The sequence below is a fragment of the Electrophorus electricus genome, chromosome 2, assembly GCF_041902795.1.
Source record: "Electrophorus electricus isolate QZ-2024a chromosome 2, ASM4190279v1, whole genome shotgun sequence".
Taxonomy (NCBI): domain Eukaryota; kingdom Metazoa; phylum Chordata; class Actinopteri; order Gymnotiformes; family Gymnotidae; genus Electrophorus; species Electrophorus electricus.
In genome coordinates, this window is record NC_137498.1 from 27951 (window position 1) to 100039 (window position 72089).

Here is a 72089-nt window from a genome sequence, read left to right on the forward strand (position 1 = left end):
GGGGAGATGCAAACCTTTCCAAAGAGCCATGAAAAGACTTTCTACTCCCAAGGAGACAAGAGATATTAAGCCGCAATGACGTCCGACGCGCGCATTTTCTCCGACGCGCAACACATTTAAAAAAATCATAGCGTGAAAACCGTGGGTTCGATCCGCGTGCCGCTCGAAGGCGATTACAGGGGAGATGCAGCCCTTTCCAAAGAGCCATGAACAGACTTTCTACTCCCAATGAGACAAGAGATATCAAGCCGCAAATACGTCCGGCGCGCGTCTATTCTCCGCCGCGCAACACATTTAAAAAAATCGTAGCGTGAAAACCGTGGGTTCGATCCGCGTGCCGCTTAAAGGCGATTACAGGGGAGATGCAGCCCTTTCCAAAGAGCCATGAAAAGACTTTCTACTCCCAAGGAGACAAGAGATATTAAGCCGAAATGACGTCCGACGCGCGCATTTCCTCCGCCGCGCACCACATTTAAAAAAATCATAGCGTGAAAACCGTGGGTTCGATCCGCGTGCCGCTCGAAGGCGATTACAGGGGAGATGCAGCCCTTTCCAAAGAGGCATGAACAGACTTCCTACTCCCAAGGAGCCCAAAGATATTAAGCCGCAAATACGTCCTACGCGCGTCTTTTCTACGCCGCGCACCACATTTAAAAAATCGTATCGGAAGAACGGTGGGTCCAATCCGTGTGCCGCTTAAAGGCGATTACAAGGGAGATGCAAACCTTTCCAAAGAGCCATGAAAAGACTTTCTACTCCCAAGGAGACAAGAGATATTACGCGCATTTTCTCCGACGCGCACCACGTTTAAAAAATCGTAGCGTGAGAACGGTGGGTCCGATCCGCGTGCCGCTTAAAGGCGATTACAGGGGAGATGCATCCCTTTCCAAAGAGCCATGAACAGACTTTCTACTCCCAAGGAGACCAGAGATATTAACAGATAAAGCGTTACGCTCCAGTCGGATGAGCGAGAAACGCTTGTACAATTGCACCGAATTGGAGGAGAAAGTTTAAACAAACGCGCTGACTTTGAAGGCTCACATCTAGGCCGGGCCAGGTCCAAATGGCCTGCAACTCGGTCCGCATCACGTCCATGACTTTTCCTAACGAACGCCACCTGCCAAGCTTTCGGCCCGTCCCTGTCGGCATTAAAAAATCGTAGCGTGATAACGATGGTTCCGATCCGCGTGCCGCTCGAAGGCGATTACAGGGGAGATGCAGCCCTTTCCAAAGAGGCATGAACAGACTTCCTACTCCCAAGGAGCCCAAAGATATTAAGCCGCAAATACGTCCTACGCGCGTCTTTTCTACGCCGCGCACCACATTTAAAAAATCGTATCGGAAGAACGGTGGGTCCAATCCGCGTGCCGCTTAAAGGCGATTACAAGGGAGATGCAAACCTTTCCAAAGAGCCATGAAAAGACTTTCTACTCCCAAGGAGACAATAGATATTAAGCCGAAATGACGTCCGACGCGCGCATTTTCTCCGACGCGCACCACATTTAAAAAAATCATAACGTGAAAACCGTGGGTTCGATCCGCGTGCCGCTCGAAGGCGATTACAGCGGAGATGCAGCCCTTTCCAAAGAGCCATGAAAAGACTTGCTACTCCCAAGGAGACAAGAGATATTAAGCCGAAATGACGTCCGACGCGCGCATTTCCTCCGCCGCGCACCACATTTAAAAAAATCATAGCGTGAAAACCGTGGGTTCGATCCGCGTGCCGCTCGAAGGCGATTACAGGGGAGATGCAGCCCTTTCCAAAGAGCCATGAACAGACTTTCTACTCCCAAGGAGACCAGAAATATTAACTTATAAAGCGTTACGCTCCAGTCGGATGAACGAGAAACGCTTGTACAATTGCAACGAATTGGAGGAGAAAGTTTAAACAAACGCGCTGACTTTGAACGCTCACATCTAGGCCGGGCCAACTCCAAATGGCGTGCAACTCGGTGTGCATCACCTCCATGACTGTCCCTAACGAACGCCACCTGCCACGCTTTCGGCCTATCCCTGGCGGCATTAAAAAATCGTAGCGTGATAACGATGGTTCCGATGCGCGTGCCGCTCGAAGGCGATTACAGGGGAGATACAGCCCTTTCCAAAGAGGCATGAACAGACTTCCTACTCCCAAGGAGCCCAAAGATATTAAGCCGCAAATACGTCCTACGCGCGTCTTTTCTACGCCGCGCACCACATTTAAAAAATCGTAGCGTAAGAACGGTGGGTCCGATCCGCGTGCCGCTTAAAGGCGATTACAGGGGAGATGCAAACCTTTCCAAAGAGCCATGAAAAGACTTTCTACTCCCAAGGAGACAAGAGATATTAAGCCGCAATGACGTCCGACGCGCGCATTTTCTCCGACGCGCAACACATTTAAAAAAATCATAGCGTGAAAACCGTGGGTTCGATCCGCGTGCCGCTCGAAGGCGATTACAGGGGAGATGCAGCCCTTTCCAAAGAGCCATGAACAGACTTTCTACTCCCAATGAGACAAGAGATATCAAGCCGCAAATACGTCCGGCGCGCGTCTATTCTCCGCCGCGCAACACATTTAAAAAAATCGTAGCGTGAAAACCGTGGGTTCGATCCGCGTGCCGCTTAAAGGCGATTACAGGGGAGATGCAGCCCTTTCCAAAGAGCCATGAAAAGACTTTCTACTCCCAAGGAGACAAGAGATATTAAGCCGAAATGACGTCCGACGCGCGCATTTCCTCCGCCGCGCACCACATTTAAAAAAATCATAGCGTGAAAACCGTGGGTTCGATCCGCGTGCCGCTCGAAGGCGATTACAGGGGAGATGCAGCCCTTTCCAAAGAGGCATGAACAGACTTCCTACTCCCAAGGAGCCCAAAGATATTAAGCCGCAAATACGTCCTACGCGCGTCTTTTCTACGCCGCGCACCACATTTAAAAAATCGTATCGGAAGAACGGTGGGTCCAATCCGCGTGCCGCTTAAAGGCGATTACAAGGGAGATGCAAACCTTTCCAAAGAGCCATGAAAAGACTTTCTACTCCCAAGGAGACAAGAGATATTAAGCCGAAATGACGTCCGACGCGCGCATTTCCTCCGCCGCGCACCACATTTAAAAAAATCATAGCGTGAAAACCGTGGGTTCGATCCGCGTGCCGCTCAAAGGCGATTACAGGGGAGATGCAGCCCTTTCCAAAGAGCCATGAACAGACTTTCTACACCCAATGAGACAAGAGATATTAAGCCGCAAATACGTCCGGCGCGCGTCTTTTCTCCGCCGCTCAACACATTTAAAAAAAATCGTAGCGTGAAAAACGTGGGTTCGATCCGCGTGCCGCTCGAAGGCGATTACAGGGGAGATGCATCCCTTTCAAAAGAGCCATGAACAGACTTTCTACTCCCAAGGAGACCAGAAATATTAACATATAAAGCGTTACGCTCCAGTCGGATGAACGAGAAACGCTTGTACAATTGCAACGAATTGGAGGAGAAACTTTAAACAAACGCGCTGACTTTGAACGCTCACATCTAGGCCGGGCCAACTCCAAATGGCGTGCAACTCGGTGTGCATCACCTCCATGACTGTCCCTAACGAACGCCACCTGCCACGCTTTCGGCCTATCCCTGGCGGCATTAAAAAATCGTAGCGTGATAACAATGGTTCCGATGCGCGTGCCGCTCGAAGGCGATTACAGGGGAGATACAGCCCTTTCCAAAGAGCCATGAACAGACTTTCTACTCCCAAGGAGACAAGAGATATTACGCGCATTTTCTCCGACGCGCACCACGTTTAAAAAATCGTAGCGTGAGAACGATGGTTCCGATGCGCGTGCCGCTCGAAGGCGATTACAGGGGAGATGCAACCCTTTCCAAAGAACCATGAAAAGACTTTCTACTCCCAAGGAGACAAGAGATATTAAGCCGCAATGACGTCCGACGCGCGCATTTTCTCTGCCGCGCAGCACATTTAAAAAAATCATAGCGTGAAAACCGTGGGTTCGATCCGCGTGCCGCTCGAAGGCGATTAGAGGGGAGATGCAGCCCTTTCCAAAGAGCCATGAACAGACTTCCTACTCCCAAGGAGACAAGAGATATTAAGCCACAAATACGTCCGGACCGCGTCTTTTCTCCGCAGCTCACCACATTTAAAAAAATCGTAGCGTGAAAACCGTGGGTTCGATATAGTATACATACAGAGTATATAGTTTGACCAAAAGATCGTGCTGATCTTTGATCTCCTGGTTCTTCATCTCCAGCGCCACTTTCAGACTCATAATGTCCTCCTCTATGGGCTGGTATAACACAGACACGAATCATCACTACAGCCAGTACAATGGAAAGGTGGGAATGTGTACTGAATGTGTACTGACGTTATAAGTGAGAGGTGGTGGTACTGGTGGATGTGTACTGACACTATAAGGGATCTCTACCTGCAGTGACAGTTTGAGCTTCTCAAGTTCTTCCTCCAGAGATTTCTTCTCCTGTTCACAGGCCATTTTCATATCTGCCAGAGCAAGTATCATTACTGCTGGATATAACACAGATTGTATATACTACATAATTACTGCTGAATATATAAAATATAATATATATAGTACTATACATATATTAGTGTCACTTTTATTGGAGCCTAAAGGCTAGCATTCATTATTAGTTATGTTAGTATTATTGCATTTCCATAGTACTTACTCTTGATGGACCTGTTATGCTCCTCCTCCTCCTGCTGTTTCTGCAGGAGCTCTGTCTCCTCCTGCTGCTTGTGTTTCAGCATCTCCTGAAGAACCTGCAGCTCCTTCTGCTTCTGCAACCTCAACTCCTTCAGCTGCTCCAACAAACTGTTCTCCAACTCCTCCTTCTCACACCGCAAACACTCCAATCGGACCACAGGCCCCACTAGTGACACAGAACCACACACACACACACACACACACACACACACACACACACACACACACACACAGAGATAAACATGTATAAATGTATAAGAATTTGTGGATAAAATTATTATGAGATTATTTATAATCAAACGACTACACTACACAACCACATCTTCCTTTTATTTACATATTATACAGATATTTAGAGATATTTACATTTTATTTACCCGCGTGCGTCTCTCTTCTCCAAGGTAGCGGAGAGATATGAAAGGATAAAAGGGGAAAAGAATAAAATGCACGTCGGTTTTAAATTCGCAGGCTACCTGTGCTGAAGGCGTGGAAAACGAGCACGTGACGGAAAGGCTTCCGTACCCGATGGGTCCAAATCACATGCCCAGCAAAGTAGCCTTAAACCTGGACACGCAATGGAGAGCATTTGACCCTTTAAAATCATACTACAACCAGACTTCCAGGCCCAAGAGGTCACACAGCCATGCCCAGCAAAGTAGCTCTGGGCCTGGGCACACTTCACGCAGTTTGACCGTTTAAATAAAACTAGAAACAGACTTCCTGGCCCAAGAGGTCACAGTCATACCCAGCAAAGTACGTTTAAACCTGGAAACAAATCAGATCCTTTCTGTCATTCAAAGGAATGGGCCTGCAACTCACAACCACATCCCCAGTGAAGCGCACCGTCACCCAGCCACACTACACCACCTTGCCCGTCCTGGAACAACCACACCTCCAGGGCACCACATGCCAATCTCTCATGCCCAGCAAACTGCAACCTCACGCAGCCAGGCCACACACTGTCTCCCCTTGTACAGTCCAAGGACGAACTCCTCCACAAACCTGGTGTTCACGCGCACACACGCAATTACAACGAATTGGTGGAGAACTTTGAAACAAACGTGCTGACTTTGAATATTCACATCTAGGCTGGGCCAGGTCCAAATGGCCTGCAGCTCGGTGCGCATTAACTGCTTGACTGTCCGTCACGAACGCCACCTGCCAAGCGTTCGTTCCGTCCCTGGCGGATTTTAAAAAATCGTAGCGTGAGAACGATGGGTCCGATCCGCGTGCCGCTTAAAGGCGATTACAGGGGAGATGCAACCCTTTCCAAAGAACCATGAAAAGACTTTCTACTCCCAAGGAAACAAGATATTAAGCCGCAATGACATCCGACGCGCGCATTTTCTCCGCCGCGCAGCACATTTAAAAAAATCATAGCGTGAAAACCGTGGGTTCGATCCGCGTGCCGCTCGAAGGCGATTACAGGGGAGATGCAGCCCTTTCCAAAGAGGCATGAACAGACTTACTACTCCCAAGGAGCCCAAAGATATTAAGCCGCAAATACGTCCTACGCGCGTCTTTTCTACGCCCCGCACCACATTTAAAAAATCGTATCGGAAGAACGGTGGGTCCAATCCGCGTGCCGCTTAAAGGCGATTACAAGGGAGATGCAAACCTTTCCAAAGAGCCATGAAAAGACTTTCTACTCCCAAGGAGACAAGAGATATTACGCGCATTTTCTCCGACGCGCACCACGTTTAAAAAATCGTAGCGTGAGAACGGTGGGTCCGATCCGCGTGCTGCTTAAAGGCGATTACAGGGGAGATGCAACCCTTTCCAAAGAGGCATGAACAGACTTCCTACTCCCAAGGAGACAAGAGATATTAAGCCGCAATGACGTCCGACGCGCGCATTTTCTCCGCCGCGCAGCACATTTAAAAAAATCATAGCGTGAAAACCGTGGGTTCGATCCGCGTGCCGCTCGAAGGCGATTACAGGGGAGATGGAGCCCTTTCCAAAGAGGCATGAACAGACTTCCTACTCCCAAGGAGCCCAAAGATATTAAGCCGCAAATACGTCCTACGCGCGTCTTTTCTACGCCGCGCACCACATTTAAAAAATCGTAGCGTAAGAACGGTGGGTCCGATCCGCGTGCCGCTTAAAGGCGATTACAGGGGAGATGCAAACCTTTCCAAAGAGCCATGAAAAGACTTTCTACTCCCAAGGAGACAAGAGATATTAAGCCGCAATGACGTCCGACGCGCGCATTTTCTCCGACGCGCAACACATTTAAAAAAATCATAGCGTGAAAACCGTGGGTTCGATCCGCGTGCCGCTCGAAGGCGATTACAGGGGAGATGCAGCCCTTTCCAAAGAGCCATGAACAGACTTTCTACTCCCAATGCGACAAGAGATATCAAGCCGCAAATACGTCCGGCGCGCGTCTATTCTCCGCCGCGCAACACATTTAAAAAAATCGTAGCGTGAAAACCGTGGGTTCGATCCGCGTGCCGCTTAAAGGCGATTACAGGGGAGATGCAGCCCTTTCCAAAGAGCCATGAAAAGACTTTCTACTCCCAAGGAGACAAGAGATATTAAGCCGAAATGACGTCCGACGCGCGCATTTCCTCCGCCGCGCACCACATTTAAAAAAATCATAGCGTGAAAACCGTGGGTTCGATCCGCGTGCCGCTCGAAGGCGATTACAGGGGAGATGCAGCCCTTTCCAAAGAGGCATGAACAGACTTCCTACTCCCAAGGAGCCCAAAGATATTAAGCCGCAAATACGTCCTACGCGCGTCTTTTCTACGCCGCGCACCACATTTAAAAAATCGTATCGGAAGAACGGTGGGTCCAATCCGCGTGCCGCTTAAAGGCGATTACAAGGGAGATGCAAACCTTTCCAAAGAGCCATGAAAAGACTTTCTACTCCCAAGGAGACAAGAGATATTAAGCCGAAATGACGTCCGACGCGCGCATTTTCTCCGCCGCGCACCACATTTAAAAAAATCATAGCGTGAAAACCGTGGGTTCGATCCGCGTGCCGCTCGAAGGCGATTACAGCGGAGATGCAGCCCTTTCCAAAGAGCCATGAAAAGACTTTCTACTCCCAAGGAGACAAGAGATATTAAGCCGAAATGACGTCCGACGCGCGCATTTCCTCCGCCGCGCACCACATTTAAAAAAATCATAGCGTGAAAACCGTGGGTTCGATCCGCGTGCCGCTCAAAGGCGATTACAGGGGAGATGCAGCCCTTTCCAAAGAGCCATGAACAGACTTTCTACACCCACTGAGACAAGAGATATTAAGCCGCAAATACGTCCGGCGCGCGTCTTTTCTCCGCCGCGCAACACATTTAAAAAAAATCGTAGCGTGAAAAACGTGGGTTCGATCCGCGTGCCGCTCGAAGGCGATTACAGGGGAGATGCATCCCTTTCAAAAGAGCCATGAACAGACTTTCTACTCCCAAGGAGACCAGAAATATTAACATATAAAGCGTTACGCTCCAGTCGGATGAACGAGAAACGCTTGTACAATTGCAACGAATTGGAGGAGAAACTTTAAACAAACGCGCTGACTTTGAACGCTCACATCTAGGCCGGGCCAACTCCAAATGGCGTGCAACTCGGTGTGCATCACCTCCATGACTGTCCCTAACGAACGCCACCTGCCACGCTTTCGGCCTATCCCTGGCGGCATTAAAAAATCGTAGCGTGATAACGATGGTTCCGATGCGCGTGCCGCTCGAAGGCGATTACAGGGGAGATACAGCCCTTTCCAAAGAGCCATGAACAGACTTTCTACTCCCAAGGAGACAAGAGATATTACGCGCATTTTCTCCGACGCGCACCACGTTTAAAAAATCGTAGCGTGAGAACGATGGGTCCGATCCGCGTGCCGCTTAAAGGCGATTACAGGGGAGATGCAACCCTTTCCAAAGAACCATGAAAAGACTTTCTACTCCCAAGGAGACAAGAGATATTAAGCCGCAATGACGTCCGACGCGCGCATTTTCTCTGCCGCGCAGCACATTTAAAAAAATCATAGCGTGAAAACCGTGGGTTCGATCCGCGTGCCGCTCGAAGGCGATTAGAGGGGAGATGCAGCCCTTTCCAAAGAGCCATGAACAGACTTCCTACTCCCAAGGAGACAAGAGATATTAAGCCACAAATACGTCCGGACCGCGTCTTTTCTCCGCAGCTCACCACATTTAAAAAAATCGTAGCGTGAAAACCGTGGGTTCGATATAGTATACATACAGAGTATATAGTTTGACCAAAAGATCATGCTGATCTTTGATCTCCTGGTTCTTCATCTCCAGCGCCACTTTCAGACTCATAATGTCCTCCTCTATGGGCTGGTATAACACAGACACGAATCATCACTACAGCCAGTACAATGGAAAGGTGGGAATGTGTACTGAATGTGTACTGACGTTATAAGTGAGAGGTGGTGGTACTGGTGGATGTGTACTGACACTATAAGGGATCTCTACCTGCAGTGACAATTTGAGCTTCTCAAGTTCTTCCTCCAGAGATTTCTTCTCCTGTTCACAGGCCATTTTCATATCTGCCAGAGCAAGTATCATTACTGCTGGATATAACACAGATTGTATATACTACATAATTACTGCTGAATATATAAAATATAATATATATAGTACTATACATATATTAGTGTCACTTTTATTGGAGCCTAAAGGCTAGCATTCATTATTAGTTATGTTAGTATTATTGCATTTCCATAGTACTTACTCTTGATGGACCTGTTATGCTCCTCCTCCTCCTGCTGTTTCTGCAGGAGCTCTGTCTCCTCCTGCTGCTTGTGTTTCAGCATCTCCTGAAGAACCTGCAGCTCCTTCTGCTTCTGCAACCTCAACTCCTTCAGCTGCTCCAACAAACTGTTCTCCAACTCCTCCTTCTCACACCGCAAACACTCCAATCGGACCACAGGCCCCACTAGTGACACAGAACCACACACACACACACACACACACACACACACACACACACAGAGATAAACATGTATAAATGTATAAGAATTTGTGGATAAAATTATTATGAGATTATTTATAATCAAACAACTACACTACACAACCACATCTTCCTTTTATTTACATATTATACAGATATTTAGAGATATTTACATTTTATTTACCCGCGTGCGTCTCTCTTCTCCAAGGTAGCGGAGAGATATGAAAGGATAAAAGGGGAAAAGAATAAAATGCACGTCGGTTTTAAATTCGCAGGCTACCTGTGCTGAAGGCGTGGAAAACGAGCACGTGACGGAAAGGCTTCCGTACCCGATGGGTCCAAATCACATGCCCAGCAAAGTAGCCTTAAACCTGGACACGCAATGGAGAGCATTTGACCCTTTAAAATCATACTACAACCAGACTTCCAGGCCCAAGAGGTCACACAGCCATGCCCAGCAAAGTAGCTCTGGGCCTGGGCACACTTCACGCAGTTTGACCGTTTAAATAAAACTAGAAACAGACTTCCTGGCCCAAGAGGTCACAGTCATACCCAGCAAAGTACGTTTAAACCTGGAAACAAATCAGATCCTTTCTGTCATTCAAAGGAATGGGCCTGCAACTCACAACCACATCCCCAGTGAAGCGCACCGTCACCCAGCCACACTACCCCACCTTGCCCGTCCTGGAACAACCACACCTCCAGGGCACCACATGCCAATCTCTCATGCCCAGCAAACTGCAACCTCACGCAGCCAGGCCACACACTGTCTCCCCTTGTACAGTCCAAGGACGAACTCCTCCACAAACCTGGTGTTCACGCGCACACACGCAATTACAACGAATTGGTGGAGAACTTTGAAACAAACGTGCTGACTTTGAATATTCACATCTAGGCTGGGCCAGGTCCAAATGGCCTGCAGCTCGGTGCGCATTAACTGCTTGACTGTCCGTCACGAACGCCACCTGCCAAGCGTTCGTTCCGTCCCTGGCGGATTTTAAAAAATCGTAGCGTGAGAACGATGGGTCCGATCCGCGTGCCGCTTAAAGGCGATTACAGGGGAGATGCAGCCCTTTCCAAAGAGGCATGAACAGACTTCCTACTCCCAAGGAGCCCAAAGATATTAAGCCGCAAATACGTCCTACGCGCGTCTTTTCTACGCCGCGCACCACATTTAAAAAATCGTATCGGAAGAACGGTGGGTCCAATCCGCGTGCCGCTTAAAGGCGATTACAAGGGAGATGCAAACCTTTCCAAAGAGCCATGAAAAGACTTTCTACTCCCAAGGAGACAATAGATATTAAGCCGAAATGACGTCCGACGCGCGCATTTCCTCCGCCGCGCACCACATTTAAAAAAATCATAGCGTGAAAACCGTGGGTTCGATCCGCGTGCCGCTCGAAGGCGATTACAGGGGAGATGCAGCCCTTTCCAAAGAGCCATGAACAGACTTTCTACACCCAATGAGACAAGAGATATTAAGCCGCAAATACGTCCGGCGCGCGTCTTTTCTCCGCCGCGCAACACATTTAAAAAAAATCGTAGCGTGAAAAACGTGGGTTCGATCCGCGTGCCGCTCGAAGGCGATTACAGGGGAGATGCAGCCCTTTCAAAAGAGCCATGAACAGACTTTCTACTCCCAAGGAGACCAGAAATATTAACATATAAATCGTTACGCTCCAGTCGGATGAACGAGAAACGCTTGTACAATTGCAACGAATTGGAGGAGAAAGTTTAAACAAACGCGCTGACTTTGAACGCTCACATCTAGGCCGGGCCAACTCCAAATGGCGTGCAACTCGGTGCGCATCACCTCCATGACTGTCGCTAACGAACGCCACCTGCCACGCTTTCGGCCTATCCCTGTCGGCATTAAAAAATCGTAGCGTGATAACGATGGTTCCGATGCGCGTGCCGCTCGAAGGCGATTACAGGGGAGATACAGCCCTTTCCAAAGAGCCATGAACAGACTTTCTACTCCCAAGGAGACAAGAGATATTAAGCCGCAATGACGTCCGACGCGCGCATTTTCTCCGCCGCGCAGCACATTTAAAAAAATCATAGCGTGAAAACCGTGGGTTCGATCCACGTGCCGCTCGAAGGCGATTACAGCGGAGATGCAGCCCTTTCCAAAGAGCCATGAAAAGACTTTCTACTCCCAAGGAGACAAGAGATATTAAGCCGCAATGACGTCCGACGCGCGCATTTTCTCCGCCGCGCACCACATTTAAAAAAATCATAGCGTGAAAACCGTGGGTTCGATCCGCGTGCCGCTCGAAGGCGATTACAGGGGAGATGCAGCCCTTTCCAAAGAGGCATGAACAGACTTCCTACTCCCAAGGAGCCCAAAGATATTAAGCCGCAAATACGTCCTACGCGCGTCTTTTCTACGCCGCGCACCACATTTAAAAAATCGTATCGGAAGAACGGTGGGTCCAATCCGCGTGCCGCTTAAAGGCGATTACAAGGGAGATGCAAACCTTTCCAAAGAGCCATGAAAAGACTTTCTACTCCCAAGGAGACAATAGATATTAAGCCGAAATGACGTCCGACGCGCACATTTTCTCCGACGCGCACCACATTTAAAAAAATCATAGCGTGAAAACCGTGGGTTCGATCCGCGTGCCGCTCGAAGGCGATTACAGCGGAGATGCAGCCCTTTCCAAAGAGCCATGAAAAGACTTTCTACTCCCAAGGAGACAAGAGATATTAAGCCGAAATGACGTCCGACGCGCGCATTTCCTCCGCCGCGCACCACATTTAAAAAAATCATAGCGTGAAAACCGTGGGTTCGATCCGCGTGCCGCTCGAAGGCGATTACAGGGGAGATGCAGCCCTTTCCAAAGAGCCATGAACAGACTTTCTACTCCCAAGGAGACCAGAAATATTAACTTATAAAGCGTTACGCTCCAGTCGGATGAACGAGAAACGCTTGTACAATTGCAACGAATTGGAGGAGAAAGTTTAAACAAACGCGCTGACTTTGAACGCTCACATCTAGGCCGGGCCAACTCCAAATGGCGTGCAACTCGGTGTGCATCACCTCCATGACTGTCCCTAACGAACGCCACCTGCCACGCTTTCGGCCTATCCCTGGCGGCATTAAAAAATCGTAGCGTGATAACGATGGTTCCGATGCGCGTGCCGCTCGAAGGTGATTACAGGGGAGATACAGCCCTTTCCAAAGAGCCATGAACAGACTTTCTACTCCCAAGGAGACAAGAGATATTACGCGCATTTTCTCCGACGCGCACCACGTTTAAAAAATCGTAGCGTGAGAACGATGGTTCCGATGCGCGTGCCGCTCGAAGGCGATTACAGGGGAGATGCAACCCTTTCCAAAGAACCATGAAAAGACTTTCTACTCCCAAGGAGACAAGAGATATTAAGCCGCAATGACGTCCGACGCGCGCATTTTCTCTGCCGCGCAGCACATTTAAAAAAATCATATCGTGAAAACCGTGGGTTCGATCCGCGTGCCGCTCGAAGGCGATTAGAGGGGAGATGCAGCCCTTTCCAAAGAGCCATGAACAGACTTCCTACTCCCAAGGAGACAAGAGATATTAAGCCACAAATACGTCCGGACCGCGTCTTTTCTCCGCAGCTCACCACATTTAAAAAAATCGTAGCGTGAAAACCGTGGGTTCGATATAGTATACATACAGAGTATATAGTTTGACCAAAAGATCGTGCTGATCTTTGATCTCCTGGTTCTTCATCTCCAGCGCCACTTTCAGACTCATAATGTCCTCCTCTATGGGCTGGTATAACACAGACACGAATCATCACTACAGCCAGTACAATGGAAAGGTGGGAATGTGTACTGAATGTGTACTGACGTTATAAGTGAGAGGTGGTGGTACTGGTGGATGTGTACTGACACTATAAGGGATCTCTACCTGCAGTGACAGTTTGAGCTTCTGAAGTTCTTCCTCCAGAGATTTCTTCTCCTGTTCACAGGCCATTTTCATATCTGCCAGAGCAAGTATCATTACTGCTGGATATAACACAGATTGTATATACTACATAATTACTGCTGAATATATAAAATATAATATATATAGTACTATACATATATTAGTGTCACTTTTATTGGAGCCTAAAGGCTAGCATTCATTATTAGTTATGTTAGTATTATTGCATTTCCATAGTACTTACTCTTGATGGACCTGTTATGCTCCTCCTCCTCCTGCTGTTTCTGCAGGAGCTCTGTCTCCTCCTGCTGCTTGTGTTTCAGCATCTCCTGAAGAACCTGCAGCTCCTTCTGCTTCTGCAACCTCAACTCCTTCAGCTGCTCCAACAAACTGTTCTCCAACTCCTCCTTCTCACACCGCAAACACTCCAATCGGACCACAGGCCCCACTAGTGACACAGAACCACACACACACACACACACACACACACACACACACACACACAGAGAGATAAACATGTATAAATGTATAAGAATTTGTGGATAAAATTATTATGAGATTATTTATAATCAAACGACTACACTACACAACCACATCTTCCTTTTATTTACATATTATACAGATATTTAGAGATATTTACATTTTATTTACCCGCGTGCGTCTCTCTTCTCCAAGGTAGCGGAGAGATATGAAAGGATAAAAGGGGAAAAGAATAAAATGCACGTCGGTTTTAAATTCGCAGGCTACCTGCGCTGAAGGCGTGGAAAACGAGCACGTGACGGAAAGGCTTCCGTACCCGATGGGTCCAAATCACATGCCCAGCAAAGTAGCCTTAAACCTGGACACGCAATGGAGAGCATTTGACCCTTTAAAATCATACTACAACCAGACTTCCAGGCCCAAGAGGTCACACAGCCATGCCCAGCAAAGTAGCTCTGGGCCTGGGCACACTTCACGCAGTTTGACCGTTTAAATAAAACTAGAAACAGACTTCCTGGCCCAAGAGGTCACAGTCATACCCAGCAAAGTACGTTTAAACCTGGAAACAAATCAGATCCTTTCTGTCATTCAAAGGAATGGGCCTGCAACTCACAACCACATCCCCAGTGAAGCGCACCGTCACCCAGCCACACTACCCCACCTTGCCCGTCCTGGAACAACCACACCTCCAGGGCACCACATGCCAATCTCTCATGCCCAGCAAACTGCAACCTCACGCAGCCAGGCCACACACTGTCTCCCCTTGCACAGTCCAAGAACGAACTCCTCCACAAACCTGGTGTTCACGCGCACACACGCAATTACAACGAATTGGTGGAGAACTTTGAAACAAACGTGCTGACTTTGAATATTCACATCTAGGCTGGGCCAGGTCCAAATGGCCTGCAGCTCGGTGCGCATTAACTGCTTGACTGTCCGTCACGAACGCCACCTGCCAAGCGTTCGTTCCGTCCCTGGCGGATTTTAAAAAATCGTAGCGTGAGAACGATGGGTCCGATCCGCGTGCCGCTTAAAGGCGATTACAGGGGAGATGCAACCCTTTCCAAAGAACCATGAAAAGACTTTCTACTCCCAAGGAGACAAGAGATATTAAGCCGCAATGACGTCCGACGCGCGCATTTTCTCCGCCGCGCAGCACATTTAAAAAAATCATAGCGTGAAAACCGTGGGTTCGATCCACGTGCCGCTCGAAGGCGATTACAGCGGAGATGCAGCCCTTTCCAAAGAGCCATGAAAAGACTTTCTACTCCCAAGGAGACAAGAGATATTAAGCCGCAATGACGTCCGACGCGCGCATTTTCTCCGCCGCGCAGCACATTTAAAAAAATCATAGCGTGAAAACCGTGGGTTCGATCCGCGTGCCGCTCGAAGGCGATTACAGGGGAGATGCAGCCCTTTCCAAAGAGGCATGAACAGACTTCCTACTCCCAAGGAGCCCAAAGATATTAAGCCGCAAATACGTCCTACGCGCGTCTTTTCTACGCCGCGCACCACATTTAAAAAATCGTATCGGAAGAACGGTGGGTCCAATCCGCGTGCCGCTTAAAGGCGATTACAAGGGAGATGCAAACCTTTCCAAAGAGCCATGAAAAGACTTTCTACTCCCAAGGAGACAATAGATATTAAGCCGAAATGACGTCCGACGCGCGCATTTTCTCCGACGCGCACCACATTTAAAAAAAATCATAGCGTGAAAACCGTGGGTTCGATCCGCGTGCCGCTCGAAGGCGATTACAGCGGAGATGCAGCCCTTTCCAAAGAGCCATGAAAAGACTTTCTACTCCCAAGGAGACAAGAGATATTAAGCCGAAATGACGTCCGACGCGCGCATTTCCTCCGCCGCGCATCACATTTAAAAAAATCATAGCGTGAAAACCGTGGGTTCGATCCGCGTGCCGCTCGAAGGCGATTACAGGGGAGATGCAGCCCTTTCCAAAGAGCCATGAACAGACTTTCTACTCCCAAGGAGACCAGAAATATTAACTTATAAAGCGTTACGCTCCAGTCGGATGAACGAGAAACGCTTGTACAATTGCAACGAATTGGAGGAGAAAGTTTAAACAAACGCGCTGACTTTGAACGCTCACATCTAGGCCGGGCCAACTCCAAATGGCGTGCAACTCGGTGTGCATCACCTCCATGACTGTCCCTAACGAACGCCACCTGCCACGCTTTCGGCCTATCCCTGGCGGCATTAAAAAATCGTAGCGTGATAACGATGGTTCCGATGCGCGTGCCGCTCGAAGGTGATTACAGGGGAGATACAGCCCTTTCCAAAGAGCCATGAACAGACTTTCTACTCCCAAGGAGACAAGAGATATTACGCGCATTTTCTCCGACGCGCACCACGTTTAAAAAATCGTAGCGTGAGAACGATGGTTCCGATGCGCGTGCCGCTCGAAGGCGATTACAGGGGAGATGCAACCCTTTCCAAAGAACCATGAAAAGACTTTCTACTCCCAAGGAGACAAGAGATATTAAGCCGCAATGACGTCCGACGCGCGCATTTTCTCTGCCGCGCAGCACATTTAAAAAAATCATAGCGTGAAAACCGTGGGTTCGATCCGCGTGCCGCTCGAAGGCGATTACAGCGGAGATGCAGCCCTTTCCAAAGAGCCATGAACAGACTTCCTACTCCCAAGGAGACAAGAGATATTAAGCCACAAATACGTCCGGACCGCGTCTTTTCTCCGCAGCTCACCACATTTAAAAAAATCGTAGCGTGAAAACCGTGGGTTCGATATAGTATACATACAGAGTATATAGTTTGACCAAAAGATCGTGCTGATCTTTGATCTCCTGGTTCTTCATCTCCAGCGCCACTTTCAGACTCATAATGTCCTCCTCTATGGGCTGGTATAACACAGACACGAATCATCACTACAGCCAGTACAATGGAAAGGTGGGAATGTGTACTGAATGTGTACTGACGTTATAAGTGAGAGGTGGTGGTACTGGTGGATGTGTACTGACACTATAAGGGATCTCTACCTGCAGTGACAGTTTGAGCTTCTCAAGTTCTTCCTCCAGAGATTTCTTCTCCTGTTCACAGGCCATTTTCATATCTGCCAGAGCAAGTATCATTACTGCTGGATATAACACAGATTGTATATACTACATAATTACTGCTGAATATATAAAATATAATATATATAGTACTATACATATATTAGTGTCACTTTTATTGGAGCCTAAAGGCTAGCATTCATTATTAGTTATGTTAGTATTATTGCATTTCCATAGTACTTACTCTTGATGGACCTGTTATGCTCCTCCTCCTCCTGCTGTTTCTGCAGGAGCTCTGTCTCCTCCTGCTGCTTGTGTTTCAGCATCTCCTGAAGAACCTGCAGCTCCTTCTGCTTCTGCAACCTCAACTCCTTCAGCTGCTCCAACAAACTGTTCTCCAACTCCTCCTTCTCACACCGCAAACACTCCAATCGGACCACAGGCCCCACTAGTGACACAGAACCACACACACACACACACACACACACACACACACACACACACACACACACACACACACACACAGAGATAAACATGTATAAATGTATAAGAATTTGTGGATAAAATTATTATGAGATTATTTATAATCAAACGACTACACTACACAACCACATCTTCCTTTTATTTACATATTATACAGATATTTAGAGATATTTACATTTTATTTACCCGCGTGCGTCTCTCTTCTCCAAGGTAGCGGAGAGATATGAAAGGATAAAAGGGGAAAAGAATAAAATGCACGTCGGTTTTAAATTCGCAGGCTACCTGCGCTGAAGGCGTGGAAAACGAGCACGTGACGGAAAGGCTTCCGTACCCGATGGGTCCAAATCACATGCCCAGCAAAGTAGCCTTAAACCTGGACACGCAATGGAGAGCATTTGACCCTTTAAAATCATACTACAACCAGACTTCCAGGCCCAAGAGGTCACACAGCCATGCCCAGCAAAGTAGCTCTGGGCCTGGGCACACTTCACGCAGTTTGACCGTTTAAATAAAACTAGAAACAGACTTCCTGGCCCAAGAGGTCACAGTCATACCCAGCAAAGTACGTTTAAACCTGGAAACAAATCAGATCCTTTCTGTCATTCAAAGGAATGGGCCTGCAACTCACAACCACATCCCCAGTGAAGCGCACCGTCACCCAGCCACACTACCCCACCTTGCCCGTCCTGGAACAACCACACCTCCAGGGCACCACATGCCAATCTCTCATGCCCAGCAAACTGCAACCTCACGCAGCCAGGCCACACACTGTCTCCCCTTGCACAGTCCAAGGACGAACTCCTCCACAAACCTGGTGTTCACGCTCACACACGCAATTACAACGAATTGGTGGAGAACTTTGAAACAAACGTGCTGACTTTGAATATTCACATCTAGGCTGGGCCAGGTCCAAATGGCCTGCAGCTCGGTGCGCATTAACTGCTTGACTGTCCGTCACGAACGCCACCTGCCAAGCGTTCGTTCCGTCCCTGGCGGATTTTAAAAAATCGTAGCGTGAGAACGATGGGTCCGATCCGCGTGCCGCTTAAAGGCGATTACAGGGGAGATGCAACCCTTTCCAAAGAACCATGAAAAGACTTTCTACGCCCAAGGAAACAAGATATTAAGCCACAATGACATCCGACGCGCGCATTTTCTCCGCCGCGCAGCACATTTAAAAAAATCATAGCGTGAAAACCGTGGGTTCGATCCGCGTGCCGCTCGAAGGCGATTACAGGGGAGATGCAGCCCTTTCCAAAGAGGCATGAACAGACTTCCTACTCCCAAGGAGCCCAAAGATATTAAGCCGCAAATACGTCCTACGCGCGTCTTTTCTACGCCGCGCACCACATTTAAAAAATCGTATCGGAAGAACGGTGGGTCCAATCCGCGTGCCGCTTAAAGGCGATTACAAGGGAGATGCAAACCTTTCCAAAGAGCCATGAAAAGACTTTCTACTCCCAAGGAGACAAGAGATATTACGCGCATTTTCTCCGACGCGCACCACGTTTAAAAAATCGTAGCGTGAGAACGGTGGGTCCGATCCGCGTGCCGCTTAAAGGCGATTACAGGGGAGATGCAAACCTTTCCAAAGAGCCATGAAAAGACTTTCTACTCCCAAGGAGACAATAGATATTAAGCCGAAATGACGTCCGACGCGCGCATTTTCTCCGACGCGCACCACATTTAAAAAAATCATAGCGTGAAAACCGTGGGTTCGATCCGCGTGCCGCTCGAAGGCGATTACAGCGGAGATGCAGCCCTTTCCAAAGAGCCATGAAAAGACTTTCTACTCCCAAGGAGACAAGAGATATTAAGCCGAAATGACGTCCGACGCGCGCATTTCCTCCGCCGCGCACCACATTTAAAAAAATCATAGCGTGAAAACCGTGGGTTCGATCCGCGTGCCGCTCGAAGGCGATTACAGGGGAGATGCAGCCCTTTCCAAAGAGCCATGAACAGACTTTCTACTCCCAAGGAGACCAGAAATATTAACATATAAAGCGTTACGCTCCAGTCGGATGAACGAGAAACGCTTGTACAATTGCAACGAATTGGAGGAGAAACTTTAAACAAACGCGCTGACTTTGAACGCTCACATCTAGGCCGGGCCAACTCCAAATGGCGTGCAACTCGGTGTGCATCACCTCCATGACTGTCCCTAACGAACGCCACCTGCCACGCTTTCGGCCTATCCCTGGCGGCATTAAAAAATCGTAGCGTGATAACGATGGTTCCGATCCGCGTGCCGCGCGAAGGCGATTACAGGGGAGATGCAGCCCTTTCCAAAGAGCCATGAACAGATTTTCTACTCCCAAGGAGCCCAAAGATATTAAGCCGCAAATAAGTCCTACGCGCGTCTTTTCTACGCCTCGCACCACATTTAAAAAATCGTAGCGTAAGAACGGTGGGTCCGATCCGCGTGCCGCTTAAAGGCGATTACAGGGGAGATGCAACCCTTTCCAAAGAACCATGAAAAGACTTTCTACTCCCAAGGAGACAAGAGATATTAAGCCGCAATGACGTCCGACGCGCGCATTTTCTCCGCCGCGCAGCACATTTAAAAAAATCATAGCGTGAAAACCGTGGGTTCGATCCACGTGCCGCTCGAAGGCGATTACAGCGGAGATGCAGCCCTTTCCAAAGAGCCATGAAAAGACTTTCTACTCCCAAGGAGACAAGAGATATTAAGCCGCAATGACGTCCGACGCGCGCATTTTCTCCGCCGCGCAGCACATTTAAAAAAATCATAGCGTGAAAACCGTGGGTTCGATCCGCGTGCCGCTCGAAGGCGATTACAGGGGAGATGCAGCCCTTTCCAAAGAGGCATGAACAGACTTCCTACTCCCAAGGAGCCCAAAGATATTAAGCCGCAAATACGTCCTACGCGCGTCTTTTCTACGCCGCGCACCACATTTAAAAAATCGTATCGGAAGAACGGTGGGTCCAATCCGCGTGCCGCTTAAAGGCGATTACAAGGGAGATGCAAACCTTTCCAAAGAGCCATGAAAAGACTTTCTACTCCCAAGGAGACAATAGATATTAAGCCGAAATGACGTCCGACGCGCGCATTTTCTCCGACGCGCACCACATTTAAAAAAATCATAGCGTGAAAACCGTGGGTTCGATCCGCGTGCCGCTCGAAGGCGATTACAGCGGAGATGCAGCCCTTTCGAAAGAGCCATGAAAAGACTTTCTACTCCCAAGGAGACAAGAGATATTAAGCCGAAATGACGTCCGACGCGCGCATTTCCTCCGCCGCGCACCACATTTAAAAAAATCATAGCGTGAAAACCGTGGGTTCGATCCGCGTGCCGCTCGAAGGCGATTACAGGGGAGATGCAGCCCTTTCCAAAGAGCCATGAACAGACTTTCTACTCCCAAGGAGACCAGAAATATTAACTTATAAAGCGTTACGCTCCAGTCGGATGAACGAGAAACGCTTGTACAATTGCAACGAATTGGAGGAGAAAGTTTAAACAAACGCGCTGACTTTGAACGCTCACATCTAGGCCGGGCCAACTCCAAATGGCGTGCAACTCGGTGTGCATCACCTCCATGACTGTCCCTAACGAACGCCACCTGCCACGCTTTCGGCCTATCCCTGGCGGCATTAAAAAATCGTAGCGTGATAACGATGGTTCCGATGCGCGTGCCGCTCGAAGGCGATTACAGGGGAGATACAGCCCTTTCCAAAGAGCCATGAACAGACTTTCTACTCCCACGGAGACAAGAGATATTACGCGCATTTTCTCCGACGCGCACCACGTTTAAAAAATCGTAGCGTGAGAACGGTGGGTCCGATCCGCGTGCCGCTTAAAGGCGATTACAGGGGAGATGCAACCCTTTCCAAAGAGGCATGAACAGACTTCCTACTCCCAAGGAGACAAGAGATATTAAGCCGCAATGACGTCCGACGCGCGCATTTTCTCCGCCGCGCAGCACATTTAAAAAAATCATAGCGTGAAAACCGTGGGTTCGATCCGCGTGCCGCTCGAAGGCGATTACAGGGGAGATGGAGCCCTTTCCAAAGAGGCATGAACAGACTTCCTACTCCCAAGGAGCCCAAAGATATTAAGCCGCAAATACGTCCTACGCGCGTCTTTTCTACGCCGCGCACCACATTTAAAAAATCGTAGCGTAAGAACGGTGGGTCCGATCCGCGTGCCGCTTAAAGGCGATTACAGGGGAGATGCAAACCTTTCCAAAGAGCCATGAAAAGACTTTCTACTCCCAAGGAGACAAGAGATATTAAGCCGCAATGACGTCCGACGCGCGCATTTTCTCCGACGCGCAACACATTTAAAAAAATCATAGCGTGAAAACCGTGGGTTCGATCCGCGTGCCGCTCGAAGGCGATTACAGGGGAGATGCAGCCCTTTCCAAAGAGCCATGAACAGACTTTCTACTCCCAATGAGACAAGAGATATCAAGCCGCAAATACGTCCGGCGCGCGTCTATTCTCCGCCGCGCAACACATTTAAAAAAATCGTAGCGTGAAAACCGTGGGTTCGATCCGCGTGCCGCCTAAAGGCGATTACAGGGGAGATGCAGCCCTTTCCAAAGAGCCATGAAAAGACTTTCTACTCCCAAGGAGACAAGAGATATTAAGCCGAAATGACGTCCGACGCGCGCATTTCCTCCGCCGCGCACCACATTTAAAAAAATCATAGCGTGAAAACCGTGGGTTCGATCCGCGTGCCGCTCGAAGGCGATTACAGGGGAGATGCAGCCCTTTCCAAAGAGGCATGAACAGACTTCCTACTCCCAAGGAGCCCAAAGATATTAAGCCGCAAATACGTCCTACGCGCGTCTTTTCTACGCCGCGCACCACATTTAAAAAATCGTATCGGAAGAACGGTGGGTCCAATCCGCGTGCCGCTTAAAGGCGATTACAAGGGAGATGCAAACCTTTCCAAAGAGCCATGAAAAGACTTTCTACTCCCAAGGAGACAAGAGATATTACGCGCATTTTCTCCGACGCGCACCACGTTTAAAAAATCGTAGCGTGAGAACGGTGGGTCCGATCCGCGTGCCGCTTAAAGGCGATTACAGGGGAGATGCATCCCTTTCCAAAGAGCCATGAACAGACTTTCTACTCCCAAGGAGACCAGAGATATTAACAGATAAAGCGTTACGCTCCAGTCGGATGAGCGAGAAACGCTTGTACAATTGCAACGAATTGGAGGAGAAAGTTTAAACAAACGCGCTGACTTTGAAGGCTCACATCTAGGCCGGGCCAGGTCCAAATGGCCTGCAACTCGGTCCGCATCACGTCCATGACTTTTCCTAACGAACGCCACCTGCCAAGCTTTCGGCCCGTCCCTGTCGGCATTAAAAAATCGTAGCGTGATAACGATGGTTCCGATCCGCGTGCCGCTCGAAGGCGATTACAGGGGAGATGCAGCCCTTTCCAAAGAGGCATGAACAGACTTCCTACTCCCAAGGAGCCCAAAGATATTAAGCCGCAAATACGTCCTACGCGCGTCTTTTCTACGCCGCGCACCACATTTAAAAAATCGTATCGGAAGAACGGTGGGTCCAATCCGCGTGCCGCTTAAAGGCGATTACAAGGGAGATGCAAACCTTTCCAAAGAGCCATGAAAAGACTTTCTACTCCCAAGGAGACAATAGATATTAAGCCGAAATGACGTCCGACGCGCGCATTTTCTCCGACGCGCACCACATTTAAAAAAATCATAACGTGAAAACCGTGGGTTCGATCCGCGTGCCGCTCGAAGGCGATTACAGCGGAGATGCAGCCCTTTCCAAAGAGCCATGAAAAGACTTGCTACTCCCAAGGAGACAAGAGATATTAAGCCGAAATGACGTCCGACGCGCGCATTTCCTCCGCCGCGCACCACATTTAAAAAAATCATAGCGTGAAAACCGTGGGTTCGATCCGCGTGCCGCTCGAAGGCGATTACAGGGGAGATGCAGCCCTTTCCAAAGAGCCATGAACAGACTTTCTACTCCCAAGGAGACCAGAAATATTAACTTATAAAGCGTTACGCTCCAGTCGGATGAACGAGAAACGCTTGTACAATTGCAACGAATTGGAGGAGAAAGTTTAAACAAACGCGCTGACTTTGAACGCTCACATCTAGGCCGGGCCAACTCCAAATGGCGTGCAACTCGGTGTGCATCACCTCCATGACTGTCCCTAACGAACGCCACCTGCCACGCTTTCGGCCTATCCCTGGCGGCATTAAAAAATCGTAGCGTGATAACGATGGTTCCGATGCGCGTGCCGCTCGAAGGCGATTACAGGGGAGATACAGCCCTTTCCAAAGAGGCATGAACAGACTTCCTACTCCCAAGGAGCCCAAAGATATTAAGCCGCAAATACGTCCTACGCGCGTCTTTTCTACGCCGCGCACCACATTTAAAAAATCGTAGCGTAAGAACGGTGGGTCCGATCCGCGTGCCGCTTAAAGGCGATTACAGGGGAGATGCAAACCTTTCCAAAGAGCCATGAAAAGACTTTCTACTCCCAAGGAGACAAGAGATATTAAGCCGCAATGACGTCCGACGCGCGCATTTTCTCCGACGCGCAACACATTTAAAAAAATCATAGCGTGAAAACCGTGGGTTCGATCCGCGTGCCGCTCGAAGGCGATTACAGGGGAGATGCAGCCCTTTCCAAAGAGCCATGAACAGACTTTCTACTCCCAATGAGACAAGAGATATCAAGCCGCAAATACGTCCGGCGCGCGTCTATTCTCCGCCGCGCAACACATTTAAAAAAATCGTAGCGTGAAAACCGTGGGTTCGATCCGCGTGCCGCTTAAAGGCGATTACAGGGGAGATGCAGCCCTTTCCAAAGAGCCATGAAAAGACTTTCTACTCCCAAGGAGACAAGAGATATTAAGCCGAAATGACGTCCGACGCGCGCATTTCCTCCGCCGCGCACCACATTTAAAAAAATCATAGCGTGAAAACCGTGGGTTCGATCCGCGTGCCGCTCGAAGGCGATTACAGGGGAGATGCAGCCCTTTCCAAAGAGGCATGAACAGACTTCCTACTCCCAAGGAGCCCAAAGATATTAAGCCGCAAATACGTCCTACGCGCGTCTTTTCTACGCCGCGCACCACATTTAAAAAATCGTATCGGAAGAACGGTGGGTCCAATCCGCGTGCCGCTTAAAGGCGATTACAAGGGAGATGCAAACCTTTCCAAAGAGCCATGAAAAGACTTTCTACTCCCAAGGAGACAAGAGATATTAAGCCGAAATGACGTCCGACGCGCGCATTTCCTCCGCCGCGCACCACATTTAAAAAAATCATAGCGTGAAAACCGTGGGTTCGATCCGCGTGCCGCTCAAAGGCGATTACAGGGGAGATGCAGCCCTTTCCAAAGAGCCATGAACAGACTTTCTACACCCAATGAGACAAGAGATATTAAGCCGCAAATACGTCCGGCGCGCGTCTTTTCTCCGCCGCTCAACACATTTAAAAAAAATCGTAGCGTGAAAAACGTGGGTTCGATCCGCGTGCCGCTCGAAGGCGATTACAGGGGAGATGCATCCCTTTCAAAAGAGCCATGAACAGACTTTCTACTCCCAAGGAGACCAGAAATATTAACATATAAAGCGTTACGCTCCAGTCGGATGAACGAGAAACGCTTGTACAATTGCAACGAATTGGAGGAGAAACTTTAAACAAACGCGCTGACTTTGAACGCTCACATCTAGGCCGGGCCAACTCCAAATGGCGTGCAACTCGGTGTGCATCACCTCCATGACTGTCCCTAACGAACGCCACCTGCCACGCTTTCGGCCTATCCCTGGCGGCATTAAAAAATCGTAGCGTGATAACAATGGTTCCGATGCGCGTGCCGCTCGAAGGCGATTACAGGGGAGATACAGCCCTTTCCAAAGAGCCATGAACAGACTTTCTACTCCCAAGGAGACAAGAGATATTACGCGCATTTTCTCCGACGCGCACCACGTTTAAAAAATCGTAGCGTGAGAACGATGGTTCCGATGCGCGTGCCGCTCGAAGGCGATTACAGGGGAGATGCAACCCTTTCCAAAGAACCATGAAAAGACTTTCTACTCCCAAGGAGACAAGAGATATTAAGCCGCAATGACGTCCGACGCGCGCATTTTCTCTGCCGCGCAGCACATTTAAAAAAATCATAGCGTGAAAACCGTGGGTTCGATCCGCGTGCCGCTCGAAGGCGATTAGAGGGGAGATGCAGCCCTTTCCAAAGAGCCATGAACAGACTTCCTACTCCCAAGGAGACAAGAGATATTAAGCCACAAATACGTCCGGACCGCGTCTTTTCTCCGCAGCTCACCACATTTAAAAAAATCGTAGCGTGAAAACCGTGGGTTCGATATAGTATACATACAGAGTATATAGTTTGACCAAAAGATCGTGCTGATCTTTGATCTCCTGGTTCTTCATCTCCAGCGCCACTTTCAGACTCATAATGTCCTCCTCTATGGGCTGGTATAACACAGACACGAATCATCACTACAGCCAGTACAATGGAAAGGTGGGAATGTGTACTGAATGTGTACTGACGTTATAAGTGAGAGGTGGTGGTACTGGTGGATGTGTACTGACACTATAAGGGATCTCTACCTGCAGTGACAGTTTGAGCTTCTCAAGTTCTTCCTCCAGAGATTTCTTCTCCTGTTCACAGGCCATTTTCATATCTGCCAGAGCAAGTATCATTACTGCTGGATATAACACAGATTGTATATACTACATAATTACTGCTGAATATATAAAATATAATATATATAGTACTATACATATATTAGTGTCACTTTTATTGGAGCCTAAAGGCTAGCATTCATTATTAGTTATGTTAGTATTATTGCATTTCCATAGTACTTACTCTTGATGGACCTGTTATGCTCCTCCTCCTCCTGCTGTTTCTGCAGGAGCTCTGTCTCCTCCTGCTGCTTGTGTTTCAGCATCTCCTGAAGAACCTGCAGCTCCTTCTGCTTCTGCAACCTCAACTCCTTCAGCTGCTCCAACAAACTGTTCTCCAACTCCTCCTTCTCACACCGCAAACACTCCAATCGGACCACAGGCCCCACTAGTGACACAGAACCACACACACACACACACACACACACACACACACACACACACACACACACACAGAGATAAACATGTATAAATGTATAAGAATTTGTGGATAAAATTATTATGAGATTATTTATAATCAAACGACTACACTACACAACCACATCTTCCTTTTATTTACATATTATACAGATATTTAGAGATATTTACATTTTATTTACCCGCGTGCGTCTCTCTTCTCCAAGGTAGCGGAGAGATATGAAAGGATAAAAGGGGAAAAGAATAAAATGCACGTCGGTTTTAAATTCGCAGGCTACCTGTGCTGAAGGCGTGGAAAACGAGCACGTGACGGAAAGGCTTCCGTACCCGATGGGTCCAAATCACATGCCCAGCAAAGTAGCCTTAAACCTGGACACGCAATGGAGAGCATTTGACCCTTTAAAATCATACTACAACCAGACTTCCAGGCCCAAGAGGTCACACAGCCATGCCCAGCAAAGTAGCTCTGGGCCTGGGCACACTTCACGCAGTTTGACCGTTTAAATAAAACTAGAAACAGACTTCCTGGCCCAAGAGGTCACAGTCATACCCAGCAAAGTACGTTTAAACCTGGAAACAAATCAGATCCTTTCTGTCATTCAAAGGAATGGGCCTGCAACTCACAACCACATCCCCAGTGAAGCGCACCGTCACCCAGCCACACTACACCACCTTGCCCGTCCTGGAACAACCACACCTCCAGGGCACCACATGCCAATCTCTCATGCCCAGCAAACTGCAACCTCACGCAGCCAGGCCACACACTGTCTCCCCTTGTACAGTCCAAGGACGAACTCCTCCACAAACCTGGTGTTCACGCGCACACACGCAATTACAACGAATTGGTGGAGAACTTTGAAACAAACGTGCTGACTTTGAATATTCACATCTAGGCTGGGCCAGGTCCAAATGGCCTGCAGCTCGGTGCGCATTAACTGCTTGACTGTCCGTCACGAACGCCACCTGCCAAGCGTTCGTTCCGTCCCTGGCGGATTTTAAAAAATCGTAGCGTGAGAACGATGGGTCCGATCCGCGTGCCGCTTAAAGGCGATTACAGGGGAGATGCAACCCTTTCCAAAGAACCATGAAAAGACTTTCTACTCCCAAGGAAACAAGATATTAAGCCGCAATGACATCCGACGCGCGCATTTTCTCCGCCGCGCAGCACATTTAAAAAAATCATAGCGTGAAAACCGTGGGTTCGATCCGCGTGCCGCTCGAAGGCGATTACAGGGGAGATGCAGCCCTTTCCAAAGAGGCATGAACAGACTTACTACTCCCAAGGAGCCCAAAGATATTAAGCCGCAAATACGTCCTACGCGCGTCTTTTCTACGCCGCGCACCACATTTAAAAAATCGTATCGGAAGAACGGTGGGTCCAATCCGCGTGCCGCTTAAAGGCGATTACAAGGGAGATGCAAACCTTTCCAAAGAGCCATGAAAAGACTTTCTACTCCCAAGGAGACAAGAGATATTACGCGCATTTTCTCCGACGCGCACCACGTTTAAAAAATCGTAGCGTGAGAACGGTGGGTCCGATCCGCGTGCTGCTTAAAGGCGATTACAGGGGAGATGCAACCCTTTCCAAAGAGGCATGAACAGACTTCCTACTCCCAAGGAGACAAGAGATATTAAGCCGCAATGACGTCCGACGCGCGCATTTTCTCCGCCGCGCAGCACATTTAAAAAAATCATAGCGTGAAAACCGTGGGTTCGATCCGCGTGCCGCTCGAAGGCGATTACAGGGGAGATGGAGCCCTTTCCAAAGAGGCATGAACAGACTTCCTACTCCCAAGGAGCCCAAAGATATTAAGCCGCAAATACGTCCTACGCGCGTCTTTTCTACGCCGCGCACCACATTTAAAAAATCGTAGCGTAAGAACGGTGGGTCCGATCCGCGTGCCGCTTAAAGGCGATTACAGGGGAGATGCAAACCTTTCCAAAGAGCCATGAAAAGACTTTCTACTCCCAAGGAGACAAGAGATATTAAGCCGCAATGACGTCCGACGCGCGCATTTTCTCCGACGCGCAACACATTTAAAAAAATCATAGCGTGAAAACCGTGGGTTCGATCCGCGTGCCGCTCGAAGGCGATTACAGGGGAGATGCAGCCCTTTCCAAAGAGCCATGAACAGACTTTCTACTCCCAATGAGACAAGAGATATCAAGCCGCAAATACGTCCGGCGCGCGTCTATTCTCCGCCGCGCAACACATTTAAAAAAATCGTAGCGTGAAAACCGTGGGTTCGATCCGCGTGCCGCTTAAAGGCGATTACAGGGGAGATGCAGCCCTTTCCAAAGAGCCATGAAAAGACTTTCTACTCCCAAGGAGACAAGAGATATTAAGCCGAAATGACGTCCGACGCGCGCATTTCCTCCGCCGCGCACCACATTTAAAAAAATCATAGCGTGAAAACCGTGGGTTCGATCCGCGTGCCGCTCGAAGGCGATTACAGGGGAGATGCAGCCCTTTCCAAAGAGGCATGAACAGACTTCCTACTCCCAAGGAGCCCAAAGATATTAAGCCGCAAATACGTCCTACGCGCGTCTTTTCTACGCCGCGCACCACATTTAAAAAATCGTATCGGAAGAACGGTGGGTCCAATCCGCGTGCCGCTTAAAGGCGATTACAAGGGAGATGCAAACCTTTCCAAAGAGCCATGAAAAGACTTTCTACTCCCAAGGAGACAATAGATATTAAGCCGAAATGACGTCCGACGCGCGCATTTTCTCCGCCGCGCACCACATTTAAAAAAATCATAGCGTGAAAACCGTGGGTTCGATCCGCGTGCCGCTCGAAGGCGATTACAGCGGAGATGCAGCCCTTTCCAAAGAGCCATGAAAAGACTTTCTACTCCCAAGGAGACAAGAGATATTAAGCCGAAATGACGTCCGACGCGCGCATTTCCTCCGCCGCGCACCACATTTAAAAAAATCATAGCGTGAAAACCGTGGGTTCGATCCGCGTGCCGCTCAAAGGCGATTACAGGGGAGATGCAGCCCTTTCCAAAGAGCCATGAACAGACTTTCTACACCCACTGAGACAAGAGATATTAAGCCGCAAATACGTCCGGCGCGCGTCTTTTCTCCGCCGCGCAACACATTTAAAAAAAATCGTAGCGTGAAAAACGTGGGTTCGATCCGCGTGCCGCTCGAAGGCGATTACAGGGGAGATGCATCCCTTTCAAAAGAGCCATGAACAGACTTTCTACTCCCAAGGAGACCAGAAATATTAACATATAAAGCGTTACGCTCCAGTCGGATGAACGAGAAACGCTTGTACAATTGCAACGAATTGGAGGAGAAACTTTAAACAAACGCGCTGACTTTGAACGCTCACATCTAGGCCGGGCCAACTCCAAATGGCGTGCAACTCGGTGTGCATCACCTCCATGACTGTCCCTAACGAACGCCACCTGCCACGCTTTCGGCCTATCCCTGGCGGCATTAAAAAATCGTAGCGTGATAACGATGGTTCCGATGCGCGTGCCGCTCGAAGGCGATTACAGGGGAGATACAGCCCTTTCCAAAGAGCCATGAACAGACTTTCTACTCCCAAGGAGACAAGAGATATTACGCGCATTTTCTCCGACGCGCACCACGTTTAAAAAATCGTAGCGTGAGAACGATGGGTCCGATCCGCGTGCCGCTTAAAGGCGATTACAGGGGAGATGCAACCCTTTCCAAAGAACCATGAAAAGACTTTCTACTCCCAAGGAGACAAGAGATATTAAGCCGCAATGACGTCCGACGCGCGCATTTTCTCTGCCGCGCAGCACATTTAAAAAAATCATAGCGTGAAAACCGTGGGTTCGATCCGCGTGCCGCTCGAAGGCGATTAGAGGGGAGATGCAGCCCTTTCCAAAGAGCCATGAACAGACTTCCTACTCCCAAGGAGACAAGAGATATTAAGCCACAAATACGTCCGGACCGCGTCTTTTCTCCGCAGCTCACCACATTTAAAAAAATCGTAGCGTGAAAACCGTGGGTTCGATATAGTATACATACAGAGTATATAGTTTGACCAAAAGATCATGCTGATCTTTGATCTCCTGGTTCTTCATCTCCAGCGCCACTTTCAGACTCATAATGTCCTCCTCTATGGGCTGGTATAACACAGACACGAATCATCACTACAGCCAGTACAATGGAAAGGTGGGAATGTGTACTGAATGTGTACTGACGTTATAAGTGAGAGGTGGTGGTACTGGTGGATGTGTACTGACACTATAAGGGATCTCTACCTGCAGTGACAATTTGAGCTTCTCAAGTTCTTCCTCCAGAGATTTCTTCTCCTGTTCACAGGCCATTTTCATATCTGCCAGAGCAAGTATCATTACTGCTGGATATAACACAGATTGTATATACTACATAATTACTGCTGAATATATAAAATATAATATATATAGTACTATACATATATTAGTGTCACTTTTATTGGAGCCTAAAGGCTAGCATTCATTATTAGTTATGTTAGTATTATTGCATTTCCATAGTACTTACTCTTGATGGACCTGTTATGCTCCTCCTCCTCCTGCTGTTTCTGCAGGAGCTCTGTCTCCTCCTGCTGCTTGTGTTTCAGCATCTCCTGAAGAACCTGCAGCTCCTTCTGCTTCTGCAACCTCAACTCCTTCAGCTGCTCCAACAAACTGTTCTCCAACTCCTCCTTCTCACACCGCAAACACTCCAATCGGACCACAGGCCCCACTAGTGACACAGAACCACACACACACACACACACACACACACACACACACACACAGAGATAAACATGTATAAATGTATAAGAATTTGTGGATAAAATTATTATGAGATTATTTATAATCAAACAACTACACTACACAACCACATCTTCCTTTTATTTACATATTATACAGATATTTAGAGATATTTACATTTTATTTACCCGCGTGCGTCTCTCTTCTCCAAGGTAGCGGAGAGATATGAAAGGATAAAAGGGGAAAAGAATAAAATGCACGTCGGTTTTAAATTCGCAGGCTACCTGTGCTGAAGGCGTGGAAAACGAGCACGTGACGGAAAGGCTTCCGTACCCGATGGGTCCAAATCACATGCCCAGCAAAGTAGCCTTAAACCTGGACACGCAATGGAGAGCATTTGACCCTTTAAAATCATACTACAACCAGACTTCCAGGCCCAAGAGGTCACACAGCCATGCCCAGCAAAGTAGCTCTGGGCCTGGGCACACTTCACGCAGTTTGACCGTTTAAATAAAACTAGAAACAGACTTCCTGGCCCAAGAGGTCACAGTCATACCCAGCAAAGTACGTTTAAACCTGGAAACAAATCAGATCCTTTCTGTCATTCAAAGGAATGGGCCTGCAACTCACAACCACATCCCCAGTGAAGCGCACCGTCACCCAGCCACACTACCCCACCTTGCCCGTCCTGGAACAACCACACCTCCAGGGCACCACATGCCAATCTCTCATGCCCAGCAAACTGCAACCTCACGCAGCCAGGCCACACACTGTCTCCCCTTGTACAGTCCAAGGACGAACTCCTCCACAAACCTGGTGTTCACGCGCACACACGCAATTACAACGAATTGGTGGAGAACTTTGAAACAAACGTGCTGACTTTGAATATTCACATCTAGGCTGGGCCAGGTCCAAATGGCCTGCAGCTCGGTGCGCATTAACTGCTTGACTGTCCGTCACGAACGCCACCTGCCAAGCGTTCGTTCCGTCCCTGGCGGATTTTAAAAAATCGTAGCGTGAGAACGATGGGTCCGATCCGCGTGCCGCTTAAAGGCGATTACAGGGGAGATGCAGCCCTTTCCAAAGAGGCATGAACAGACTTCCTACTCCCAAGGAGCCCAAAGATATTAAGCCGCAAATACGTCCTACGCGCGTCTTTTCTACGCCGCGCACCACATTTAAAAAATCGTATCGGAAGAACGGTGGGTCCAATCCGCGTGCCGCTTAAAGGCGATTACAAGGGAGATGCAAACCTTTCCAAAGAGCCATGAAAAGACTTTCTACTCCCAAGGAGACAATAGATATTAAGCCGAAATGACGTCCGACGCGCGCATTTCCTCCGCCGCGCACCACATTTAAAAAAATCATAGCGTGAAAACCGTGGGTTCGATCCGCGTGCCGCTCGAAGGCGATTACAGGGGAGATGCAGCCCTTTCCAAAGAGCCATGAACAGACTTTCTACACCCAATGAGACAAGAGATATTAAGCCGCAAATACGTCCGGCGCGCGTCTTTTCTCCGCGGCGCAACACATTTAAAAAAAATCGTAGCGTGAAAAACGTGGGTTCGATCCGCGTGCCGCTCGAAGGCGATTACAGGGGAGATGCAGCCCTTTCAAAAGAGCCATGAACAGACTTTCTACTCCCAAGGAGACCAGAAATATTAACATATAAATCGTTACGCTCCAGTCGGATGAACGAGAAACGCTTGTACAATTGCAACGAATTGGAGGAGAAAGTTTAAACAAACGCGCTGACTTTGAACGCTCACATCTAGGCCGGGCCAACTCCAAATGGCGTGCAACTCGGTGCGCATCACCTCCATGACTGTCGCTAACGAACGCCACCTGCCACGCTTTCGGCCTATCCCTGTCGGCATTAAAAAATCGTAGCGTGATAACGATGGTTCCGATGCGCGTGCCGCTCGAAGGCGATTACAGGGGAGATACAGCCCTTTCCAAAGAGCCATGAACAGACTTTCTACTCCCAAGGAGACAAGAGATATTAAGCCGCAATGACGTCCGACGCGCGCATTTTCTCCGCCGCGCAGCACATTTAAAAAAATCATAGCGTGAAAACCGTGGGTTCGATCCACGTGCCGCTCGAAGGCGATTACAGCGGAGATGCAGCCCTTTCCAAAGAGCCATGAAAAGACTTTCTACTCCCAAGGAGACAAGAGATATTAAGCCGCAATGACGTCCGACGCGCGCATTTTCTCCGCCGCGCACCACATTTAAAAAAATCATAGCGTGAAAACCGTGGGTTCGATCCGCGTGCCGCTCGAAGGCGATTACAGGGGAGATGCAGCCCTTTCCAAAGAGCCATGAACAGACTTTCTACTCCCAAGGAGACCAGAAATATTAACTTATAAAGCGTTACGCTCCAGTCGGATGAACGAGAAACGCTTGTACAATTGCAACGAATTGGAGGAGAAAGTTTAAACAAACGCGCTGACTTTGAACGCTCACATCTAGGCCGGGCCAACTCCAAATGGCGTGCAACTCGGTGTGCATCACCTCCATGACTGTCCCTAACGAACGCCACCTGCCACGCTTTCGGCCTATCCCTGGCGGCATTAAAAAATCGTAGCGTGATAACGATGGTTCCGATGCGCGTGCCGCTCGAAGGTGATTACAGGGGAGATACAGCCCTTTCCAAAGAGCCATGAACAGACTTTCTACTCCCAAGGAGACAAGAGATATTACGCGCATTTTCTCCGACGCGCACCACGTTTAAAAAATCGTAGCGTGAGAACGATGGTTCCGATGCGCGTGCCGCTCGAAGGCGATTACAGGGGAGATGCAACCCTTTCCAAAGAACCATGAAAAGACTTTCTACTCCCAAGGAGACAAGAGATATTAAGCCGCAATGACGTCCGACGCGCGCATTTTCTCTGCCGCGCAGCACATTTAAAAAAATCATATCGTGAAAACCGTGGGTTCGATCCGCGTGCCGCTCGAAGGCGATTAGAGGGGAGATGCAGCCCTTTCCAAAGAGCCATGAACAGACTTCCTACTCCCAAGGAGACAAGAGATATTAAGCCACAAATACGTCCGGACCGCGTCTTTTCTCCGCAGCTCACCACATTTAAAAAAATCGTAGCGTGAAAACCGTGGGTTCGATATAGTATACATACAGAGTATATAGTTTGACCAAAAGATCGTGCTGATCTTTGATCTCCTGGTTCTTCATCTCCAGCGCCACTTTCAGACTCATAATGTCCTCCTCTATGGGCTGGTATAACACAGACACGAATCATCACTACAGCCAGTACAATGGAAAGGTGGGAATGTGTACTGAATGTGTACTGACGTTATAAGTGAGAGGTGGTGGTACTGGTGGATGTGTACTGACACTATAAGGGATCTCTACCTGCAGTGACAGTTTGAGCTTCTCAAGTTCTTCCTCCAGAGATTTCTTCTCCTGTTCACAGGCCATTTTCATATCTGCCAGAGCAAGTATCATTACTGCTGGATATAACACAGATTGTATATACTACATAATTACTGCTGAATATATAAAATATAATATATATAGTACTATACATATATTAGTGTCACTTTTATTGGAGCCTAAAGGCTAGCATTCATTATTAGTTATGTTAGTATTATTGCATTTCCATAGTACTTACTCTTGATGGACCTGTTATGCTCCTCCTCCTCCTGCTGTTTCTGCAGGAGCTCTGTCTCCTCCTGCTGCTTGTGTTTCAGCATCTCCTGAAGAACCTGCAGCTCCTTCTGCTTCTGCAACCTCAACTCCTTCAGCTGCTCCAACAAACTGTTCTCCAACTCCTCCTTCTCACACCGCAAACACTCCAATCGGACCACAGGCCCCACTAGTGACACAGAACCACACACACACACACACACACACACACACACACACACACACACACACACACAGAGAGATAAACATGTATAAATGTATAAGAATTTGTGGATAAAATTATTATGAGATTATTTATAATCAAACGACTACACTACACAACCACATCTTCCTTTTATTTACATATTATACAGATATTTAGAGATATTTACATTTTATTTACCCGCGTGCGTCTCTCTTCTCCAAGGTAGCGGAGAGATATGAAAGGATAAAAGGGGAAAAGAATAAAATGCACGTCGGTTTTAAATTCGCAGGCTACCTGCGCTGAAGGCGTGGAAAACGAGCACGTGACGGAAAGGCTTCCGTACCCGATGGGTCCAAATCACATGCCCAGCAAAGTAGCCTTAAACCTGGACACGCAATGGAGAGCATTTGACCCTTTAAAATCATACTACAACCAGACTTCCAGGCCCAAGAGGTCACACAGCCATGCCCAGCAAAGTAGCTCTGGGCCTGGGCACACTTCACGCAGTTTGACCGTTTAAATAAAACTAGAAACAGACTTCCTGGCCCAAGAGGTCACAGTCATACCCAGCAAAGTACGTTTAAACCTGGAAACAAATCAGATCCTTTCTGTCATTCAAAGGAATGGGCCTGCAACTCACAACCACATCCCCAGTGAAGCGCACCGTCACCCAGCCACACTACCCCACCTTGCCCGTCCTGGAACAACCACACCTCCAGGGCACCACATGCCAATCTCTCATGCCCAGCAAACTGCAACCTCACGCAGCCAGGCCACACACTGTCTCCCCTTGCACAGTCCAAGAACGAACTCCTCCACAAACCTGGTGTTCACGCGCACACACGCAATTACAACGAATTGGTGGAGAACTTTGAAACAAACGTGCTGACTTTGAATATTCACATCTAGGCTGGGCCAGGTCCAAATGGCCTGCAGCTCGGTGCGCATTAACTGCTTGACTGTCCGTCACGAACGCCACCTGCCAAGCGTTCGTTCCGTCCCTGGCGGATTTTAAAAAATCGTAGCGTGAGAACGATGGGTCCGATCCGCGTGCCGCTTAAAGGCGATTACAGGGGAGATGCAACCCTTTCCAAAGAACCATGAAAAGACTTTCTACTCCCAAGGAGACAAGAGATATTAAGCCGCAATGACGTCCGACGCGCGCATTTTCTCCGCCGCGCAGCACATTTAAAAAAATCATAGCGTGAAAACCGTGGGTTCGATCCACGTGCCGCTCGAAGGCGATTACAGCGGAGATGCAGCCCTTTCCAAAGAGCCATGAAAAGACTTTCTACTCCCAAGGAGACAAGAGATATTAAGCCGCAATGACGTCCGACGCGCGCATTTTCTCCGCCGCGCAGCACATTTAAAAAAATCATAGCGTGAAAACCGTGGGTTCGATCCGCGTGCCGCTCGAAGGCGATTACAGGGGAGATGCAGCCCTTTCCAAAGAGGCATGAACAGACTTCCTACTCCCAAGGAGCCCAAAGATATTAAGCCGCAAATACGTCCTACGCGCGTCTTTTCTACGCCGCGCACCACATTTAAAAAATCGTATCGGAAGAACGGTGGGTCCAATCCGCGTGCCGCTTAAAGGCGATTACAAGGGAGATGCAAACCTTTCCAAAGAGCCATGAAAAGACTTTCTACTCCCAAGGAGACAATAGATATTAAGCCGAAATGACGTCCGACGCGCGCATTTTCTCCGACGCGCACCACATTTAAAAAAAATCATAGCGTGAAAACCGTGGGTTCGATCCGCGTGCCGCTCGAAGGCGATTACAGCGGAGATGCAGCCCTTTCCAAAGAGCCATGAAAAGACTTTCTACTCCCAAGGAGACAAGAGATATTAAGCCGAAATGACGTCCGACGCGCGCATTTCCTCCGCCGCGCATCACATTTAAAAAAATCATAGCGTGAAAACCGTGGGTTCGATCCGCGTGCCGCTCGAAGGCGATTACAGGGGAGATGCAGCCCTTTCCAAAGAGCCATGAACAGACTTTCTACTCCCAAGGAGACCAGAAATATTAACTTATAAAGCGTTACGCTCCAGTCGGATGAACGAGAAACGCTTGTACAATTGCAACGAATTGGAGGAGAAAGTTTAAACAAACGCGCTGACTTTGAACGCTCACATCTAGGCCGGGCCAACTCCAAATGGCGTGCAACTCGGTGTGCATCACCTCCATGACTGTCCCTAACGAACGCCACCTGCCACGCTTTCGGCCTATCCCTGGCGGCATTAAAAAATCGTAGCGTGATAACGATGGTTCCGATGCGCGTGCCGCTCGAAGGTGATTACAGGGGAGATACAGCCCTTTCCAAAGAGCCATGAACAGACTTTCTACTCCCAAGGAGACAAGAGATATTACGCGCATTTTCTCCGACGCGCACCACGTTTAAAAAATCGTAGCGTGAGAACGATGGTTCCGATGCGCGTGCCGCTCGAAGGCGATTACAGGGGAGATGCAACCCTTTCCAAAGAACCATGAAAAGACTTTCTACTCCCAAGGAGACAAGAGATATTAAGCCGCAATGACGTCCGACGCGCGCATTTTCTCTGCCGCGCAGCACATTTAAAAAAATCATAGCGTGAAAACCGTGGGTTCGATCCGCGTGCCGCTCGAAGGCGATTACAGCGGAGATGCAGCCCTTTCCAAAGAGCCATGAACAGACTTCCTACTCCCAAGGAGACAAGAGATATTAAGCCACAAATACGTCCGGACCGCGTCTTTTCTCCGCAGCTCACCACATTTAAAAAAATCGTAGCGTGAAAACCGTGGGTTCGATATAGTATACATACAGAGTATATAGTTTGACCAAAAGATCGTGCTGATCTTTGATCTCCTGGTTCTTCATCTCCAGCGCCACTTTCAGACTCATAATGTCCTCCTCTATGGGCTGGTATAACACAGACACGAATCATCACTACAGCCAGTACAATGGAAAGGTGGGAATGTGTACTGAATGTGTACTGACGTTATAAGTGAGAGGTGGTGGTACTGGTGGATGTGTACTGACACTATAAGGGATCTCTACCTGCAGTGACAGTTTGAGCTTCTCAAGTTCTTCCTCCAGAGATTTCTTCTCCTGTTCACAGGCCATTTTCATATCTGCCAGAGCAAGTATCATTACTGCTGGATATAACACAGATTGTATATACTACATAATTACTGCTGAATATATAAAATATAATATATATAGTACTATACATATATTAGTGTCACTTTTATTGGAGCCTAAAGGCTAGCATTCATTATTAGTTATGTTAGTATTATTGCATTTCCATAGTACTTACTCTTGATGGACCTGTTATGCTCCTCCTCCTCCTGCTGTTTCTGCAGGAGCTCTGTCTCCTCCTGCTGCTTGTGTTTCAGCATCTCCTGAAGAACCTGCAGCTCCTTCTGCTTCTGCAACCTCAACTCCTTCAGCTGCTCCAACAAACTGTTCTCCAACTCCTCCTTCTCACACCGCAAACACTCCAATCGGACCACAGGCCCCACTAGTGACACAGAACCACACACACACACACACACACACACACACACACACACACACACACACACACACACACAGAGATAAACATGTATAAATGTATAAGAATTTGTGGATAAAATTATTATGAGATTATTTATAATCAAACGACTACACTACACAACCACATCTTCCTTTTATTTACATATTATACAGATATTTAGAGATATTTACATTTTATTTACCCGCGTGCGTCTCTCTTCTCCAAGGTAGCGGAGAGATATGAAAGGATAAAAGGGGAAAAGAATAAAATGCACGTCGGTTTTAAATTCGCAGGCTACCTGCGCTGAAGGCGTGGAAAACGAGCACGTGACGGAAAGGCTTCCGTACCCGATGGGTCCAAATCACATGCCCAGCAAAGTAGCCTTAAACCTGGACACGCAATGGAGAGCATTTGACCCTTTAAAATCATACTACAACCAGACTTCCAGGCCCAAGAGGTCACACAGCCATGCCCAGCAAAGTAGCTCTGGGCCTGGGCACACTTCACGCAGTTTGACCGTTTAAATAAAACTAGAAACAGACTTCCTGGCCCAAGAGGTCACAGTCATACCCAGCAAAGTACGTTTAAACCTGGAAACAAATCAGATCCTTTCTGTCATTCAAAGGAATGGGCCTGCAACTCACAACCACATCCCCAGTGAAGCGCACCGTCACCCAGCCACACTACCCCACCTTGCCCGTCCTGGAACAACCACACCTCCAGGGCACCACATGCCAATCTCTCATGCCCAGCAAACTGCAACCTCACGCAGCCAGGCCACACACTGTCTCCCCTTGCACAGTCCAAGGACGAACTCCTCCACAAACCTGGTGTTCACGCTCACACACGCAATTACAACGAATTGGTGGAGAACTTTGAAACAAACGTGCTGACTTTGAATATTCACATCTAGGCTGGGCCAGGTCCAAATGGCCTGCAGCTCGGTGCGCATTAACTGCTTGACTGTCCGTCACGAACGCCACCTGCCAAGCGTTCGTTCCGTCCCTGGCGGATTTTAAAAAATCGTAGCGTGAGAACGATGGGTCCGATCCGCGTGCCGCTTAAAGGCGATTACAGGGGAGATGCAACCCTTTCCAAAGAACCATGAAAAGACTTTCTACGCCCAAGGAAACAAGATATTAAGCCACAATGACATCCGACGCGCGCATTTTCTCCGCCGCGCAGCACATTTAAAAAAATCATAGCGTGAAAACCGTGGGTTCGATCCGCGTGCCGCTCGAAGGCGATTACAGGGGAGATGCAGCCCTTTCCAAAGAGGCATGAACAGACTTCCTACTCCCAAGGAGCCCAAAGATATTAAGCCGCAAATACGTCCTACGCGCGTCTTTTCTACGCCGCGCACCACATTTAAAAAATCGTATCGGAAGAACGGTGGGTCCAATCCGCGTGCCGCTTAAAGGCGATTACAAGGGAGATGCAAACCTTTCCAAAGAGCCATGAAAAGACTTTCTACTCCCAAGGAGACAAGAGATATTACGCGCATTTTCTCCGACGCGCACCACGTTTAAAAAATCGTAGCGTGAGAACGGTGGGTCCGATCCGCGTGCCGCTTAAAGGCGATTACAGGGGAGATGCAAACCTTTCCAAAGAGCCATGAAAAGACTTTCTACTCCCAAGGAGACAATAGATATTAAGCCGAAATGACGTCCGACGCGCGCATTTTCTCCGACGCGCACCACATTTAAAAAAATCATAGCGTGAAAACCGTGGGTTCGATCCGCGTGCCGCTCGAAGGCGATTACAGCGGAGATGCAGCCCTTTCCAAAGAGCCATGAAAAGACTTTCTACTCCCAAGGAGACAAGAGATATTAAGCCGAAATGACGTCCGACGCGCGCATTTCCTCCGCCGCGCACCACATTTAAAAAAATCATAGCGTGAAAACCGTGGGTTCGATCCGCGTGCCGCTCGAAGGCGATTACAGGGGAGATGCAGCCCTTTCCAAAGAGCCATGAACAGACTTTCTACTCCCAAGGAGACCAGAAATATTAACATATAAAGCGTTACGCTCCAGTCGGATGAACGAGAAACGCTTGTACAATTGCAACGAATTGGAGGAGAAACTTTAAACAAACGCGCTGACTTTGAACGCTCACATCTAGGCCGGGCCAACTCCAAATGGCGTGCAACTCGGTGTGCATCACCTCCATGACTGTCCCTAACGAACGCCACCTGCCACGCTTTCGGCCTATCCCTGGCGGCATTAAAAAATCGTAGCGTGATAACGATGGTTCCGATCCGCGTGCCGCGCGAAGGCGATTACAGGGGAGATGCAGCCCTTTCCAAAGAGCCATGAACAGATTTTCTACTCCCAAGGAGCCCAAAGATATTAAGCCGCAAATAAGTCCTACGCGCGTCTTTTCTACGCCTCGCACCACATTTAAAAAATCGTAGCGTAAGAACGGTGGGTCCGATCCGCGTGCCGCTTAAAGGCGATTACAGGGGAGATGCAACCCTTTCCAAAGAACCATGAAAAGACTTTCTACTCCCAAGGAGACAAGAGATATTAAGCCGCAATGACGTCCGACGCGCGCATTTTCTCCGCCGCGCAGCACATTTAAAAAAATCATAGCGTGAAAACCGTGGGTTCGATCCACGTGCCGCTCGAAGGCGATTACAGCGGAGATGCAGCCCTTTCCAAAGAGCCATGAAAAGACTTTCTACTCCCAAGGAGACAAGAGATATTAAGCCGCAATGACGTCCGACGCGCGCATTTTCTCCGCCGCGCAGCACATTTAAAAAAATCATAGCGTGAAAACCGTGGGTTCGATCCGCGTGCCGCTCGAAGGCGATTACAGGGGAGATGCAGCCCTTTCCAAAGAGGCATGAACAGACTTCCTACTCCCAAGGAGCCCAAAGATATTAAGCCGCAAATACGTCCTACGCGCGTCTTTTCTACGCCGCGCACCACATTTAAAAAATCGTATCGGAAGAACGGTGGGTCCAATCCGCGTGCCGCTTAAAGGCGATTACAAGGGAGATGCAAACCTTTCCAAAGAGCCATGAAAAGACTTTCTACTCCCAAGGAGACAATAGATATTAAGCCGAAATGACGTCCGACGCGCGCATTTTCTCCGACGCGCACCACATTTAAAAAAATCATAGCGTGAAAACCGTGGGTTCGATCCGCGTGCCGCTCGAAGGCGATTACAGCGGAGATGCAGCCCTTTCCAAAGAGCCATGAAAAGACTTTCTACTCCCAAGGAGACAAGAGATATTAAGCCGAAATGACGTCCGACGCGCGCATTTCCTCCGCCGCGCACCACAATTAAAAAAATCATAGCGTGAAAACCGTGGGTTCGATCCGCGTGCCGCTCGAAGGCGATTACAGGGGAGATGCAGCCCTTTCCAAAGAGCCATGAACAGACTTTCTACTCCCAAGGAGACCAGAAATATTAACTTATAAAGCGTTACGCTCCAGTCGGATGAACGAGAAACGCTTGTACAATTGCAACGAATTGGAGGAGAAAGTTTAAACAAACGCGCTGACTTTGAACGCTCACATCTAGGCCGGGCCAACTCCAAATGGCGTGCAACTCGGTGTGCATCACCTCCATGACTGTCCCTAACGAACGCCACCTGCCACGCTTTCGGCCTATCCCTGGCGGCATTAAAAAATCGTAGCGTGATAACGATGGTTCCGATGCGCGTGCCGCTCGAAGGTGATTACAGGGGAGATACAGCCCTTTCCAAAGAGCCATGAACAGACTTTCTACTCCCAAGGAGACAAGAGATATTACGCGCATTTTCTCCGACGCGCACCACGTTTAAAAAATCGTAGCGTGAGAACGGTGGGTCCGATCCGCGTGCTGCTTAAAGGCGATTACAGGGGAGATGCAACCCTTTCCAAAGAGGCATGAACAGACTTCCTACTCCCAAGGAGACAAGAGATATTAAGCCGCAATGACGTCCGACGCGCGCATTTTCTCCGCCGCGCAGCACATTTAAAAAAATCATAGCGTGAAAACCGTGGGTTCGATCCGCGTGCCGCTCGAAGGCGATTACAGGGGAGATGGAGCCCTTTCCAAAGAGGCATGAACAGACTTCCTACTCCCAAGGAGCCCAAAGATATTAAGCCGCAAATACGTCCTACGCGCGTCTTTTCTACGCCGCGCACCACATTTAAAAAATCGTAGCGTAAGAACGGTGGGTCCGATCCGCGTGCCGCTTAAAGGCGATTACAGGGGAGATGCAAACCTTTCCAAAGAGCCATGAAAAGACTTTCTACTCCCAAGGAGACAAGAGATATTAAGCCGCAATGACGTCCGACGCGCGCATTTTCTCCGACGCGCAACACATTTAAAAAAATCATAGCGTGAAAACCGTGGGTTCGATCCGCGTGCCGCTCGAAGGCGATTACAGGGGAGATGCAGCCCTTTCCAAAGAGCCATGAACAGACTTTCTACTCCCAATGAGACAAGAGATATCAAGCCGCAAATACGTCCGGCGCGCGTCTATTCTCCGCCGCGCAACACATTTAAAAAAATCGTAGCGTGAAAACCGTGGGTTCGATCCGCGTGCCGCTTAAAGGCGATTACAGGGGAGATGCAGCCCTTTCCAAAGAGCCATGAAAAGACTTTCTACTCCCAAGGAGACAAGAGATATTAAGCCGAAATGACGTCCGACGCGCGCATTTCCTCCGCCGCGCACCACATTTAAAAAAATCATAGCGTGAAAACCGTGGGTTCGATCCGCGTGCCGCTCGAAGGCGATTACAGGGGAGATGCAGCCCTTTCCAAAGAGGCATGAACAGACTTCCTACTCCCAAGGAGCCCAAAGATATTAAGCCGCAAATACGTCCTACGCGCGTCTTTTCTACGCCGCGCACCACATTTAAAAAATCGTATCGGAAGAACGGTGGGTCCAATCCGCGTGCCGCTTAAAGGCGATTACAAGGGAGATGCAAACCTTTCCAAAGAGCCATGAAAAGACTTTCTACTCCCAAGGAGACAATAGATATTAAGCCGAAATGACGTCCGACGCGCGCATTTTCTCCGCCGCGCACCACATTTAAAAAAATCATAGCGTGAAAACCGTGGGTTCGATCCGCGTGCCGCTCGAAGGCGATTACAGCGGAGATGCAGCCCTTTCCAAAGAGCCATGAAAAGACTTTCTACTCCCAAGGAGACCATAGATATTAAGCCGAAATGACGTCCGACGCGCGCATTTCCTCCGCCGCGCACCACATTTAAAAAAATCATAGCGTGAAAACCGTGGGTTCGATCCGCGTGCCGCTCAAAGGCGATTACAGGGGAGATGCAGCCCTTTCCAAAGAGCCATGAACAGACTTTCTACACCCAATGAGACAAGAGATATTAAGCCGCAAATACGTCCGGCGCGCGTCTTTTCTCCGCCGCGCAACACATTTAAAAAAAATCGTAGCGTGAAAAACGTGGGTTCGATCCGCGTGCCGCTCGAAGGCGATTACAGGGGAGATGCATCCCTTTCAAAAGAGCCATGAACAGACTTTCTACTCCCAAGGAGACCAGAAATATTAACATATAAAGCGTTACGCTCCAGTCGGATGAACGAGAAACGCTTGTACAATTGCAACGAATTGGAGGAGAAACTTTAAACAAACGCGCTTACTTTGAACGCTCACATCTAGGCCGGGCCAACTCCAAATGGCGTGCAACTCGGTGTGCATCACCTCCATGACTGTCCCTAACGAACGCCACCTGCCACGCTTTCGGCCTATCCCTGGCGGCATTAAAAAATCGTAGCGTGATAACGATGGTTCCGATGCGCGTGCCGCTCGAAGGCGATTACAGGGGAGATACAGCCCTTTCCAAAGAGCCATGAACAGACTTTCTACTCCCAAGGAGACAAGAGATATTACGCGCATTTTCTCCGACGCGCACCACGTTTAAAAAATCGTAGCGTGATAACGATGGTTCCGATCCGCGTGCCGCGCGAAGGCGATTACAGGGGAGATGCAGCCCTTTCCAAAGAGCCATGAACAGATTTTCTACTCCCAAGGAGATATTAAGCCGCAAATAAGTCCTACGCGCGTCTTTTCTACGCCTCGCACCACATTTAAAAAATCGTAGCGTAAGAACGGTGGGTCCGATCCGCGTGCCGCTTAAAGGCGATTACAGGGGAGATGCAACCCTTTCCAAAGAACCATGAAAAGACTTTCTACTCCCAAGGAGACAAGAGATATTAAGCCGCAATGACGTCCGACGCGCGCATTTTCTCCGCCGCGCAGCACATTTAAAAAAATCATAGCGTGAAAACCGTGGGTTCGATCCACGTGCCGCTCGAAGGCGATTACAGCGGAGATGCAGCCCTTTCCAAAGAGCCATGAAAAGACTTTCTACTCCCAAGGAGACAAGAGATATTAAGCCGCAATGACGTCCGACGCGCGCATTTTCTCCGCCGCGCAGCACATTTAAAAAAATCATAGCGTGAAAACCGTGGGTTCGATCCGCGTGCCGCTCGAAGGCGATTACAGGGGAGATGGAGCCCTTTCCAAAGAGGCATGAACAGACTTCCTACTCCCAAGGAGCCCAAAGATATTAAGCCGCAAATACGTCCTACGCGCGTCTTTTCTACGCCGCGCACCACATTTAAAAAATCGTAGAGTAAGAACGGTGGGTCCGATCCGCGTGCCGCTTAAAGGCGATTACAGGGGAGATGCAAACCTTTCCAAAGAGCCATGAAAAGACTTTCTACTCCCAAGGAGACAAGAGATATTAAGCCGCAATGACGTCCGACGCGCGCATTTTCTCCGACGCGCAACACATTTAAAAAAATCATAGCGTGAAAAACGTGGGTTCGATCCGCGTGCCGCTCGAAGGCGATTACAGGGGAGATGCAGCCCTTTCCAAAGAGCCATGAACAGACTTTCTACTCCCAATGAGACAAGAGATATCAAGCCGCAAATACGTCCGGCGCGCGTCTATTCTCCGCCGCGCAACACATTTAAAAAAATCGTAGCGTGAAAACCGTGGGTTCGATCCGCGTGCCGCTTAAAGGCGATTACAGGGGAGATGCAGCCCTTTCCAAAGAGCCATGAAAAGACTTTCTACTCCCAAGGAGACAAGAGATATTAAGCCGAAATGACGTCCGACGCGCGCATTTCCTCCGCCGCGCACCACATTTAAAAAAATCATAGCGTGAAAACCGTGGGTTCGATCCGCGTGCCGCTCGAAGGCGATTACAGGGGAGATGCAGCCCTTTCCAAAGAGGCATGAACAGACTTCCTACTCCCAAGGAGCCCAAAGATATTAAGCCGCAAATACGTCCTACGCGCGTCTTTTCTACGCCGCGCACCACATTTAAAAAATCGTATCGGAAGAACGGTGGGTCCAATCCGCGTGCCGCTTAAAGGCGATTACAAGGGAGATGCAAACCTTTCCAAAGAGCCATGAAAAGACTTTCTACTCCCAAGGAGACAATAGATATTAAGCCGAAATGACGTCCGACGCGCGCATTTTCTCCGACGCGCACCACATTTAAAAAAATCATAGCGTGAAAACCGTGGGTTCGATCCGCGTGCCGCTCGAAGGCGATTACAGCGGAGATGCAGCCCTTTCCAAAGAGCCATGAACAGACTTTCTACTCCCAAGGAGACCAGAAATATTAACTTATAAAGCGTTACGCTCCAGTCGGATGAACGAGAAACGCTTGTACAATTGCAACGAATTGGAGGAGAAAGTTTAAACAAACGCGCTGACTTTGAACGCTCACATCTAGGCCGGGCCAACTCCAAATGGCGTGCAACTCGGTGTGCATCACCTCCATGACTGTCCCTAACGAACGCCACCTGCCACGCTTTCGGCCTATCCCTGGCGGCATTAAAAAATCGTAGCGTGATAACGATGGTTCCGATGCGCGTGCCGCTCGAAGGCGATTACAGGGGAGATACAGCCCTTTCCAAAGAGCCATGAACAGACTTTCTACTCCCAAGGAGACAAGAGATATTACGCGCATTTTCTCCGACGCGCACCACGTTTAAAAAATCGTAGCGTGAGAACGGTGGGTCCGATCCGCGTGCCGCTTAAAGGCGATTACAGGGGAGATGCAACCCTTTCCAAAGAGGCATGAACAGACTTCCTACTCCCAAGGAGACAAGAGATATTAAGCCGCAATGACGTCCGACGCGCGCATTTTCTCCGCCGCGCAGCACATTTAAAAAAATCATAGCGTGAAAACCGTGGGTTCGATCCGCGTGCCGCTCGAAGGCGATTACAGGGGAGATGGAGCCCTTTCCAAAGAGGCATGAACAGACTTCCTACTCCCAAGGAGCCCAAAGATATTAAGCCGCAAATACGTCCTACGCGCGTCTTTTCTACGCCGCGCACCACATTTAAAAAATCGTAGCGTAAGAACGGTGGGTCCGATCCGCGTGCCGCTTAAAGGCGATTACAGGGGAGATGCAAACCTTTCCAAAGAGCCATGAAAAGACTTTCTACTCCCAAGGAGACAAGAGATATTAAGCCGCAATGACGTCCGACGCGCGCATTTTCTCCGACGCGCAACACATTTAAAAAAATCATAGCGTGAAAACCGTGGGTTCGATCCGCGTGCCGCTCGAAGGCGATTACAGGGGAGATGCAGCCCTTTCCAAAGAGCCATGAACAGACTTTCTACTCCCAATGAGACAAGAGATATCAAGCCGCAAATACGTCCGGCGCGCGTCTATTCTCCGCCGCGCAACACATTTAAAAAAATCGTAGCGTGAAAACCGTGGGTTCGATCCGCGTGCCGCTTAAAGGCGATTACAGGGGAGATGCAGCCCTTTCCAAAGAGCCATGAAAAGACTTTCTACTCCCAAGGAGACAAGAGATATTAAGCCGAAATGACGTCCGACGCGCGCATTTCCTCCGCCGCGCACCACATTTAAAAAAATCATAGCGTGAAAACCGTGGGTTCGATCCGCGTGCCGCTCGAAGGCGATTACAGGGGAGATGCAGCCCTTTCCAAAGAGGCATGAACAGACTTCCTACTCCCAAGGAGCCCAAAGATATTAAGCCGCAAATACGTCCTACGCGCGTCTTTTCTACGCCGCGCACCACATTTAAAAAATCGTATCGGAAGAACGGTGGGTCCAATCCGCGTGCCGCTTAAAGGCGATTACAAGGGAGATGCAAACCTTTCCAAAGAGCCATGAAAAGACTTTCTACTCCCAAGGAGACAATAGATATTAAGCCGAAATGACGTCCGACGCGCGCATTTTCTCCGACGCGCACCACATTTAAAAAAATCATAGCGTGAAAACCGTGGGTTCGATCCGCGTGCCGCTCGAAGGCGATTACAGCGGAGATGCAGCCCTTTCCAAAGAGCCATGAAAAGACTTTCTACTCCCAAGGAGACAAGAGATATTAAGCCGAAATGACGTCCGACGCGCGCATTTCCTCCGCCGCGCACCACATTTAAAAAAATCGTAGCGTGAAAACCGTGGGTTCGATCCGCGTGCCGCTCGAAGGCGATTACAGGGGAGATGCAGCCCTTTCCAAAGAGCCATGAACAGACTTCCTACTCCCAAGGAGACAAGAGATATTAAGCCACAAATACGTCCGGACCGCGTCTTTTCTCCGCAGCTCACCACATTTAAAAAAATCGTAGCGTGAAAACCGTGGGTTCGATATAGTATACATACAGAGTATATAGTTTGACCAAAAGATCGTGCTGATCTTTGATCTCCTGGTTCTTCATCTCCAGCGCCACTTTCAGACTCATAATGTCCTCCTCTATGGGCTGGTATAACACAGACACGAATCATCACTACAGCCAGTACAATGGAAAGGTGGGAATGTGTACTGAATGTGTACTGACGTTATAAGTGAAAGGTGGAGCTACTGGTGGATGTGTACTGACACTATAAGGGATCTCTACCTGCAGTGACAGTCTGAGCTTCTCAAGTTCTTCCTCCAGAGATTTCTTCTCCTGTTCACAGGCCATTTTCATATCTGCCAGAGCAAGTATCATTACTGCTGGATATAACACAGATTGTATATACTACATAATTACTACTGAATATATAAAATATAATATATATAGTACTATACATATATTAGTATCACTTTTATTGGAGCCTAAAGGCTAACATTCATTATTAGTTATGTTAGTATTATTGCATTTCCATAGTACTTACTCTTGATGGACCTGTTATGCTCCTCCTCCTCCTGCTGTTTCTGCAGGAGCTCTGTCTCCTCCTGCTGCTTGTGTTTCAGCATCTCCTGAAGAACCTGCAGCTCCTTCTGCTTCTGCAACCTCAACTCCTTCAGCTGCTCCAACAAACTGTTCTCCAACTCCTCCTTCTCACACCGCAAACACTCCAATCGGACCACAGGCCCCACTAGTGACACAGAACCACACACACACACACACACACACACACAGAGATAAACATGTATAAATGTATAAGAATTTGTGGATAAAATTATTATGAGATTATTTATAATCAAACGACTACACTACACAACCACATCTTCCTTTTATTTACATATTATACAGATATTTAGAGATATTTACATTTTATTTACCCGCGTGCGTCTCTCTTCTCCAAGGTAGCGGAGAGATATGAAAGGATAAAAGGGGAAAAGAATAAAATGCACGTCGGTTTTAAATTCGCAGGCTACCTGCGCTGAAGGCGTGGAAAACGAGCACGTGACGGAAAGGCTTCCGTACCCGATGGGTCCAAATCACATGCCCAGCAAAGTAGCCTTAAACCTGGACACGCAATGGAGAGCATTTGACCCTTTAAAATCATACTACAACCAGACTTCCAGGCCCAAGAGGCCACACAGCCATGCCCAGCAAAGTAGCTCTGGGCCTGGGCACACTTCACGCAGTTTGACCGTTTAAATAAAACTAGAAACAGACTTCCTGGCCCAAGAGGTCACAGTCATACCCAGCAAAGTACGTTTAAACCTGGAAACAAATCAGATCCTTTCTGTCATTCAAAGGAATGGGCCTGCAACTCACAACCACATCCCCAGTGAAGCGCACCGTCACCCAGCCACACTACCCCACCTTGCCCGTCCTGGAACAACCACACCTCCAGGGCACCACATGCCAATCTCTCATGCCCAGCAAACTGCAACCTCACGCAGCCAGGCCACACACTGTCTCCCCTTGTACAGTCCAAGGACGAACTCCTCCACAAACCTGGTGTTCACGCGCACACACGCAATTACAACGAATTGGTGGAGAACTTTGAAACAAACATGCTGACTTTGAATACTCACATCTAGGCTGGGCCAGGTCCAAATGGCCTGCAGCTCGGTGCGCATTAACTGCTTGACTGTCCGTCACGAACGCCACCTGCCAAGCGTTCGTTCCGTCCCTGGCGGATTTTAAAAAATCGTAGCGTGAGAACGATGGGTCCGATCCGCGTGCCGCTTAAAGGCGATTACAGGGGAGATGCAACCCTTTCCAAAGAACCATGAAAAGACTTTCTACTCCCAAGGAAACGAGATATTAAGCCGCAATGACATCCGCCGCGCGCATTTTCTCCGCCGCGCAGCACATTTAAAAAAATCATAGCGTGAAAACCGTGGGTTCGATCCGCGTGCCGCTCGAAGGCGATTACAGGGGAGATGCAGCCCTTTCCAAAGAGGCATGAACAGACTTCCTACTCCCAAGGAGCCCAAAGATATTAAGCCGCAAATACGTCCTACGCGCGTCTTTTCTACGCCGCGCACCACATTTAAAAAATCGTATCGGAAGAACGGTGGGTCCAATCCGCGTGCCGCTTAAAGGCGATTACAAGGGAGATGCAAACCTTTCCAAAGAGCCATGAAAAGACTTTCTACTCCCAAGGAGACAAGAGATATTACGCGCATTTTCTCCGACGCGCACCACGTTTAAAAAATCGTAGCGTGAGAACGGTGGGTCCGATCCGCGTGCCGCTTAAAGGCGATTACAGGGGAGATGCATCCCTTTCCAAAGAGCCATGAACAGACTTTCTACTCCCAAGGAGACCAGAGATATTAACAGATAAAGCGTTACGCTCCAGTCGGATGAGCGAGAAACGCTTGTACAATTGCAACGAATTGGAGGAGAAAGTTTAAACAAACGCGCTGACTTTGAAGGCTCACATCTAGGCCGGGCCAGGTCCAAATGGCCTGCAACTCGGTCCGCATCACGTCCATGACTGTCCCTAACGAACGCCACCTGCCAAGCTTTCGGCCCGTCCCTGTCGGCATTAAAAAATCGTAGCGTGATAACGATGGTTCCGATCCGCGTGCCGCGCGAAGGCGATTACAGGGGAGATGCAGCCCTTTCCAAAGAGCCATGAACAGACTTTCTACTCCCAAGGAGCCCAAAGATATTAAGCCGCAAATAAGTCCTACGCGCGTCTTTTCTACGCCTCGCACCACATTTAAAAAATCGTAGCGTAAGAACGGTGGGTCCGATCCGCGTGCCGCTTAAAGGCGATTACAGGGGAGATGCAACCCTTTCCAAAGAACCATGAAAAGACTTTCTACTCCCAAGGAGACAAGAGATATTAAGCCGCAATGACGTCCGACGCGCGCATTTTCTCCGCCGCGCAGCACATTTAAAAAAATCATAGCGTGAAAACCGTGGGTTCGATCCGCGTGCCGCTCGAAGGCGATTACAGCGGAGATGCAGCCCTTTCCAAAGAGCCATGAAAAGACTTTCTACTCCCAAGGAGACAAGAGATATTAAGCCGCAATGACGTCCGACGCGCGCATTTTCTCCGCCGCGCACCACATTTAAAAAAATCGTAGCGTGAAAACCGTGGGTTCGATCCGCGTGCCGCTCGAAGGCGATTACAGGGGAGATGCAGCCCTTTCCAAAGAGCCATGAACAGACTTTCTACTCCCAAGGAGACCAGAAATATTAACTTATAAAGCGTTACGCTCCAGTCGGATGAACGAGAAACGCTTGTACAATTGCAACGAATTGGAGGAGAAAGTTTAAACAAACGCGCTGACTTTGAATGCTCACATCTAGGTCTGGCCAAGTCCAAATGGCGTGCAACTCGGTGCGCATCACCTCCATGACTGTCCCTAACGAACGCCACCTGCCACGCTTTCGGCCCGTCCCTGGCGGCTTTAAAAAATCGTAGCGTGATAACCGTGGGTCCAATCCGCTTGAAGCTCGAAGGCGATTAGAGGGGAGATGCAGCCCTTTCCAAAGAGCCATGAACAGACTTCCTACTCCCAAGGAGACAAGAGATATTAAGCCACAAATACGTCCGGACCGCGTCTTTTCTCCGCAGCTCACCACATTTTAAAAAATCGTAGGGTGAAAACCGTGGGTTCGATATAGTATACATACAGAGTATATAGTTTGACCAAAAGATCGTGCTGATCTTTGATCTCCTGGTTCTTCATCTCCAGCGCCACTTTCAGACTCATAATGTCCTCCTCTATGGGCTGGTATAACACAGACACGAATCATCACTACAGCCAGTACAATGGAAAGGTGGGAATGTGTACTGAATGTGTACTGACGTTATAAGTGAGAGGTGGTGGTACTGGTGGATGTGTACTGACACTATAAGGGATCTCTACCTGCAGTGACAGTTTGAGCTTCTCAAGTTCTTCCTCCAGAGATTTCTTCTCCTGTTCACAGGCCATTTTCATATCTGCCAGAGCAAGTATCATTACTGCTGGATATAACACAGATTGTATATACTACATAATTACTGCTGAATATATAAAATATAATATATATAGTACTATACATATATTAGTGTCACTTTTATTGGAGCCTAAAGGCTAACATTCATTATTAGTTATGTTAGTATTATTGCATTTCCATAGTACTTACTCTTGATGGACCTGTTATGCTCCTCCTCCTCCTGCTGTTTCTGCAGGAGCTCTGTCTCCTCCTGCTGCTTGTGTTTCAGCATCTCCTGAAGAACCTGCAGCTCCTTCTGCTTCTGCAACCTCAACTCCTTCAGCTGCTCAAACAAACTGTTCTCCAACTCCTCCTTCTCACACCGCAAACACTCCAATCGGACCACAGGCCCCACTAGTGACACAGAACCACACACACACACACACACACACACACACACACACAGAGATAAACATGTATAAATGTATAAGAATTTGTGGATAAAATTATTATGAGATTATTTATAATCAAACGACTACACTACACAACCACATCTTCCTTTTATTTACATATTATACAGATATTTAGAGATATTTACATTTTATTTACCCGCGTGCGTCTCTCTTCTCCAAGGTAGCGGAGAGATATGAAAGGATAAAAGGGGAAAAGAATAAAATGCACGTCGGTTTTAAATTCGCAGGCTACCTGCGCTGAAGGCGTGGAAAACGAGCACGTGACGGAAAGGCTTCCGTACCCGATGGGTCCAAATCACATGCCCAGCAAAGTAGACTTAAACCTGGATACACAATGGAGACCATTTGACCCTTTAAAATCATACTACAAGCAGACTTCCAGGCCCAAGAGGTCACACAGCCATGCCCAGCAAAGTAGCTCTGGGCCTGGGCACACTTTACGCAGTTTGACCGTTTAAATAAAACTAGAAACAGACTTCCTGGCCCAAGAGGTCACACAGTCATGCCCAGCAAGGTTGCTTTAAACGTGGGCACACTTCAGACCGTTTCACTCTTTAAATCATTCAAAGCACCACATTTCAAGGCCCAAGAGGTCACAGAATCATGCCCATCAAAGTAGCTCTGGGCCTGGGCACACTTCACGCAGTTTGACCCTTTAAATAATACTACAACCAGACACATACAGGTGCGCACATATACACAGATAAACATTCTGTTTAATTTCTTCACATCTGCAGACTAGAGTAAGCTGAGGGTATACTGTTAAACCAGGTACTACATAAACAGTATATAGTATATATACAGAGGATATAGTGTTAAACCAGGTACTACATACAGAGTATATAGTATACATACAGAGTATATAGTTTGACCAAAAGATCGTGCTGATCTTTGATCTCCTGGTTCTTCATCTCCAGCGCCACTTTCAGACTCATAATGTCCTCCTCTATGGGCTGGTATAACACAGACACGAATCATCACTACAGCCAGTACAATGGAAAGGTGGGAATGTGTACTGAATGTGTACTGACGTTATAAGTGAGAGGTGGTGGTACTGGTGGATGTGTACTGACACTATAAGGGATCTCTACCTGCAGTGACAGTTTGAGCTTCTCAAGTTCTTCCTCCAGAGATTTCTTCTCCTGTTCACAGGCCATTTTCATATCTGCCAGAGCAAGTATCATTACTGCTGGATATAACACAGATTGTATATACTACATAATTACTGCTGAATATATAAAATATAATATATATAGTACTATACATATATTAGTGTCACTTTTATTGGAGCCTAAAGGCTAACATTCATTATTAGTTATGTTAGTATTATTGCATTTCCATAGTACTTACTCTTGATGGACCTGTTATGCTCCTCCTCCTCCTGCTGTTTCTGCAGGAGCTCTGTCTCCTCCTGCTGCTTGTGTTTCAGCATCTCCTGAAGAACCTGCAGCTCCTTCTGCTTCTGCAACCTCAACTCCTTCAGCTGCTCAAACAAACTGTTCTCCAACTCCTCCTTCTCACACCGCAAACACTCCAATCGGACCACAGGCCCCACTAGTGACACAGAACCACACACACACACACACACACACACACACACACACAGAGATAAACATGTATAAATGTATAAGAATTTGTGGATAAAATTATTATGAGATTATTTATAATCAAACGACTACACTACACAACCACATCTTCCTTTTATTTACATATTATACAGATATTTAGAGATATTTACATTTTATTTACCCGCGTGCGTCTCTCTTCTCCAAGGTAGCGGAGAGATATGAAAGGATAAAAGGGGAAAAGAATAAAATGCACGTCGGTTTTAAATTCGCAGGCTACCTGCGCTGAAGGCGTGGAAAACGAGCACGTGACGGAAAGGCTTCCGTACCCGATGGGTCCAAATCACATGCCCAGCAAAGTAGACTTAAACCTGGATACACAATGGAGACCATTTGACCCTTTAAAATCATACTACAAGCAGACTTCCAGGCCCAAGAGGTCACACAGCCATGCCCAGCAAAGTAGCTCTGGGCCTGGGCACACTTTACGCAGTTTGACCGTTTAAATAAAACTAGAAACAGACTTCCTGGCCCAAGAGGTCACACAGTCATGCCCAGCAAGGTTGCTTTAAACGTGGGCACACTTCAGACCGTTTCACTCTTTAAATCATTCAAAGCACCACATTTCAAGGCCCAAGAGGTCACAGAATCATGCCCATCAAAGTAGCTCTGGGCCTGGGCACACTTCACGCAGTTTGACCCTTTAAATAATACTACAACCAGACACATACAGGTGCGCACATATACACAGATACACATTCTGTTTAATTTCTTCACATCTGCAGACTAGAGTAAGCTGAGGGTATACTGTTAAACCAGGTACTACATAAACAGTATATAGTATATATACAGAGGATATAGTGTTAAACCAGGTACTACATACAGAGTATATAGTATACATACAGAGTATATAGTTTGACCAAAAGATCGTGCTGATCTTTGATCTCCTGGTTCTTCATCTCCAGCGCCACTTTCAGACTCATAATGTCCTCCTCTATGGGCTGGTATAACCCACGCACACGAATCATCACTACAGCCAGTACAATGGAAAGGTGGGAATGTGTACTGAATGTGTACTGACGTTATAAGTGAAAGGTGGAGCTACTGGTGGATGTGTACTGACACTATAAGGGATCTCTACCTGCAGTGACAGTCTGAGCTTCTCAAGTTCTTCCTCCAGAGATTTCTTCTCCTGTTCACAGGCCATTTTCATATCTGCCAGAGCAAGTATCATTACTGCTGGATATAACACAGATTGTATATACTACATAATTACTACTGAATATATAAAATATAATATAAATAGTACTATACATATATTAGTATCACTTTTATTGGAGCCTAAAGGCTAACATTCATTATTAGTTATGTTAGTATTATTGCATTTCCATAGTACTTACCCTTGAGGGACCTGTTATGCTCCTCCTCCTCCTGCTGTTTCTGCAGGAGCTCTGTCTCCTCCTGCTGCTTGTGTTTCAGCATCTCCTGAAGAACCTGCAGCTCCTTCTGCTTCTGCAACCTCAACTCCTTCAGCTGCTCCAACAAACTGTTCTCCAACTCCTCCTTCTCACACCGCAAACACTCCAATCGGGCCACAGGCCCCACTAGTGACACAGAACCACACACACACACACACACAGACACACACACACACACACACACACACACACACAAAGAGAGAGATAAACATGTATAAATGTATAAGAATTTGTGGATAAAATTATTATGAGATTATTTATAATGAAACGACTACACTACACAACCACTTCTTCCTTTTATTTACATATTATACAGATATTTAGAGATATTTACATTTTATTTACCCGCGTGCGTCTCTCTTCTCCAAGGTAGCGGAGAGATATGAAGGGATAAAAGGGGAAAAGAATAAAATGCACGTCGGTTTTAAATTCGCAGGCTACCTGCGCTGAAGGCGTGGAAAACGAGCACGTGACGGAAAGGCTTCCGTACCCGATGGGTCCAAATCACATGCCCAGCAAAGTAGACTTAAACCTGGATACACAATGGAGAACATTTGACCCTTTAAAATCATACTACAAGCAGACTTCCAGGCCCAAGAGGTCACACAGCCATGCCCAGCAAAGTAGCTCTGGGCCTGGGCACACTTTACGCAGTTTGACCGTTTAAATAAAACTAGAAACAGACTTCCTGGCCCAAGAGGTCACACAGTCATGCCCAGCAAGGTTGCTTTAAACGTGGGCACACTTCAGACCGTTTCACTCTTTAAATCATTCAAAGCACCACATTTCAAGGCCCAAGAGGTCACAGAATCATGCCCATCAAAGTAGATCTGGGCCTGGGCACACTTCACGCAGTTTGACCCTTTAAATAATACTACAACCAGACACATACAGGTGCGCACATATACACAGATACACATTCTGTTTAATTTCTTCAAATCTGCAGACTAGAGTAAGCTGAGGGTATAGTGTTAAACCAGGTACTACATAAACAGTATATAGTATATATACAGAGGATATAGTGTTAAACCAGGTACTACATACAGAGTATATAGTATACATACAGAGTATATAGTTTGACCAAAAGATCGTGCTGATCTTTGATCTCCTGGTTCTTCATCTCCAGCGCCACTTTCAGACTCATAATGTCCTCCTCTATGGGCTGGTATAACCCACACACACGAATCATCACTACAGCCAGTACAATGGAAAGGTGGGAATGTGTACTGAATGTGTACTGACGTTATAAGTGAAAGGTGGAGCTACTGGTGGATGTGTACTGACACTATAAGGGATCTCTACCTGCAGTGACAGTCTGAGCTTCTCAAGTTCTTCCTCCAGAGATTTCTTCTCCTGTTCACAGGCCATTTTCATATCTGCCAGAGCAAGTATCATTACTGCTGGATATAACACAGATTGTATATACTACATAATTACTACTGAATATATAAAATATAATATATATAGTACTATACATATATTAGTATCACTTTTATTGGAGCCTAAAGGCTAACATTCATTATTAGTTATGTTAGTATTATTGCATTTCCATAGTACTTACTCTTGATGGACCTGTTATGCTCCTACTCCTCCTGCTGTTTCTGCAAGAGCTCTGTCTCCTCCTGCTGCTTGTGTTTCAGCATCTCCTGAAGAACCTGCAGCTCCTTCTGCTTCTGCAACCTCAACTCCTTCAGCTGCTCCAACAAACTGTTCTCCAACTCCTCCTTCTCACACCGCAAACACTCCAATCGGGCCACAGGCCCCACTAGTGACACAGAACCACACACACACACACAGACACACACACAGACACACACACAGACACACACAAAGAGAGAGATAAACATGTATAAATGTATAAGAATTTGTGGATAAAATTATTATGAGATTATTCATAATCAAACGACTACACTACACAACCACTTCTTCCTTTTATTTACATGTTATACAGATATTTACAGATATTTACATTTTATTTACCCGCGTGCGTCTCTCTTCTCCAAGGTAGCGGAGAGATATGAAAGGATAAAAGGGGAAAAGAATAAAATGCACGTCGGTTTTAATTTCGCAGGCTACCTGCGCTGAAGGCGTGGAAAACGAGCACGTGACGGAAAGGCTTCCGTACCCGATGGGTCCAAATCACATGCCCAGCAAAGTAGCCTTAAACCTGGACACACAATGGAGACCATTTGACCCTTTAAAATCATACTACAACCAGACTTCCAGGCCCAAGAGGTCACACAGTCATGCACAGCAAAGTAGCTCTGGGCCTGGGCACACTTCACGCAGTTTGACCGTTTAAATAAAAGTAGAAACAGACTTCCTGGCCCAAGAGGTCACACAGTCATGCCCAGCAAGGATGCTTTAAACGTGGGCACACTTCAGACCGTTTCACTCTTTAAATCATTCAAAGCACCACATTTCAAGGCCCAAGAGGTCACAGAATCATGCCCATCAAAGTAGCTCTGGGCCTGGGCACACTTCACGCAGTTTGACCCTTTAAATAATACTACAACCAGACACATACAGGTGCGCACATATACACAGATACACATTCTGTTTAATTTCTTCACATCTGCAGACTAGAGTAAGCTGAGGGTATAGTGTTAAACCAGGTACTACATAAACAGTATATAGTATATATACAGAGTATATAGTGTTAAACCAGGTACTACATACAGAGTATATAGTTTGACCAAAAGATCGTGCTGATCTTTGATCTCCTGGTTCTTCATCTCCAGCGCCACTTTCAGACTCATAATGTCCTCCTCTATGGGCTGGTATAACACACACACGAATCATCACTACAGCCAGTACAATGGAAAGGTGGGAATGTGTACTGAATGTGTACTGACGTTATAAGTGAAAGGTGGAGCTACTGGTGGATGTGTACTGACACTATAAGGGATCTCTACCTGCAGTGACAGTCTGAGCTTCTCAAGTTCTTCCTCCAGAGATTTCTTCTCCTGTTCACAGGCCATTTTCATATCTGCCAGAGCAAGTATCATTACTGCTGGATATAACACAGATTGTATATACTACATAATTACTAATGAATATATTAAAAAATAATATATATAGTACTATACATATATTAGTATCACTTTTATTGGCGCCTAAAGGCTAACATTCATTATTAATTATGTTAGTATTATTGCATTTCCATAGTACTTACTCTTGATGGACCTGTTATGCTCCTCCTCCTCCTGCTGTTTCTGCAGGAGCTCTGTCTCCTCCTGCTGCTTGTGTTTCAGCATCTCGTGAAGAACCTGCAGCTCCTTCTGCTTCTGCAACCTCAACTCCTTCAGCTGCTCCAACAAACTGTTCTCCAACTCCTCCTTCTCACACCGCAAACACTCCAATCGGGCCACAGGCCCCACTAGTGACACAGAACCACACACACACACACACACACAAAGAGAGAGATAAACATGTATAAATGTATAAGAATTTGTGGATAAAATTATTATGAGATTATTCATAATCAAACGACTACACTACACAACCACTTCTTCCTTTTATTTACATATTATAGAGATATTTACAGATATTTACATTTTATTTACCCGCGTGCGTCTCTCTTCTCCAAGGTAGCGGAGAGATATGAAAGGATAAAAGGGGAAAAGAATAAAATGCACGTCGGTTTTAAATTCGCAGGCTACATGCGCTGAAGGCGTGGAAAACGAGCACGTGACGGAAAGGCTTCCGTACCCGATGGGTCCAAATCACATGCCCAGCAAAGTAGCCTTAAACCTGGACACACAATGGAGACCATTTGACCCTTTAAAATCATACTACAACCAGACTTCCAGGCCCAAGAGGTCACACAGTCATGCACAGCAAAGTAGCTCTGGGCCTGGGCACACTTCACGCAGTTTGACCGTTTAAATAAAAGTAGAAACAGACTTCCTGGCCCAAGAGGTCACACAGTCATGCCCAGCAAGGATGCTTTAAACGTGGGCACACTTCAGACCGTTTCACTCTTTAAATCATTCAAAGCACCACATTTCAAGGCCCAAGAGGTCACAGACTCATGCCCATCAAAGTAGCTCTGCGCCTGGGCACACTTCACGCAGTATGAACCTTTAAATAATACTACAACCAGACACATACAGGTGCGCACATATACACAGATACACATTCTGTTTAATTTCTTCACATCTGCAGACTAGAGTAAGCTGAGGGTATAGTGTTAAACCAGGTACTACATAAACAGTATATAGTATATATACAGAGGATATAGTGTTAAACCAGGTACTACATACAGAGTATATAGTATACATACAGAGTATATAGTTTGACCAAAAGATCGTGCTGATCTTTGATCTCCTGGTTCTTCATCTCCAGCGCCACTTTCAGACTCATAATGTCCTCCTCTATGGGCTGGTATAACCCACACACACGAATCATCACTACAGCCAGTACAATGGAAAGGTGGGAATGTGTACTGAATGTGTACTGACGTTATAAGTGAAAGGTGGAGCTACTGGTGGATGTGTACTGACACTATAAGGGATCTCTACCTGCAGTGACAGTCTGAGCTTCTCAAGTTCTTCCTCCAGAGATTTCTTCTCCTGTTCACAGGCCATTTTCATATCTGCCAGAGCAAGTATCATTACTGCTGGATATAACACAGATTGTATATACTACATAATTACTACTGAATATATAAAATATAATATATATAGTACTATACATATATTAGTATCACTTTTATTGGAGCCTAAAGGCTAACATTCATTATTAGTTATGTTAGTATTATTGCATTTCCATAGTACTTACTCTTGATGGACCTGTTATGCTCCTACTCCTCCTGCTGTTTCTGCAAGAGCTCTGTCTCCTCCTGCTGCTTGTGTTTCAGCATCTCCTGAAGAACCTGCAGCTCCTTCTGCTTCTGCAACCTCAACTCCTTCAGCTGCTCCAACAAACTGTTCTCCAACTCCTCCTTCTCACACCGCAAACACTCCAATCGGGCCACAGGCCCCACTAGTGACACAGAACCACACACACACACACAGACACACACACAGACACACACACAGACACACACAAAGAGAGAGATAAACATGTATAAATGTATAAGAATTTGTGGATAAAATTATTATGAGATTATTCATAATCAAACGACTACACTACACAACCACTTCTTCCTTTTATTTACATGTTATACAGATATTTACAGATATTTACATTTTATTTACCCGCGTGCGTCTCTCTTCTCCAAGGTAGCGGAGAGATATGAAAGGATAAAAGGGGAAAAGAATAAAATGCACGTCGGTTTTAATTTCGCAGGCTACCTGCGCTGAAGGCGTGGAAAACGAGCACGTGACGGAAAGGCTTCCGTACCCGATGGGTCCAAATCACATGCCCAGCAAAGTAGCCTTAAACCTGGACACACAATGGAGACCATTTGACCCTTTAAAATCATACTACAACCAGACTTCCAGGCCCAAGAGGTCACACAGTCATGCACAGCAAAGTAGCTCTGGGCCTGGGCACACTTCACGCAGTTTGACCGTTTAAATAAAAGTAGAAACAGACTTCCTGGCCCAAGAGGTCACACAGTCATGCCCAGCAAGGATGCTTTAAACGTGGGCACACTTCAGACCGTTTCACTCTTTAAATCATTCAAAGCACCACATTTCAAGGCCCAAGAGGTCACAGAATCATGCCCATCAAAGTAGCTCTGGGCCTGGGCACACTTCACGCAGTTTGACCCTTTAAATAATACTACAACCAGACACATACAGGTGCGCACATATACACAGATACACATTCTGTTTAATTTCTTCACATCTGCAGACTAGAGTAAGCTGAGGGTATAGTGTTAAACCAGGTACTACATAAACAGTATATAGTATATATACAGAGGATATAGTGTTAAACCAGGTACTACATACAGAGTATATAGTTTGACCAAAAGATCGTGCTGATCTTTGATCTCCTGGTTCTTCATCTCCAGCGCCACTTTCAGACTCATAATGTCCTCCTCTATGGGCTGGTATAACACACACACGAATCATCACTACAGCCAGTACAATGGAAAGGTGGGAATGTGTACTGAATGTGTACTGACGTTATAAGTGAAAGGTGGAGCTACTGGTGGATGTGTACTGACACTATAAGGGATCTCTACCTGCAGTGACAGTCTGAGCTTCTCAAGTTCTTCCTCCAGAGATTTCTTCTCCTGTTCACAGGCCATTTTCATATCTGCCAGAGCAAGTATCATTACTGCTGGATATAACACAGATTGTATATACTACATAATTACTAATGAATATATTAAAAAATAATATATATAGTACTATACATATATTAGTATCACTTTTATTGGCGCCTAAAGGCTAACATTCATTATTAATTATGTTAGTATTATTGCATTTCCATAGTACTTACTCTTGATGGACCTGTTATGCTCCTCCTCCTCCTGCTGTTTCTGCAGGAGCTCTGTCTCCTCCTGCTGCTTGTGTTTCAGCATCTCGTGAAGAACCTGCAGCTCCTTCTGCTTCTGCAACCTCAACTCCTTCAGCTGCTCCAACAAACTGTTCTCCAACTCCTCCTTCTCACACCGCAAACACTCCAATCGGGCCACAGGCCCCACTAGTGACACAGAACCACACACACACACACACACACAAAGAGAGAGATAAACATGTATAAATGTATAAGAATTTGTGGATAAAATTATTATGAGATTATTCATAATCAAACGACTACACTACACAACCACTTCTTCCTTTTATTTACATATTATAGAGATATTTACAGATATTTACATTTTATTTACCCGCGTGCGTCTCTCTTCTCCAAGGTAGCGGAGAGATATGAAAGGATAAAAGGGGAAAAGAATAAAATGCACGTCGGTTTTAAATTCGCAGGCTACATGCGCTGAAGGCGTGGAAAACGAGCACGTGACGGAAAGGCTTCCGTACCCGATGGGTCCAAATCACATGCCCAGCAAAGTAGCCTTAAACCTGGACACACAATGGAGACCATTTGACCCTTTAAAATCATACTACAACCAGACTTCCAGGCCCAAGAGGTCACACAGTCATGCACAGCAAAGTAGCTCTGGGCCTGGGCACACTTCACGCAGTTTGACCGTTTAAATAAAAGTAGAAACAGACTTCCTGGCCCAAGAGGTCACACAGTCATGCCCAGCAAGGATGCTTTAAACGTGGGCACACTTCAGACCGTTTCACTCTTTAAATCATTCAAAGCACCACATTTCAAGGCCCAAGAGGTCACAGACTCATGCCCATCAAAGTAGCTCTGCGCCTGGGCACACTTCACGCAGTATGAACCTTTAAATAATACTACAACCAGACACATACAGGTGCGCACATATACACAGATACACATTCTGTTTAATTTCTTCACATCTGCAGACTAGAGTAAGCTGAGGGTATAGTGTTAAACCAGGTACTACATAAACAGTATATAGTATATATACAGAGGATATAGTGTTAAACCAGGTACTACATACAGAGTATATAGTATACATACAGAGTATATAGTTTGACCAAAAGATCGTGCTGATCTTTGATCTCCTGGTTCTTCATCTCCAGCGCCACTTTCAGACTCATAATGTCCTCCTCTATGGGCTGGTATAACCCACACACACGAATCATCACTACAGCCAGTACAATGGAAAGGTGGGAATGTGTACTGAATGTGTACTGACGTTATAAGTGAAAGGTGGAGCTACTGGTGGATGTGTACTGACACTATAAGGGATCTCTACCTGCAGTGACAGTCTGAGCTTCTCAAGTTCTTCCTCCAGAGATTTCTTCTCCTGTTCACAGGCCATTTTCATATCTGCCAGAGCAAGTATCATTACTGCTGGATATAACACAGATTGTATATACTACATAATTACTACTGAATATATAAAATATAATATATATAGTACTATACATATATTAGTATCACTTTTATTGGAGCCTAAAGGCTAACATTCATTATTAGTTATGTTAGTATTATTGCATTTCCATAGTACTTACTCTTGATGGACCTGTTATGCTCCTACTCCTCCTGCTGTTTCTGCAAGAGCTCTGTCTCCTCCTGCTGCTTGTGTTTCAGCATCTCCTGAAGAACCTGCAGCTCCTTCTGCTTCTGCAACCTCAACTCCTTCAGCTGCTCCAACAAACTGTTCTCCAACTCCTCCTTCTCACACCGCAAACACTCCAATCGGGCCACAGGCCCCACTAGTGACACAGAACCACACACACACACACAGACACACACACAGACACACACACAGACACACACAAAGAGAGAGATAAACATGTATAAATGTATAAGAATTTGTGGATAAAATTATTATGAGATTATTCATAATCAAACGACTACACTACACAACCACTTCTTCCTTTTATTTACATGTTATACAGATATTTACAGATATTTACATTTTATTTACCCGCGTGCGTCTCTCTTCTCCAAGGTAGCGGAGAGATATGAAAGGATAAAAGGGGAAAAGAATAAAATGCACGTCGGTTTTAATTTCGCAGGCTACCTGCGCTGAAGGCGTGGAAAACGAGCACGTGACGGAAAGGCTTCCGTACCCGATGGGTCCAAATCACATGCCCAGCAAAGTAGCCTTAAACCTGGACACACAATGGAGACCATTTGACCCTTTAAAATCATACTACAACCAGACTTCCAGGCCCAAGAGGTCACACAGTCATGCACAGCAAAGTAGCTCTGGGCCTGGGCACACTTCACGCAGTTTGACCGTTTAAATAAAAGTAGAAACAGACTTCCTGGCCCAAGAGGTCACACAGTCATGCCCAGCAAGGATGCTTTAAACGTGGGCACACTTCAGACCGTTTCACTCTTTAAATCATTCAAAGCACCACATTTCAAGGCCCAAGAGGTCACAGAATCATGCCCATCAAAGTAGCTCTGGGCCTGGGCACACTTCACGCAGTTTGACCCTTTAAATAATACTACAACCAGACACATACAGGTGCGCACATATACACAGATACACATTCTGTTTAATTTCTTCACATCTGCAGACTAGAGTAAGCTGAGGGTATAGTGTTAAACCAGGTACTACATAAACAGTATATAGTATATATACAGAGGATATAGTGTTAAACCAGGTACTACATACAGAGTATATAGTTTGACCAAAAGATCGTGCTGATCTTTGATCTCCTGGTTCTTCATCTCCAGCGCCACTTTCAGACTCATAATGTCCTCCTCTATGGGCTGGTATAACACACACACGAATCATCACTACAGCCAGTACAATGGAAAGGTGGGAATGTGTACTGAATGTGTACTGACGTTATAAGTGAAAGGTGGAGCTACTGGTGGATGTGTACTGACACTATAAGGGATCTCTACCTGCAGTGACAGTCTGAGCTTCTCAAGTTCTTCCTCCAGAGATTTCTTCTCCTGTTCACAGGCCATTTTCATATCTGCCAGAGCAAGTATCATTACTGCTGGATATAACACAGATTGTATATACTACATAATTACTAATGAATATATTAAAAAATAATATATATAGTACTATACATATATTAGTATCACTTTTATTGGCGCCTAAAGGCTAACATTCATTATTAATTATGTTAGTATTATTGCATTTCCATAGTACTTACTCTTGATGGACCTGTTATGCTCCTCCTCCTCCTGCTGTTTCTGCAGGAGCTCTGTCTCCTCCTGCTGCTTGTGTTTCAGCATCTCGTGAAGAACCTGCAGCTCCTTCTGCTTCTGCAACCTCAACTCCTTCAGCTGCTCCAACAAACTGTTCTCCAACTCCTCCTTCTCACACCGCAAACACTCCAATCGGGCCACAGGCCCCACTAGTGACACAGAACCACACACACACACACACACACAAAGAGAGAGATAAACATGTATAAATGTATAAGAATTTGTGGATAAAATTATTATGAGATTATTCATAATCAAACGACTACACTACACAACCACTTCTTCCTTTTATTTACATATTATACAGATATTTACAGATATTTACATTTTATTTACCCGCGTGCGTCTCTCTTCTCCAAGGTAGCGGAGAGATATGAAAGGATAAAAGGGGAAAAGAATAAAATGCACGTCGGTTTTAAATTCGCAGGCTACATGCACTTAAAGCGTGGAAAACGAGCACGTGACGGAAAGGCTTCTGTACCCGATGGGTCCAAATCACATGCCCAGCAAAGTAGCCTTAAACCTGGACACACAATGGAGACCATTTGACCCTTTAAAATCATACTACAACCAGACTTCCAGGCCCAAGAGGTCACACAGTCATGCACAGCAAAGTAGCTCTGGGCCTGGGCACACTTCACGCAGTTTGACCGTTTAAATAAAAGTAGAAACAGACTTCCTGGCCCAAGAGGTCACACAGTCATGCCCAGCAAGGATGCTTTAAACGTGGGCACACTTCAGACCGTTTCACTCTTTAAATCATTCAAAGCACCACATTTCAAGGCCCAAGAGGTCACAGAATCATGCCCATCAAAGTAGCTCTGCGCCTGGGCACACTTCACGCAGTATGAACCTTTAAATAATACTACAACCAGACACATACAGGTGCGCACATATACACAGATACACATTCTGTTTAATTTCTTCACATCTGCAGACTAGAGTAAGCTGAGGGTATAGTGTTAAACCAGGTACTACATAAACAGTATATAGTATATATACAGAGGATATAGTGTTAAACCAGGTACTACATACAGAGTATATAGTATACATACAGAGTATATAGTTTGACCAAAAGATCGTGCTGATCTTTGATCTCCTGGTTCTTCATCTCCAGTGCCACTTTCAGACTCATAATGTCCTCCTCTATGGGCTGGTATAACACACACACGAATCATCACTACAGCCAGTACAATGGAAAGGTGGGAATGTGTACTGAATGTGTACTGACGTTATAAGTGAAAGGTGGAGGTACTGGTGGATGTGTACTGACACTAGAAGGGATCTCTACCTGCAGTGACAGTCTGAGCTTCTCAAGTTCTTCCTCCAGAGATTTCTTCTCCTGTTCACTGGCCATTTTCATATCTGCCAGAGCAAGTATCATTACTGCTGGATATAACACAGATTGTATATACTACATAATTACTACTGAATATATAAAATATAATATATATAGTACTATACATATATTAGTATCACTTTTATTGGAGCCTAAAGGCTAACATTCATTATTAGTTATGTTAGTATTATTGCATTTCCATAGTACTTACTCTTGATGGACCTGTTATGCTCCTCCTCCTCCTGCTGTTTCTGCAGGAGCTCTGTCTCCTCCTGCTGCTTGTGTTTCAGCATCTCCTGAAGAACCTGCAGCTCCTTCTGCTTCTGCAACCTCAACTCCTTCAGCTGCTCCAACAAACTGTTCTCCAACTCCTCCTTCTTACACCGCAAACACTCCAATCGGGCCACAGGCCCCACTAGTGACACAGAACCCCACACACACACACACACACACACACACACACACACACACACACACACACACACACAGAGAGAGAGATAAACATGTATAAATGTATAAGAATATGAGGATAAAATTATTATGAGATTATTTATAATCAAACGACTACACTATACAACCACTTCTTCCTTTTATTTAGATATTATACAGATATGTACAGATATTTACATTTTATTTACTCGTGTGCGTCTCTCTTCTCCAATGTAGCGGAGAGATATGAAAGGATAAAAGGGGAAAAGAATAAAATGCACGTCGGTTTTAAATTCGCAGGCTACCTGCGCTGAAGGCGTGGAAAACGAGCACGTGACGGAAAGGCTTCCGTACCCGATGGGTCCAAATCACATGCCCAGCAAAGTAGCCTTAAACCTGGACACACAATGGAGACCATTTGACCCTTTAAAATCATACTACAACCAGACTTCCAGGCCCAAGAGGTCACACAGTCATGCCCAGCAAAGTAGCTCTCGGCCTGGGCACACTTCACGCAGTTTGACCCTTTAACCAAAACTAGAAACAGACCTGCAAGCCCCGGAGCTCACAGAATCATACCCAGTAAAGTAGCTAGCTAGCTTTCAGCTCAGTAACCGTAGCTAGCTAGCTAGCTATCAGCTCAGTAAACCATACAATCAAATGTCCACCAAGCATTTAAACCGCAAGCATTTAAACCACTAGATACCGCTAGTTACCGGCTGCACGGTTAACAGTGCAAAGCCATTACCAAGCTACCTAGCTACGTGCATTTTATTCTTTTCCCCTTTTATCCTTTCATATCTCTCCGCTACCTTGGAGAAGAGAGACGCACGCGGGTAAATAAAATGTAAATATCTGTAAATTTCTGTATAATATGTAAATAAAAGGAAGAAGTGGTTGTGTAGTGTAGTCGTTTCATTATAAATAATCTCATAATAATTTTATCCACAAATTCTTATACATTTATACATGTTTATCTCACTCTGTGTGTGTGTGTGTGTGTGTGTGTGTGTGTGTGTGTGTGTGTGTGTGTGGTTCTGTGTCACTAGTGGGGCCTGTGGCCCGATTGGAGTGTTTGTGGTGTGAGATTTCATACTACTTAGAAATCTTGGAACATTTTGCCAGTTGGCATCTAGGAAAGCCTTTCTGCCCACAGACAATAAACACAAGCCAGAATTCCTCAAACAGGAATGAATCTACTAATTTAGTAACATTTCAGGCACATGAGTGGAGGAACTAGCAAATTCTAAATGATGAAATCGAAGCTGATAAAAATCCATGAAAATATAAACTGGTCATGAAAAAATGCTTCTGAATTGAAAATGTAAGTGATAGGATTAAAACAGTCTTGATTTGATATATTTTTAAAAATCAAATATCAAGTTTGATCATTCATGACCAAGGGAGTTTCTATGAGGGTGTAAACAACAAATGCATGTGAACTAAATACTACAGTGGTATATAATTAAATAATTGGAATAACTTTGTGTCACGTCATTTAACGTTTAACTCAAGCCGTTTGTGTTACCGGACTCTTTTATCACTTAACATTAGTAACTGTTTTAGTTGCCTTGTTTATCCAATAACATTCATTAATTAATCAATCCATGGTTTAACCCAAGCAATTTTCGTTACTTCCGCCTCTCGACGCAAAAATGTCAATCAGAACGTTGCGCCCGCAAACTTCAAATAAACGATAAATAAGGCAAGTAATAAAAATGGATAAAGTTGAAAGATAAGTTGATTAAACTTGAGTCAAATAAAACTACTTATCAGTCAAAACGTCAATTCATATGCATTTTATTGACTCAAAATTTAATTTACGTGCATTTTAATCAGCCATATTTTTGGTGTATAGACCTGAGTTTTGTCGTTGAAGAGAATAAAAGAATCCGTCGTGTAAACTTACGCCATCTGCAGGCTGAGATGGTGTTGGGTTGACCCGGATGTGACGTTTGCCAAGCTGATGACATATCACGATATTAATTGTGAGATTTCCTTACCATCTTTGCTCTTCGCAGAAGGGCACAGTGCGGTTTACAGGGCACAGTTTGACCCTTTAAATAATACTACAACCAGACTTCCAGGCACAAGAGGTCACACAGTCATGCCCAGCAAGGTTGCTTTAAACGTGGGCACACTTCAGACCGTTTCACTCTTTAAATCGTTCAAAGCACCAGATTTCAAGGCCCAAGAGGTCACAGAATCATGCCCAGCAAAGTAGCTCTGGGCCTGGGCACACTTCATGCAGTTTGACCCTTTAAATAATACTACAACCAGACTTCCAGGCACAAGAGGTCACACAGTCATGCCCAGCAAAGTAGCTCTGGGCCTGGGCACACTTCATGCAGTTTGACCCTTTAAATAATACTACAACCAGACTTCCAGGCACAAGAGGTCACACAGTCATGCACAGCAAAGTAGTGCTGGGCCAGGGCACACTTCATGTACTTTGTGCCTTTAAATAATACTACAACCAGACTTCCAAGCCGAAGAGGTCACAGAGTCATGCCCAGCAAAGTCGCTATGGGCCTGGGCAGACCATGCAATTTGACCCTTTAACCAAAACTAGAAACAGAACTCAAAGCCCAGGAGGTCACAGAATCATGCCCATCAAAGTAGCTCTGGGCCTGTGTACACTTCAGGCCATTTCACCTTTTATATAATGGAAACACCAGACCTCCAGGCCCAAGAGGTCACACAGTCATGCCCAGAAAAGTAACTCTGGGCCTATACACACTTCACGCAGTTTGACCGTTTAAATAAAACTAGAAACAGACTTCCTGGCCCAAGAGGTCACACAGTCATGCCCAGCAAAGTAGCCTTAAACCTGGACACACAATGGAGACCATTTGACCCTTTAAAATCATACTACAACCAGACTTCCAGGCCCAAGAGGTCACACAGTCATGCCCAGCAAAGTAGCTCTGGGCCTGGGCACACTTCACGCAGTTTGACCGTTTAAATAAAACTAGAAACAGACTTCCTGGCCCAAGAGGTCACACAGTCATGCCCAGCAAAGTAGCCTTAAACCTGGACACACAATGGAGACCATTTGACCCTTTAAAATCATACTACAACCAGACTTCCAGGCCCAAGAGGTCACACAGTCATGCCCAGCAAAGTAGCTCTGGGCCTGGGCACACTTCACGCAGTTTGACCGTTTAAATAAAACTAGAAACAGACTTCCTGGCCCAAGAGGTCACACAGTCATGCCCATCAAAGTAGCTCTGGGCCTGGGCACACTTCACGCAGTTTGACCCTTTAAATAATACTACAACCAGACACATACAGGTGCGCACATATACACAGATACACATTCTGTTTAATTTCTTCACATCTGCAGACTAGAGTAAGCTGAGGGTATAATGTTAAACCAGGTACTATGTAAACAGTATATAGTTTTACCAAAAGATCGTGCTGATCTTTGATCTCCTGGTTCTTTATCTCCAGCCACTTTCAGACTCATGTCCTCCTCTATGGGCTGGTATAACACACACACACACACACACACACACACACACACACACACACACACACACACACACACAGACAAACAGAAAGACACACAGACATATGAAATTAGCAAGCCATATAGTGTAGAAATAGATTGATGTTATTCAGGGACCTCATTTATAAAACTTTGTGGATTCCAAAGTGAAAGTGTGTGTATTCTGCACAAATAACAGGAAATGGCATATACCCCCCAAAAACTTAGATTTCTAAAGCCTCGAATATGAATTATTGGGAGATAGAGGCGACAATGCAGCGCTAAAGACAAAAAAGGAATTTTAACCACAGGTATGAGTGCCAGCACCAGCAACCGCAGGTGTGAGTGGCATTATATTTACATTTACCCTCCACATCCTTTGTGTCTGTGTATTCGTCCTCGATGCGTCCAGCACACCAGCTCCAGAAACGCCTCATTTTTCCTCTGTCCTCTTCAGTGTCTTTCCACAGACTGATCTGTAAAGGTGTTCATGGGATTCCCCTCACGTGTGACATCGGGCCACAGGACATATGGGGTTCTAAAGTTCCAAGAGCGTAGATGAGTTGTTTTTCTTTGAATTTCCTAATTTCATTGCTGCCATAGCAACAACTGGCAATGCAAACAGACGTGTCATTAATGCAGTGACTCTACCTCAACCTGGATTGATCAACCATGTACGGCTCACCGGAGACTGTGATACGTATAACATCCCAAAGTGTACTTAATTCTGAGCAAAATCTAACTAGCCTCATTACTGCTGAACTATGAGGGGCCATTTAGGGAGAAATCAGGGAAACACTACTTGTACATACATATGAAACATTTTCACATAAATAGCCTACTACTTACATTTGTGTATAATAATTTAAACTCGCATATACACGCACTTGCCCACTCAATCTCTGGTGCGTAAACAAAGAGTTGCACTATGCTTATGTTGGTATGGGGGTGTCTGTGTGTATATAACAATTTTCAGTGCGCCCGGAAGTCATTTCATTGTCATTTCAAGGCAGATATTTAACATGTGTACAGTGCGTATAATAGACAGAGGAAGACTGTTGAACTATTAATATTAGGACGGTTATTGACATCTGTGTAATGAGTAGTGCTTCTCTTATTGACAAATGTAACTGTTTTCCCATATAGAATTGTGTGCCTTATATTGTTTGGAGGAACTTTTTCTTCTCATTTAGAAATATGTGGACTAAGTGCTCAGATTGTCTTATTACGTATTATGCTCAGTCTCACCATTTTTGGCAGATTTCACCACGTTATTACGAACGTGGATACGTTATCTTATAATTATAAGCAGTGTGAGATGTGAAGCTAAGCGAAGCACATGTGCAGAATTTCTAACAATAGCCTGTTTTGTATAGCCTGGCTAACTGACCAATCA